General features: G+C 33.2%; 6 protein-coding genes, 1 long non-coding RNA gene, 1 other non-coding gene and 1 pseudogene across 14 annotated transcripts in view; 2 read left to right on the top strand and 7 right to left on the bottom strand.

Moving 5' to 3' along the window:
* Window positions 1-1,930, top strand: part of LOC125201087 (protein NLP7-like) — a 2,470-nt gene extending 540 nt beyond the window's left edge. Inside the window, exons 1-4 of one of the 2 annotated variants that reach the window (XR_007172839.1) lie at window positions 1-158; window positions 251-301; window positions 381-1,715; window positions 1,805-1,930. The exon at window positions 1-158 is cut by the window's left edge and continues 540 nt beyond it. Coding sequence is in view for 1 of the 2 variants with exons in the window: in XM_048099006.1 (XP_047954963.1) it covers window positions 1-158; window positions 251-301; window positions 381-473 (302 nt within the window). In the remaining variant the exon portion in view is untranslated. The other variant, XM_048099006.1, reaches the window with a different exon arrangement.
* LOC125201086 (protein NLP6-like) overlaps window positions 1-4,132 on the top strand; it is a 25,707-nt gene extending 21,575 nt beyond the window's left edge. For all 4 annotated transcript variants that reach the window (XM_048099002.1, XM_048099001.1, XM_048099004.1 and 1 more), the window contains 2 exons: window positions 2,768-3,169; window positions 3,894-4,132. In XM_048099002.1, coding sequence (XP_047954959.1) covers window positions 2,768-3,169; window positions 3,894-4,114 — 623 coding nt within the window. In that variant the 3' untranslated portion in view covers window positions 4,115-4,132. The remainder of the gene's footprint in view (window positions 1-2,767; window positions 3,170-3,893) is intronic.
* Window positions 4,133-6,672: 2,540 nt separating this feature from the next.
* LOC125201421 lies at window positions 6,673-8,884 on the bottom strand. The gene is made up of 2 exons (XM_048099516.1): window positions 8,118-8,884; window positions 6,673-7,839 (listed from the first exon to the last, which is right to left on the bottom strand). The coding sequence occupies exons 1-2, from the start codon at window positions 8,744-8,746 to the stop codon at window positions 7,095-7,097; spliced, it is 1,374 nt and encodes a 457-aa protein (XP_047955473.1). The 5' UTR covers window positions 8,747-8,884; the 3' UTR covers window positions 6,673-7,094.
* Window positions 8,885-13,678: 4,794 nt separating this feature from the next.
* LOC125200955 (auxin-responsive protein IAA9-like) lies at window positions 13,679-17,440 on the bottom strand. Of its 3 annotated transcripts, none has more exons than XM_048098805.1 (7): window positions 17,286-17,440; window positions 16,199-16,656; window positions 15,961-16,127; window positions 15,559-15,785; window positions 15,326-15,467; window positions 14,525-14,586; window positions 13,679-14,009 (listed from the first exon to the last, which is right to left on the bottom strand). In XM_048098805.1, exons 2-7 carry the CDS (start codon window positions 16,580-16,582, stop codon window positions 13,972-13,974), a joined length of 1,020 nt encoding a protein of 339 aa, XP_047954762.1. In that variant the 5' UTR covers window positions 16,583-16,656; window positions 17,286-17,440; the 3' UTR covers window positions 13,679-13,971. The 3 variants fall into 3 exon arrangements, with proteins under 3 accessions (XP_047954762.1, XP_047954763.1, XP_047954764.1); XM_048098806.1 differs by having other exon boundaries at window positions 16,199-16,649; XM_048098807.1 differs by having other exon boundaries at window positions 16,199-16,621; window positions 17,286-17,438.
* Window positions 17,441-24,489: 7,049 nt separating this feature from the next.
* TRNAM-CAU lies at window positions 24,490-24,577 on the bottom strand. The gene is given in 2 exon segments: window positions 24,490-24,525; window positions 24,540-24,577. It is a non-coding gene; the product is annotated as a tRNA-Met (tRNA).
* A 3,690-nt stretch (window positions 24,578-28,267) lies between these two features.
* Window positions 28,268-32,027, bottom strand: LOC125202348. Its single transcript, XR_007173082.1, has 3 exons — window positions 31,889-32,027; window positions 31,769-31,806; window positions 28,268-28,618 (listed from the first exon to the last, which is right to left on the bottom strand). It is a non-coding gene; the product is annotated as an uncharacterized LOC125202348 (long non-coding RNA).
* A 17,018-nt stretch (window positions 32,028-49,045) lies between these two features.
* Window positions 49,046-51,657, bottom strand: LOC125199502 (pectin acetylesterase 8-like). Its single transcript, XM_048097501.1, has 10 exons — window positions 51,560-51,657; window positions 51,333-51,472; window positions 50,900-51,034; window positions 50,497-50,576; window positions 50,244-50,333; window positions 50,036-50,160; window positions 49,901-49,955; window positions 49,715-49,768; window positions 49,543-49,620; window positions 49,046-49,051 (listed from the first exon to the last, which is right to left on the bottom strand). The coding sequence occupies exons 1-10, from the start codon at window positions 51,655-51,657 to the stop codon at window positions 49,046-49,048; spliced, it is 861 nt and encodes a 286-aa protein (XP_047953458.1).
* Window positions 51,658-57,070: 5,413 nt separating this feature from the next.
* LOC125199498 lies at window positions 57,071-67,583 on the bottom strand (annotated as a pseudogene).
* Window positions 67,584-71,173: 3,590 nt separating this feature from the next.
* The window catches only part of LOC125199492 (pectin acetylesterase 11-like), a 1,744-nt gene continuing 828 nt past the window's right edge, over window positions 71,174-72,089 (bottom strand). Inside the window, exon 6 of the mRNA XM_048097481.1 lies at window positions 71,174-71,263. Within this exon, the coding sequence (XP_047953438.1) occupies window positions 71,174-71,263 (90 nt within the window). The remainder of the gene's footprint in view (window positions 71,264-72,089) is intronic.

The following is a 72,089-nucleotide window of genomic DNA, read 5'->3' as shown; positions in this document are numbered from 1 at the left end:
GGGATGAAGCTGCTCGCTGCGGTTTCAGAGCTTACATGGCACTGCCTCTATTTGATTCCCACACATATCAATACTATGGTGTGTTGGAGATCTTTCAAGGATATAATTCTCTTCATATGATGAATCATTTACTATCTCTGCTGGATGGAGCACTGCAGGTACCTTTAATTATAAGATTTGCCAACTGAGTTGCGCTTTATCGTCATTTATAACATTAATTCATTACTCAAACTAAACGGGCATACATCAGTTCGCAGGGTTGAGATCCAATCACAAATCCATTGCTATTACAAAAGAAATGGTAAACATAATAGTGTTCGATTAAAAATGAACTATTTCAGCGATTGTAGTTTCTCATTTCGTAACCTTAATATATGCAGAGGCAGCCTGGAAGTGAAATATCAGAGGTACTTGAATTGGCTATGGCAGACAATCCCGCGAATATATCTGGCACAAGTTTGGATCCCTTGTAACAAGCAATGTGTTAACATCCACCAACTTATGCTGCATGGAGATGGTATCCTTCATAGATTCTGAAACTAAGATATTCAATTCGTGGTTTGATATTGATAATGATATGCATGACTATCTTCAAGCTTGTGAATTTCACAAGCTTCAAATAGATCTTCACAGTTGCCATTCAACTTTATGTGGTCTCACTATATCTGAAAATTCGATGGCTCACTATGTCCAACGGGCTAGGATGTCTCATTGTATTGCAGTTTCTCATCAGAGCAATGACAATAAACTACGTCATTCAAATTTTTCTTCGACCAAAGTATACACGAGATGATCATTCTCTACACTTGCTGTTAAGGATACTGGAGATCAATCTCAAGAGTGTGAGTGTAATGTTTGTATCTGGAAAATCACTTCTAGAGGAATATGTAAGGCCTGATGCAATTGAATGCGAGTCAATTGATAGTTTCAGTTTGATCAAGTCTTACAAGCAAAACCTTTTGGAGTTGGACATGACAACATACTTGAAGACGGTCGACTCATGTTGCCTAAAACCTTCCTCTGCGGGTACAGACAAAGGATGGGTTTTTTGCTTGCCAGTTGAACAAAGTGTATGCGAAGAACATGTTGAAAGTAACTCGTCGTTGGTCAAGGAGAAGATGGAAGGTTTAATGGAGAAAATAGCAACAAAATCTTGGAAACACAATAATTGGATAGTCCAATTTTGGGTCCCAAAATGGAGAATGATAGGTGTTGTCTGAAAACTTCAGATCAACCTTATGCTGTTGGCTGTCTTACAAAGGGTGTAGCTTCCTTTAGGAAACAATGTATGGAAAATTACTATTTTGTTGACGACAAAGCCAAACAAGATGAACTCGGACCCCCTGGACGTGTCTTCAGATTCAAACATCCTGAAATTAGCCCTGACCTCTTCTACTACACTAGAGAAGAATTTCCAATAAGAAACTTTGCTATGCTTTGTTGCAATCGTGGATACTTGGCTTTGCCTGTATTTGAGAATGAAGGTATAGGAAATCACAAGATTGTGGGTGTGCTAGAGTTCCTAGGATTTTATTATTCTGACCTTCCAATCATCAAAAACTAATGGAGGTATCATCTCTTGCCATTTTTGACTTGTTATTATATACTAAAATTGTTGTGAAAACAATGTACCTGTCAATGCAGGCAACAAAACTATGCTCGACTCACATAGACTACCACCCGGGATTCTTAGCAAATGAACTGTCAATGTCAATGTATGCTTTAATATAATAGCTTGTAATTCTGTCACTAACATGTTTGTATGCATGTCTTTATTCGAGTTAATTTGTTTTATTTGAATCAGATTTTCAATGGCGCGGAAAAAGCTTTGACCGAAATCGATCATGTCCTTAACATAATCAACCCATTCCCCAACTCCATATGGCAAATGTTTGGGTCCCTACGGGAGATTGTGGTAGTACTACTAATAGTAATAGGAGTTGCATGGAGCTGACATTGTCTACTAATTATTTGATGAAATCTATGGCTACAAATTCAGTTCACCATATTCATGTTCAAGCCAGAAAAGGGATGATTGGGATGGTATTGGCATCTGAAAACAAATCATGTTTTTGTCCAAATTCAAGTGAGTTTAGCATAGTTGACCAGCCCACGTCACACTATGACATGCTTGATCGACGTGATGTTTGTTTTGCAATTTGTTTGCAAAGTTCAGATACCGGTAACCTTGTTTATGTTATGGAGTTCTTTCTCTACCAAGGTCCTGCAACACATATGTATGTTGGGTCCTTCTTGAGCCTTCTATTGCCAATAATTGAGCATGAATTAATATCATTTAAGCTGGCATGTGGAAAGCAACTAGGAGAAGAACTGGTGGTTGAAGTTATTGAATTTTCTGATGCAAACAAACTTGATTCCTCTGAATTAGAGCCTGCATGTGTGTATCCAGTCATATTTAAAAGTGTGCAGTACAATCAAAAGGGGTGCCATCACACTAGAAGTACAACAACCGAATGAGTATCATCATACCGAAAAAGAACAACACGCAGGAGAATGCAATGAAGAAGAACAACATGCAGAAGAAAGGGTTGTTGGTTATTCACATTTCAGTACACGAGAAAGAGAGAAGAGAAAAAACTCCCTCAATCTTAGTGCTGAGGTTCTCGAATCACATTTTGGGAAGAAGCTAAAAGATGTTGCAAAAGAGCTTGGTGGTGAGTGTATAGTATAAACTATGGTTCAGTTTGTTATGAAACTAAATGTTTATTATCTAATTACATGAATGAGTATTAACTTGTTCTTGCAGTTGGAAGGTCAACAATAAAGCGCGCGTGCAGGGAACATGGCATTCAGAGGTGGCCAAATAGGATACAGCACAAGAAAAATCCATCCCTTTTTGAAGAAGAAAGTGCAGCAGATTTAGAGCAAGACATGTTGCCGTCAACCGACAACTTTCATCCATTGGATAATGTGACACAAATAAACACAGGAAGGGTGATTGTAAAGGTGAAGTATAAAGAAGATTTAATAAAATTTGAGTTGTCTCTATCATTATTAGGATTGGCAAAGCTTAGTGAAGAAGTGGCGAAGAGTCTAAATCTGGAGATGGGTAGTTTCAAGTTGAAATACATGGATGAAGATGGTGATGAGATTTTAATATCCAGAGATGTTGATTTGCAACTCTGTCCAAAGACTCGAACGACAAAAGGCGAGACACTCATCCAACTGTTGGTTCGATGACAATGCTAGCTCCACTTTTTTCTTTCAATATAAGTTTCTGGACTGATTTGGCTTACACATTCTGCTCTGTCAAAACTTTGTTTGTATCTTTCTCTTCATAGGAACAGATCTTGAATTAGTTCATTAACGATTATCTTTATACATATGTGTGTCAGTTTCTAATCTTCAAATAAATGTTCTTCCTCGTATGCTATACATGCTGCATTGTTCATAATTAAAGGGATCGTGTTATTTCTAGATCGCAATTTCATGATTTTTTGTAGCAATTTTGTTGTGATTAATCTGTGTAAAATACAATGATGGAGAATTGGGACTCTGTTTTATCAGTATTTTGTTTTCGAGTTTTAGCTGAGGATTGCACTTGGAATTATATGCTGTTGGCTATATCTGATTTAGAGTTTAGCATAGTGGATCTACACTTGACTATATGTATTGATATACAAAGGTTTTGTTCATTTTTGCTTTTAAAGTTTATTTAAAATTTGAGAAAGCAATATCTGGTTTTTGTGGTTTCCTATTTCTTTAGAGTTGATAGCAATTTATATACTGAAATTCAACAGAGGGAGACAGTTTAATTCAAGATCTGGTCGAGTAGTAGACTGTAGAATAGATCCTCTGAGGAGATTCATGAGCTACTAAATTGTTTCGTGTTGATTCGTGTTTCCATCACTATCTTTTCTATGGCATTGTAGTGGCTGAAGTTCATGGGCGCACGTTTGGAGTTTGGACATTGCTGATTTGCACTCTTTTCTATCTCTGTGCGTTCAACCTCGATGACAAGCCTCTGTATTTTGCCACATTTGTATCCTTCACCTATGCATTCGGCCATTTCCTGTCGGAGTATCTGATTTACCACACAATGGCTATTGAAAATCTGACAACTGTTGGCATCTTTGTCATCACTCTTGTTTAGAGGCCATGCCATTGCTTTCCTATTTGTTCATTTTACAATGCAAGTAGGATATTGGCATCTGTTTACACAATGACTTAACTCATTATGTACTCTTTTATTCAGGAACATCGAATGTTTTGATGTTGTTGCTGTTCTTTTTTTTATTTTGTACATGAATCTCTGCACAAATCAGCTCCTTACTGTATCTGATTTTCTGCTCATTAATCTAAGGAAACTTTATTTAATTACCCCTTAGAGAAACTCTATTAGTATTACCTTATTAAATAATACTACTAAATTATTTATCATAAAATTTGTCGAGGATATATTAATGCAGGAAACTTTACAAACAACATAGTCCTCTCTAATTATAATTTCTTCCAAATTTTTAATCGTGTACAAGATTTCCAGTTTAAACATTTGATTTCTATACGTATCACTATTCTTTCATACAAATAAATAATCATCGCAAGAAATTTACAAACAAAGCACGTTTGGTTCAATGTCTTTTCCACAACTCATTTTCCCAAGACAGAAACAAGATATTGCTCTCTCAAATCATGCATAAACTTTCAAATATAAAAATTTTTATATGCTTCGAAAGATTAAATAAAATGTTCTAAACATTTTTGTACTCCTAGTAGTATTAAATTTACTTATACCACTATGATTTTAAAAAGAAAAAAAAGAAATCTATTGGGCTTAATAAAGCCCAATGCTAAAAAGACACGGAGTTGTTGTACTCTGTCTGGCCCATAAAGGAACGAAATTTTATGGAAAAAATAGCCGGCAAAAGTTTACGATTATAAAAGCTTAGGTTTACAAAATATTTAGAGAAAATAAAAAAAAAATACACAAGGACAATTTCAGGAAAATTTTCCTACGATAAATTAGTGCAAAGAATATTTTCGGTTCGGTAGATTTATTAACATACAGTATAACATTGGAATAGGCTACACATTATACTTGTCAGTATCAGTTAGGGCTGGGTCAATACGATATATCGTATCAAAAATTTTGTTTCGTTATCATACCGAAAATATCGATATGAAAGAATTTCATATCGTTATTGTTTCGAAAGTTTCGGTATACCGTATTTCGGTATACCGAAATTTCGGTATGGAAAAAAACTATACCGTTACCGTTTCAAAATTTCGGTATATCGTACCGAACTTCGGTATACCGTTCTGAACGGTATATCGATATTTCGTACGATATACCGAAATTTTATACCATTTCGAATACCTGTATACCAAAAAATATAATTTCAAAACCGAAAAATAAAACCAAAATTAATATAATTTTAACATAATAAAATAAACATTGTCCACATCTTCATAATCAAAAAATATATAATTAAGTTATATGGATATATTTATGATTTAAACTTTTAATCTTAAAAAAATAAATTATATTATTATCATCATCATCATCATCATCATCATCATCATCGGTATAAACGGTATAAACGATATGTATCGATAATTTGATACGTATTGATTTTCGATATATTTCGGTATATCGATAATATCGATATATATCGTATATTCGATATAAAACGGTATACCGCGGTATAAGAAAATTCATATTGTTATCATACCGAAAACTTTCGATATGGTATTATATCATACCGAAAGTTTCGGTATACCGAAAATTCGATATTTTTTAATATTTTTCAATACGATACGATCGTTATACCGTTTTTTCGGTATATTTATCCAGCGCTCGTATCAGTGACACTATGGACTTATCAATATATACAAGAATTCTATTTGGGAACCATTTAATTTCCTCCGGTCCTACAAATGGTGTAATTAACAACAAGTTCAATATAAATGTCACTTTGCATCAGACAAAGAAAAACAATTTAATTAAATTTTGTAAATGATTCAATTAAACAAGGACAATATGATAGTTGACTGATAACTATGGATTTAAAAATTCAACTCCCACCCAATTCATTGTTTAAAGCATTACAGCTATCTTCCATTTGGAATTAACATTGTCTAAATGTCTGATTCATTATTTGAATAGTTAAACAAGCCTTAGTTTAAAAAATTATGCACGCCAATCCATCATTGGATACTAATACGATCCCTTATTTAATCCTATTGTAAGATTTCAGATTTGCTCTCATAAATTTTTGTTTGGAGTATTCAATTAAATTACTAACATACACTCGTTTGAGACCAATTTTTTATTCACATTTTCTCCATACATTTACAAATTTATTATGCATGACCCACCATTTTTCACTTTCCACACACTCTACCTAATAAAAAAATTCCAGATATTTGCAAATTTATTATTCATGACCCACCATTTTTCACTTTCAAAACACTATACCTTATAAAAAGGGCATTCCACTCCACTTGCAATATAATTTGCCTAATATTGTTACCATTCGGACATGTGTTCTTTTTGTCTCTTAGACTAGAATCAGCATCATATATTATGGAATTTAATATTAATCCGAGAAAATAAAAAGGAATCCAAAGCTCAAGACTACTACTGTCACAAAACGCATGTGTCTTCCCATGACATTTAAAATTATTCTAAACTATTGACATCTCTCCAACTAACAAGAATACACCAACTTTATAAAAACTTGCAAAAATACAAAGTTGCCTGATTTCCATGGAATTGAAATCTTGCAAATCCCAAGTTGAGTAAAAGTGTAAAACCAACTCAACTGTTTTTCACAATACAGACCCATAAACTCATCTACCAAAAACTCATAGCCAAATATACCCACACCAACTGAAAATCTACAATCAAGATTCATCAAAGATGAATACCATAAACCTAACTTAACTAAAACTAACAAAACACTGTATGATGAGTTATCATACAAATTTGAAGAAACAACACCAACAAGAATGGTTAAAAAAAGCCTCACACTAAACAAAAAACACAGCGGGCCTTCCTTTCCTTACCTCCCCTTTCTATACATTTCTCCTAATCTTCTTGGTTAGTCCTAAACAAATTCCACCATTACCAGTCAAAACAACATATCTTGCGGCGGCGGAGGGCACAGCTCCTTCCCCAGCTTCTGAGAGAAAAGCCTGCAAGCCTCCATGCTCAAGTCCAACGCCGCCGACAGCGCCACAAACGCCGCCGCATCCTCCGTGCAGCTCACTTGCTGCACCCCCACCTCCACCAGCGGAGGCGCCCCCGCCTTCTTTCCGCTTCCCCCCTCCCCTTCCACGGTGGCCGACATCACAAACCCTCGGTACATACAGTACGGCCACAGCCCGTAGCCGAAGTCGCCGCTGCTCCGAGGGCTGCAGCCGGGCGACGTCGCGGTGCTTTTCGGCGTCGAGGCGCTGGAACTGTTTCCATTTCCGTTCAAATCTATCACGAATTTCCCGCCCTTGCTGCAGCTGAGGTTGGACTCGGCTAGGACGATGCCGGAGGAGGCCGAGTCGGGAATCAGCTCGAACCGGTAGCCGAGCCCGTCGGCGGAGCCGCGCTCGCGCCACGCCTCGAGGCGGCCCCACGGCTTTAGCGTCCCGTCCCCGGGGCGTAGGATGAGCCAGCAGCCGGGGTTGGAGCGGCTCACGCGGTCTGAGCCGGGGGATGCGACGAAAGGGGTCACCATCGAGGCGACTGCAACCGGTGAGCCGGAGAGATCGTGGACGGTGATGGACCATCCTTTTCTTTCTTTACCAGGCCTTTCTCTTTCACTTCCGAACGAGCTCAACCAACCTCTTGCACCACTACAACTAGCCTCCAATGGCAATGACCTATCAATCAACGCCATAATCTACTGTTAATTTAACCATACATTCATTCTAAATCATCAATTACATATCGTATTAGGGATTTCTGGAGATGAATGCGTGAATTGGGGGATTTTCTACAGGCAAAGGCAGAAATACTTTCTAGACTATTTGAATAGAGAGATATCAGAAACAACTTTTTCATAACCCTAGATTTGAAATTATTCAATTCAATCATAAAATTTCGATAATTAGGTCAGAGAAACTTCAATTCGTATGAAATACGGGAGCAAATTATTCACCTGCAGCGTTGATTCCGGTCAGCTGCGCGTAAACTGAACTTGCAGGTGAAAACCGGCTGCCGAGTACTGCCGCGAATTTGGAAAACCTGCGGGCTGCATTCGGGAGATCCGTCGAACTGGAACACGAATCTCGGATCGGGCTCGGCCCGGACGTCGAGGTGAAACTGCGCAGCCTTCTTCGTCTCCTTCCCCATACTAATCCATCCGTTGTGGAAAACCGCCGCCCTGGATTCCGCCGCTACCAAATCCAGCGGCACGGAGATTGTCCCCAGCAACCTCCCGGAGCTGAGTCCGCACGTGGCGCCGCCGCGGCCAGAGTAGACCGAGATTTTGAGCTGCGGATTCTTCGAGGTGGAGAAGAGAGAGGATTTGCCGGTAAGCCTGTCGAGATCTGTTTTCGTGAGGTGGAATGTGGCCGCCGGAGCCTGAGAGGCGGCGTCGGGGAAGGTGCCGTTCTCCGGCGGAATGTAGGAGACGACTGCGGTCTGGACGGGGAGGTTTTTGAGCTTGATTTTGCAGAAACACGGCGAGGAGGAAGGGTGGACGGCGGCGCGAGCAGGCTTGGCAGCGACGGGGAACTTGAGCGCCAAATGCCCCACCGTCAGTCTGACGAAAGGGCAGGGATCCATGGATCCAGCTAATGCGAATGTGCGTGGAATTAGTTGATTCTCAAGGAGGAGGAGCAAGGGCAATGGCGGCAGAGGAGGAAGAGGAGTTTGTAGGTGTCTTCTTCATCGCCGTGGGATTGGAGGTATGGATGACAGCTGTTGACAGCCTTGATTTCATCAATTTTTGACAGTGGGAGAGAAGTTGACGGGCCCTGAAATTACGAATCTGCCCCTTATCCGCTTATTTGACGGTTTTGCCCTTGTCACGTTTTGTCATTTATTAGAGCTGAAATTCCATCTCTTAGCTAAGAGCACGGAAGTGGGTCCGGACCCACTTTTACTCTTGTCCTTAGCTAAGAGCACAATATGGGTGTTGTGCTCTTAGCTAAGGACAAGCTCAAAGGTTCCACCATTCCATTATTCAATTTAAATACTCCAATTATTAAAAACATTTCTACATTATAAAAATATATTCAAAAATAAAAATTACATAATTAAAATCCTAAAAAATAAAAATTACATAATTAAAATCTTTAAAAATAAAAATACATAATTAAAATCCTAGAAAATAAAAAAATACATAATTAAAATCCTACAAAGATGAGAATATGAGAAAAAAGATGAGAGAATGTAGATGATGATAAAAAAAATGAGAGAATGTGATTTTTTTTGTATTGAAGTGGAGGTATTTATAGATGAAAATGTGAATTTTGGAGAAAAAAATTGAAAAATAAATTAAAAGTGGGTAGAAAACGAATATAATTTTTTGGGAAGTGGAAATTTTTTTTTTTTTATTTAAAAACATTTTTTTAAATAAATTTCAAATTTTATAAAAATAAAAATAAAAAATCGAATTAGCCGTTGGCCAATCAGACGTTGCCACGTATGGGTGCTCAGCGGCACGGACGTGCTCTTAGCTAAGAGCATGTTCGTGCCGCTGGCACGGACGGACGAGCTGCAGCGGCGGACGGACGACGGGTGCTCAGCGGCACGGACGGACGGACGGTGCTAAGAGCACCGCTACGGATGCTCTTAAGTCTTATCACTTTTTGAAATTTTGGGAAAAACATAAATATGAAGTGATTGAATTAGGAGGTCTACGAGTTAAGAGGTAAATGGAGAGATAAACTAATATAATTATCATATTTATCTTTTCTTCATGAAAGAGGTATTTGAGAAGGTATTATATCTTTTCTCATTTTGAAGAGGTATCTTTACCTTTCCATTGATGGAGAGGTAAAATCATATAACCACCATATTTATCTTTTTTTTCATAAACAATCTCCAAGGAAGAAGGTATTACAATTTATGTTTTTATAATGCTTTTGTACTATTATTTTATTTTTTTTAAATAATATACCTTTCTATATACTTTTTATTTTTGGAGTTTATTGATTTTTGGAAAGGTATATTACATTTTTTTGAGAATGTATAAACATGATATACTATTTTCATTTACCTTCTTCCCTTGAAGTTGTTCTAATAAGAAATTGTTAATGGTGAAATGCTAGTGTTTTTTCTTCACTTATAGTAATACCACATCATTAATATGGTTTAAGGGATCTTCAATTAGATGGCTCTCAGATTTTAACAATACGATTTGCATTATGTTATTAAATGTATTGCATTACATGGCTGAATTTGTCTACTACCAAAAAAATCTGTCAAATTATATATATGGAAATACCTATAATTAAGGCGTCATATAATATTGTAATGAAATAGGTTGGTGTGTATAATGTATAACGAGGTTATTGTATAATGGAAATATGATAACATAATAAGAACTTAATGCCATATCTGTTGAAAATTATAAAAAATCAATAATTACCTTGTTAAGATATAATTATGTACTCTCTCCGTCCCATTGAAGATGACTCACTTTCCTTTTTAGTTTGTCCCAGCTAAGATGACCCATTACTTAAAAGGTAAACTGCCTCTAAAATCATGAACTTTCACAAAAGTCTGGAATTTCCCGTGAACTTTAAAAGTTACATAAAAAATCACGAACTTTGCCGGGTTGTGCAAATTTCCTGAATGACCCGACCCTGAAATTTTCCGGCATAAACTCATCTTATGTGGCAGCCGGAAGTGTGACTAGGCAGCCGGGAGACAAAACGACGTCGTTTTGTGTTTGTTGAGAAAAAAAATTGAAAATTTGGAGATGAGAAACAAAGGGAGAGAGAAGGGACAGTAGGTGGAGATTAATTGGGACGTGAATTGGATGGGGGAGATGAATTGGGGCGGTTGGCGGTGGATGGTGATGATGGGGGCGAAGCAGCGAGGGGAAGGGACGGAGGGCGACGGAGCGCCGCCGCAAGGGAGATGAATTGGGGCGATCGGCGGGGGATGGTGATGATGGGGGCGGAGCAGCGAGGGCAGAGGACGACGGAGCGTCGCCGCCGCCGCTAGGGAGATGAATTGGGGCGGTCGGCGGTGGATGGTGATGATGGGGGCGGAGCAGCGAGAGGAGCGACGGAGCGCCGCCACTCCCACAGCGGCGGCGCGAAGAGGCTGAGAGTGGGAGAGATAAGGAGGGGGAAAGAGAGAGAAAGGAGGGAAAGAAAGAGAAGAAGAGGAGGAGCAGGTGGTGCGCTGGAGCGGCTGCCGGCGGTGGCGCCGGAGGTGGTGGTGGTGGCGCTGGAGTGAGAAAGGAGATCTTTCTTTTTTTTAAAAAAAAAATTTAAGGTTTGGGTAAATGAGGTGGAAGAAGAGTAGAATGAAAATGAACACACTAAGCATCCAAATCATCGTCCATGTCAGCATAAATGCCAACATCATCACACTGCTTAGCCGGAATACCCGACTCGGGAAATCGGCACACGAGAGTAAAGTTCATGATTTTTTATGCAACATTTAAAGTTAACGGGAAAAACCAAACTTTTGTGAAAGTTCATGATTTTAGAGGCAGTTTACCCTTACTTAAAATGGAAACACCTTTATCTCTACTTTATTCACTCTCTCTTACTTTACTCTCTCCTCTCAAAACACAAAATAAATTTGCATAAAATCGCGTGCCGCCCAAGAAAGGAGTCATCTTCCTTGGGACGGAGGGAGTAAAAAAAAATAGGATTTAGAGAGAATTACTACATTCTTGGGCATGAGCTAGCAAGTTAGATTTAAGGACAAAAGTCAAGACTAATTAATGGTCAATTTCCCTTAATTAGTTTTGAGTGGTGAATTAAAATATTAGTACTAGTAAGGGGCAAAGTTGTTGGAAAATTGGAAATATGGCATGGCTTTGGATGCTGTTTGAAATTGAATACTCCCTCCGTCCCAGAGTATTAGACCAACTTTCCTTTTTGGGATGTCCCAACATATTAGACTCATTTCCTTTTTTAGCAAAAAACATCTATCTTATTTTATTCTCTACCTACTTTTTTCTCTCTTCTCTCCCCTACTTTTTCCCTCTCTCATACTTTACTCTCTCCACTTTAACTATTTAAATATCACCTCCTAAAATCCTGTGCCCAAAAGAAGCGAGTCTAATACTCTGGGACGGAGGGAGTATCAAAATTTTCAGTTGAACTACTGCCGTTCAAAAGATTTGGGTGGAATGGAATGGCTGACACGTGGAGCCTCTTCTGCTGGACCCTCAACGTGCTGTGCAGTCAGAACTTATCAATTTTGAACTTTCTTGTTCAATGTCTTACATTTCATAGTAGTAGTAATACAATTTTCAAATATAAGTTCACTATATTTTTCTGAAAAATTTCATATTCCATTTCCACTTGTTTTTATATCTTATTCGATTGTTGAAATTCTCTTTCATATATATGCTCATTATTGGGGCTGAGTCAGATACGATATGTTGTATCGTACTCCCTCCGTTCTATTAAATACGGAGTATGTAACATTTGATAATCGCCACGTAATTTTATGCAGTTGTGTTTTGCGAGTTAATAAAGAGAGAAAAATAAGAGTGGTGAAAAAGTAGAGATAAAGTTATTTTCATTTTAGAAAACGTTTCATTTTTCATATGCGGTGAGAGGGCGTTAGTCGTCCGTTCGTCCGCTATTGTGCTGACGCAACGGACGAGCGCAATTTTTATTTATTTATTTATTTATTAATTTCAACTCTATATATATGGCTCGTTGCACTTCATTTCATTTCATTTCGTTCGTCCGCTATGGTGCTAAGCTATTATTGTGCAATATTTGTCCAAAGTGCAATGATTAGTCCTAATGACGTGGCAGGAGGTGCTTTTGGTTAGTCATTGTGCTAGGCTAGTGGGATGTCCACGTTAATGTGGATGTTCTAAGATTTTTGGCGGACTGGAATTGGGTTTGAAAATTGACATGGAGTTTGGTAGAGATCGAAGTGTGTTTGCCGTGGATAAGAATGGTATGAAATGAAGAAGTCATGTCATGGCTAGTACAAGTGTACAACTGATGTGGAAACAATCGTGATTAATTGAACCTTAGCTCACATGTGTGATGGGTCCAAACTCTAAACTATATTAATGTCAAAAAATCATTTTTCTATTGTCTAATCACTAGTATTAGTAATAGATTGCTTTGTTTCTTAAGTGAGTTATATTGAAATTAAATGGCATTTAGTGGGCTTTCAAGTCCGTTTCCCTAATTAATTTTCTATTAATAAAACTTTAGCTCTTGTACAATTGGTTGAAACCTCACGTCAGCTCAAAAAATTCAATTCCATCAATAACTAACCATAATATACACAAGTTCAAAGTACAAAACTACACCATTCGGAATTTGAAATATTTATAGCCAATTTACTTAATAGAGAGAATACATATCAGTCAAATTTTAATCTTATTAGTATTTTCGATTGAATTGAAAAAGTGTGACGGTTAATCTCGGAACAAGGTCACGTCACGTAGGACTAGTCTTAGCTTTCGAATCTTAGGGATCAATTCAATATCGGGTATCTCGGGATAAGTTAGTCTTGAACTACACTAGCCGATCCAAACTCCCAAAAGCATTTGGCTAACAAACACCAACAGTCTTTGAATTGGACACATAATTAAGTTCGTAAAGAGATGCAGTTTACACAAGAAACATCTACATTCTACACCACACAATAATTAAAGTATCACATCACATTAAATTTTGTAGCAAAGCAATATAACAACGAAATAAAGCACCTGCTGGCAATCCGCTGTCCAAAAACTAACAATATATATGGCTCACCGTGCATTGACAAGAACCCTACAACGAGTTACAAACTTGTCGAATATCATCACATACTGCCGGACCAGACAGATCATTGCACGACAAGCATCATTTCTTGCCTTGATATTTTTGGACGGCCCTCGGAGCTGCACATAAGTTTGTCAATGTCATAGAAACATCATGTTTAAGTGAGGAGCTACTGTAAAATGCTTCTACTTGTTCAATTACATTACTTGGTTCTTACTGAGGTTATGTTTTCTTCGATAATCAACACTATTTATGATCAATCATACGCAAATGAGTAAACCAGCATATGAGTAAACCGAATGTGTCCTATAAAAACGAACTAACTACCAGATCAAACTATACAACATAAAGACACCCCCAAAGTGAATTTCTCAGAAAATTTCTGACAGACAATTTGGACATATATCAGATATTTAAAAATAATTCGTCTAAGACACTGACGGATATTTAAAATTTAATCACAAGGGACCATCCGCTACCGATTTGCATAATTATACACATTAATTGGCATGAATATCTAGAAGTACAATATGATTTCTGATTGATGACTAATTGATCTTGAAAACATCCATGAAAATGAGAAAAGTTGAACAGAGCAAGATTCTATCAAACTATGAACAAGAAGTGAACTCACCTAGCCCAATTGCATCTGAACTCTTCATGATCCTCAGCCTCTTACATGTGTCAATAAACATCCTGTAAGCAAAGCAGAGTGATGCCATATTACACAAATTACTAAAAGATGGTAGTATCTTTCGAAACATATTTCATGTCATTAATAGGGAAAGCGTGAAACTTAAGGCAAAAAATAACCAGAACAGTATCTTAGGACTAGACAATCTAACAACCAGATCATATTTTAGGCTTCTCCAATCAATGATCAAGAACAGTATCCATGGTATGACTCCCTAAGTTCATTAAGTTCACCACAGCAACGTTCATTCCCCTGATGGAAAAACTATCAACGATGTTCAGCTAATCTTACTTAGCTGAACTTACCTGACCGAGGTTGTAGGAAAACTCAGTACTTGAACTCTGTAGTGCTCCAATAAGAAATTAAACGGAAAGGAAAATGCATTACAAACCTACTTTCTGAGGTATGTTCTATGGCAATTGCACTAAACTGAAGTGCTAATGGTAGTTTAAGACCACAACTTTTATTTAGTCTTTAAATGACGTCAACATTGCAATTTTTATCAATTTTGTATCAATCTATGGCACGCAATGAGTAGAAGCACTAAAAACATTATAGTGCAAACTTCAGAAATTCATTCAAAATAGCTAACCTACTTCAAATATGCATCTTGTGCAATTGATGAAAGGTAATAAGATAATGTTCAGAACTATCAAATTAAAATCATCAGTATATAAGTATTAATAAAACTAGCAGATCAATGCCAATTAAACGAATAGAAACAAGGCCAATGGATCTTACTCCCATGGAACATCACCAACAAGCATCCAATCGCCATCTTTATCCTCGTAGGTTAGAACATATTCAGATCCGTTTAGCAAGTCCTTCATTTTGCTCTCACTCATTATCTCCGCCCCAGGAGCACCATGGGAACCATACTGGCCTGCATCATGCAATGGCAGTGACTTTTGCTTCTAGAAAGAACTTAAATCTTTAACTAGTAAAGAATCGACCCATGCAGCAACATAACTCACCTATCGTAAAGCAGCTGAACATCTTCTCCAGAGCAGATGAGAGTCCCTGGTAGGCAGAGTAAGTTCTGAGGTCGACCTTCCTTAGGTATGGAGCACCATCCATACTCACTTTCACAAAGGATGCGCCACTTGGTGTCTTACCATCTACCTCTTCATTGTTCTTTGAGGTAGTTGCCAGAGTATTCTTTCTGAATTGTCTGACAGGTGGCCACCCAACAACTTGTGCCCTGGCATGAGACGAGTGAGTATAAGATCGCGAAAATGAAATCACAAAATTCACCATCTTAAAGCCAAATTATCCAGTACTTTTCCTAACATCTGTTAGGCATCTAGTGAATAGCTGTGACTTGACACTGAATGCCATTAGAGACGAGCCAGACATTGCTTATAATTAAGACTTACTTGGTAGCAGGGGTACTAGCATCGTTATTTGTAGCAGCTTTGTAAACTGCTTCTTTCACCTTAGTTGGTTGGGCTGCAGAGACTTCATTCGAAGCTTTGATACTTGGGTTCGAGGAAGGTCTAGGAGAGAACATAGTATCAACTTCCGAAGCGAGGACATGTTTCCCCTACATGACATGTTTCAGATTTACAACACTAATCAGGAAAAAAAAAAGGGTAATCACGCTTCACCATTTACCTGCGAGGTTCCATTCATAGCATCAGAAAACACTCGTTTATTGCCTGTAACCAGTGCCTTCAAGGGATGAAGAGGAAACAGCAGCTTCTCATCTACTGCTGTGGAACTCTCAGGACAACCCTCTGAACCCCTCCCCAGAGACAGGGTTCCCGGGGGCCCAAGCCTTAGTTCTGTGGCCTTTAAGTTCAGACCACGGCAACTGTAGTCCGAGGTGCTGGATATTGCCGAGCTATCAACAGATGAACAGTCAGATATCCCCATGTAGTTACGCTCCTTGAGTTCTGATCCATTTTGACACACACTTTCTAAGGAGGTTGGAGAAGCCAGCAGGGTAATGTTGCTTTGGTACTCGTCCCCACCAACACCGAGAAGAGGTGCAGACATCAAGATTTAGGTTACAGTCCAGTTCTTAACTCAGTAAAGCTACGAAAACCAAACTTCTTAAGAAAATCTGAAAACTTGTAGAACAAAATTGTTTAGGTAGGTATCACACAGATCCAGCAACCAAACTAAATGCAAGCCTTTATCAGAATTAGATTCATTCAAGCTCAAATTGGACACTGCAATTAGGCAACACAAAACCTCAAAATCCCACCCTGGCATAACCTAAGCTCGGATTTACTTAAAATGAAAGTAATTTCACAGTCTAATCCTACAATTTCAGTTTATGAGACCGTAGCAGAAAAGTTTAGCTCCACAGTCATGCCAACACCCTCATGCATAACATAGATTAAGCAGGAAACAGAACACTTTCTAAAAATCGAAAAACGAAAGCTCGCAGAGGCTATCTTATCAACTGTTAACAATTACATTTACTACTAGTTTCACAATTAAACGATTCAAATATATTTAAGAGCTGATTCCACGGAAATGAACTAACCGCAAAAATAAATAAAAAAAATCACAACATAGACACGAAATTGGGGAAATTAGCATATTTAGCAACACGCTATAACACAAAATCCAGAAAATTTCTCCAGAAATAGTGGTGCAGTAGGTAGTAACATAGTTTCATAGCTAGCAGATGATAAAACCCCCAAAATTCAAGCAGCTCGTGTACTCAGTCGCTTCGAAAGAAGAAATTTACCAGAAAATTAGCGGAAGAGAGGCTGGAAGTTGAGATTTGCTGAAGAAATTGGGAGAAAAACTAAGGTTCTTCCATGGTTGATAGAGAGAGAAAAGTTGATTTTGGTGTGGGAGACAGAATTAGACTCTTTGCTTAATAAATTAACATGTGTATTTCGAAAAAAAAAGTGGAATTGAGGGAAATGTAAAATTATATGGAAAAGACAAACTTTAACATCATAATAATAATAACTACATTTCATAATTGCATAACTTAATTTAATCGTAATATTAGTTATATAAAGTCTCGTTTTGATTCCATGCATATTTAGATAATGTGGAGAAAAAATGTGTGACAAAAGTGAAATGCCTGTTTGGCTTTTATATATTCAATCTGTCTTGTCTCATTTTAATTTAAGACGTTTTTCTTTGTGCCATTGTAGTCTTTAAAATTTAAGAAAATGATAACTAAAGAAGATATGAATTAAAATTTAAGAAAATGATATTTAATAAACTAAAGAAGATATGAAAAAGCATGTTAGTGAAAGTAGATAACTGAAGAAAAGTTAAAATAATTGACAAATTAAAATAAACCATATTTAAATATATTGATATTTATTATAAGTGAAATGATTCAATTATATTCAAATGATAAAAAAAGAGTGAACTACGTTAATCGTTAATCGCATCTAAATTTTCATGTTTGTTATTCCATATAAATGGCCCTTGAACTTTAACGATATCATGAATATTTCCTAGACTTTTTAAATCTCTCTTATTTGTTTATCTAATTCCTTCTCTTTTCAATTAAATAACTATGCACTTTTCTTAAATCTGGCGCTAAAATAAAACGTCTCGAATAACTTGAAAAATTACACCACAACATTCATACTATAATTTAGGAGTTAGGACTACCCAATTTTTTAGTTCAAATAAAGATTTTATCATTCACGCAGCTTAATGACATATGTATCATATAAAGACTGATAAAAACAAATATAACTACCAAAATACAACTAATACGATATAACTACTCAACATTATTAAAATGTTAAAACAAATTTATTCAAAGCCCGTCATCATATTTGTACCATACAAACATAATTATCAAAATGATGACTCCCCCATTTTAAAAAGCATATGATAACTCTACATAAAATAGCATATGATATTCTTTCAAATGATTAGTATAATCTACTGTATAATATGATAATTAGCAAAATATGATTTGTAATGGAGCCCACAAAAATGCTGTCAAATGCTGTAACCCACTACAAAAAAATACCAAAACCCAATTATATTATTTTTATTTCTAGAAATTATTTTAATGTCCTTAATCTCTGGCTTTATTATTGGGAAATTGTTTTTTTTAAAAGAAATTATCGCGTATGGTTACTATGGTATTAGAATTGAACTACTTAGTTCGAACAAAATAATTTTTAATGACCAGGAATAATATGTTACATATTTATGTGAATATCGTCAATAAAGATCATTCTTACTATATCTATGACTCTATAAATTTGTTTTGTTCTATACTACATCAATTTAATTTTGGCACATTAAAATTGATATAGTTTGTACAAAATAATGATGTACCTTAGATATTATAATATACTACTACTATAAAATAAATATATAAAGGTTAACATAATAACATGTGACTAAAATGAGAGCGATGATTACGATTTCTTTTAACTTTTATTCATCGAATGAGTTGTTTTTATAAGAGCATATATAAAATGATATAAACTTGTTGAAGAAGACTGAAGAGTGAGATTTTTTTCTTCAGGTGAAATAATAATGGCTGCCACTTTTGCTAAAAACATTAAATGTTTTTATTGCATTTGCGACTTTTGATTATTAAAGGAACAATCATTTTAAAGCGTAACGTTACATGTACCAAATTAAATTAATTCTAACTTGAAATATACCCACTCCATAAAATTTCGATTCTAGATATATTTCTCTCATTGTTTAGAAATTATTGTCATAGCATTGGTCAGTTATGGAAAATATGTCCATGTTTGATGTTTACTTTTTTTCTTTTTGTATAAGTCCAATATATAATTTCTAACGCGTAGGTATTACTAGCTACAACATCCAATGGGACTTAAAAAAAAATTTATGCGTAAATCTGAAAAATGAAAACAATTTATGTTACTTCAAGGTAATTTGTAAGTCAGGTAAGTTTAACATAAGTTAGAGGGTAATAAAAGACGTCATGCAAACTAATACAGCCAAACTTCTTCAAAAAGATTAATGATAATAAATCCCTGATTTGCGAAAGTATAAGAGCCGTGATTTATATAATTTGGGGACTTTAATTATGACACCTACTTATTTCGTTTGGACTCCTCTGAATTCCACTTTTGTTTGAAGCCAAAGGACAACCCAGGTAATGTTCTTTGGTTCTGAGTGACCAACATTGTTGATGACGAGAAAGAGACCGAGAGAGACAGGCGAGACGAAGAAGAGAAATGAAATTTATGTGGAAAGAAAAGAAATACTAATAAAAAAAATATTTATACAGAAAACAATATCATTTTAAAAATTTCCAAACGTCGCCATTCTGAACAACAAATGTGTTGTCCATGTAGGATTTCATGGATGTAATACCATCATCGAATTCATCAAAATTAGTCATCATTGTTCGTTTTGAAATGTTGTAGGATTAATTAGAAGTTAACATAACTTGGTGATATAAATGAAATACATTAATATTTACTCCACTCCCGTCACTTTATACTAGTCCCTGTGTCTCAACAAAGATGATATTGGTCTCGACGTTCGAATAAAGATGATTTATTTTCTGAAAGATGCGTTATTTTACATGGTGTTATTTGATAGTATTTCTTATTTTAAAAAATGTATCCTTTTTGCTGGGAGATACTATTAAAAAAAAAAAAGTGAGTCATTCAATTGAGACAGGAAAAATATTTTTTAACTACTATTTTAAGTATTCATATCCAAGAAAAATACTCCATCTGTCCATTAAAAATAAAATATTTTTTTTTGGATCCCATTAAAAATGAAACGTTTTTTAGTAGAAAAACTTTATTTCTATTTTCCATCTCTCTTACTTTAATCACTTTTCATTAACTCACAAAATAATATTATGTAAAATTTCATGTCGAAAATCAAATATTTTATATTTACTAGTGCGAAGGGAGGGTGTACTATATCATAAATAATGAGACGATGGAAATATTAATTAAAAGCAATGTGTGTGGGAGAGTGGAAATATGCAAAGAGGAGACAAATTGAGAAGTCGTCGACTCAATTTGGAGACAATAAACCTACTTTTCCAACCTCTTTGCCGTATTCTGATTGCGACATCTAACCTATTGCACAATTTTCTCCACATGCCGCTTTAATATTTAAAATAAAAAATACTCCCTCCGTCCCATAAACATAGTCTCACTTTGATCTGACACGGGTTTTAAGAAATGTAATGAAAAGTTAGTTGAAAAAGTTGGTGGGATGTGGATCCTACTTTTAAAGTATTAGTTTTATAATAAAATGTGAATAAAAATGAGTTAGTGGAATATGGGTTCACTACCAAAAATGGTAAAAGTGAAATGGGACAAACTTTGTGGGACGGACGGAAATGGAAAAATGGGACAATCTTTGTGGGACGGAGGGAGTATACTACTATTATAGTTGTAATTAATATATTTTGTTGGAAACAAATTTGGAGGTACTTGGCCTGTGTCCCGATGGCGAGTCCGCGCGAGTGTGTGAGCCGAGGCTAGTGTCGTGCACATCGCACTGGGAAAGTGCACATATCGGACTCGAACTACCGGCACCCATGGGCGGGCCCACCAATAGGTGGAGTTACTTAAGCCCCACATAATTTTTTGATTCATTATTTCTATTGTTATTTTTGTTGAATTTGTCCCAAACCATTTTTGGCCCTTACAAAATTGATTTGAATGAAAGAGCAATTGCTAGCGATTGAAGGACTAGTACTAGGCAGTTGAGATTAGAGAAATAAAAAGTAAAACTCTTGCAAAAAGATTAATTTGAAAAAAATGAAAATGTCAGCATAGGAATAGAAAATAGAAGAATAAAAGTCAACAAATGGTCTTACATAAACCAAGTTCATTGATTTTGAACTTGGATACTTGTCTTTCCAAATTCCAACTATTCATTGATTTTCAATCGAATATAAAGATACTTATATATAATTTACATGGTCGAACGACTCGAACTGTTGATTCCAAATATACAATTGAATTCCATTAATTACAATTGGATACACTACAAAACATTATGGTTTTACAAAGCTTTTTCACAAATCATATATTTCCAATAATATATTTATATTTGTAGCTACCTTCCAAATTTCATGGCATGTATCGTTCTAATATATATTATCCATGTCCATTTCTGATAACGTCATTTATTCCATATCATGTTTCAATTACTAAAAGCATCTTTTACGTCTCAAGCTTCATTATTTAATCATTTTTATGTATTACAAGTGTTACTAATAGGTTTGGGTCAAGAAATCATGGTGCATGTCAGGTATATGTTGGAGTCGGGTTTGGGTCGGATCGGGTCTACCGTTTTTTCCATTATATCAGACAAAAGTTTTCATTTGTTATTTTAAATCTATTAAGGATACTTGCATATCAATATTAGGGGCCAAACTATCGTTGTTGCATCGCCTCTACCTTCTAATACTGATGACAACATTTCGTATTGTATTCAACTCATGAGTTTTCATTTGTTCTTTTAAATCTATTAAGGACACTTGGATATCAATATTATGGGCCAAACTATCGTTGTTGCATCGCCTCTACCTTCTAATACTGATGACAACATTTCGTATTGTATTCAACTCCTGAGTTTTGTTTGTTCGATCTGGGTGACATATTTTTTGGCAAACATAAAAATAAAAGGTATTTGCATTTAATATAATATTAGGAGGGATCCATGACATGTTCAAAATCTTTTACAATATGCCTAGTTAAAACTCATATAATCCCTTGACATAAAAAGTTGAGCAACAAAAACGATTATTACATTTATATCAATTGGCCATCATAGCTTGCATTCTCCCACCCTTGAACATTAAATTATGCTTAACAAAAATGATATGACATACATTAGCTTTTGCTGGGAAATTGTCATAATCACAATGCATCATCATCCACATTATGATGCTATAATCATGTTGCCTCTTTGCTCCTACGCAATCGTGTTGTCATCATCATTGTCATGGCCAAGGCATGCCCATCCACCCATCATGGGATGCCACTTCATCACATATACCACATTTTGGCATACATTCTTGTTTGAAAATGTCACATTATACCTTCTCACTCTTCACTAATGGAGAGACACATGCTAATATGTCCTAGTTGGTTTTATTTGTCGCCTAAGGAATGGATTCATTCTTTCAAAATTATTTATTTCTCACTCAAATTGTCTCATATTTTATTTTCCATCTATCTGAAATTAATTGTCTCATTAAGCTCTCAGTAATTTTGATAAATGAATACCACATTTCACTAACTCAATTCTCTTATATTTTTTTTAAATTAAAATATGATTCACTTCCTGAGTTCCACTATTTTATTGCACGCGTACACTTTTCTTTATATTTCTTAAGATATAAGTTGAGTCAAAGTAATATAATTATTCACTAGAGTACGTTCTTGAGTTTTAGGCATGATGTAATCAGAAATTTGTTTTGGGATATATGAGCTATATTTGATCAATTTCGAGTTTGAAATTTCGAAATGATAATTTTCCTATATCTCATTGTGATGATATTGTTTTTTACAAAATGATTCACACAAAATACTTAGTATTCAATTATGTTATATGAATAAAAAAGTTTATTCCATAGGTGCTTATAACAAATAAGCAAAAGTTTAAAAGCATTTACTATCTTTGAGCTACATATAACTCCATTAATCAACGTGAAAACTAATAAGTTAAACCGATTAACCATAAAAAAACGACGAAATATGAATTAAATGTTTTTGTAAATGACCTCGATAGCTAGAGATGGTCGACCATGTCTATTGGAGATCGAGGTCGTTCATGTCTTCACTACTGTCTACCAATGATTTGGAGACATTTGTCTCAATTTGATTAGCTACTTGAATTTTGTTTGGATATGGAGGTAAAATTTTATTCTCCCCTTTTTCCTGAAAATTTGTCACATATTTTTTTTTCGTTCATTCCTAACAATTTGTCACCTTTCACTTTGTGATAGGAGTGATAACTCATCTAGGGATGGAAATCCATGAAAAAAAATGACATTTTTGTTCATGGATTTCCTTTTATCACTCCTATCAAACATGGCCTTTACTATTTTTGGTAATGGACAACACATTCTACTAACTCATTCTCACCCATATTTTATTTTAAAACTACTAATATATAAAAGTAGGATCACATGCCACTAACTTTTTCAACTCACTTTCTATTACATTTCTTAAAACTCGTGCCGAGTCAAGTGACGAATTTTGAAGAACGGAGGGAATAATATTTTATATTTGTCCTATTTAAGATTAATACGGTTTTCTTTTGGTCATTCCAAAACAAAAATATTCATTTTCTTCTTTTGTAAAAAATTGAAATTTTAAGCAAATTAGACATTACTAATTGCACAGCTGGTTACATTTGTTTCTAATTGAAATCCTATATATTATAACAATGAAATATTCTCTATATCCTAATTATCTTTATTTTTAAAAGAGGATCAATATTTTATTCTCATAATTAATCGAACCATCGACCTATTAAATTTATGAGAAATATATTATCATATAAGTTGCGTTTTATCGTTAACAATCATTCTCTCTCAACCTTTCCTCATTGCCGACCTTTCTTGCCAATTTGCATCCGTAGATCGATATCGCTCCCCTCTCTGTGCTCTCAGACCTCATCCCACTTGTCCCTTTAATTTCATTTTCCCCAATTCACAGTTTCTATTAATTTTCCGTCTCACATCCTTCAACTAAGGAATCTAGGGTTTTCGAATATGGAGAATTCTTTCGCTTTGGAATGGTCCACTAGCATTAGGTGAACGAAAAAAGCATGAAGATAAAAATGATACGACTATAAAAACAAATACTATATTTATTGTATATGTGTGAATATTTCAAAATTCTGATAAGAGTAGTTTATTACTCCTTGTTTTAAATTAATGTAACTATTTTTGCAAAGGAAAAAAATTGGCTAGTAATGAAATGTTAAAAAAAAAATGGGGTGAGAGAGGCTCGAACTCTCGACCTCAGGATCACTCAAACACAGCTATGAGACCTACGCGCTAGCCAACTGCGCCACCACCCCTTATGTTCAACGCTGATATAACTATTCTAAATTAATATGGCTAAATTACAAAGTGAATGTTGTATTTTGTAAAGATATCTATCTTCACTTGAAATCAAATCCATCCAATGCCAATAATTTATTCATTTTCCAGAAATATTTACGTCAATCTTACAAATAAGAATCTTGTAGTATCACTTTTTTATTTGTATTTTATATTTTATTACAAAATTCTTAAATATTCTCTCATTGCTTCAATTTCGGCAAACAGTCAATTACCATGTTGCGCAATCATTCTATCTCACCAATGACATTTCCTTATTGGATGTGAGCAAATTTTGTTCACCATTTTAGATTTTTTGTTCAATAACAAACAAGTGTCTCATTTATCTTGTGAACATTAAAATCGTATTATAATGTAACTACCGAAAAATAATAAAAATGTATAATGCAAGTGCCCCATTAATTATATACTACTATACTATACTATACTATGCTGTACTATACTATACTATATTATACTAGTGACACGCCTATGCGATACATGGTTCATTTTATTTTTTCATAATATTTAATGCTGTAAAATGATTTTATAAAATGATAAGCAAAATAATATTATATTCTATATGTTAAGATTTATGGCCTGAAAATGGATCGAACCCGCGACCTCTTCGGGATAACTCCAACGGCTACATTGGAGTTAGTTGATCTAACTAACTTGATCGACGACGGTGGAGATAAAGAGATTTGTCAAGATCGATCTGGACCATAGATCTCGATGTTGAGCTGATGGAATTGATCCGGTTAAAGGCTAGAACATAGGAGGAAGAAGTAGATTTAATTAATTTGAACTTATTTATTACAATAATTTGGATTCAATTTTAAATAAATAAGTAATTAGTTAATCCATTAAATAAAATATTAATTAAAGTTTATTTAATTATTGGGAATTAAAAAACATTTTAACAGAATAACCACATTAATCTCATTAGTTAAGCAATCAAAACATATATAAAGAGGAAATTTTGAAAATAATACTATTAATGAAATTATTATAAATTTATAATTACATAATTTGTTGCAATTTAAAATGTTTTAAACAGAGAAATTAAAAGGTATTTTTGAGGAACAATATAAAATCAAATTGATTAAATCAAACCTTTCCCTACAAATTTAATGTTATCTAAGTATTAATGACATACGCTAATATCGGTAATTAAACTGGAACCGTCAACTTTCTATGGAGTCTTATTCGTACATTTTAAATAGAAGATTTTTAGATTACTTTTTTTTTTAATATAAATATATATTATTTTATTTTTCCAAATTTTCCCCAGTCATCTTAGTGTAGAAATATAGTTATAAGCTTTTTTTGACTTCCATTACAAAAAAAACTCCCATTTTCTTTTACTCCCTCGGTTTCATAAAAATATGCACACTTTTCATTTTCGTCCGTCCCATAAATATATGTGCATTCCATTTTTGGAAAGTTATACTATCAGTTTAATAATGTAGATCCCACTATACGCTAACATTACTTAATTTAACTAGCATTCTCCTTCTCCATGTCATTCTCATCATCTCTCTTACATTATCAATTTTATCTTAATTCTCGTGTCATATCCATTGTCCATATTTTTATAGAACGGGAGGAGTACTTTTTACTAAATAAAAAAGCCCGAATCTATTTCTCTTATTTCAAGCCCAACACACATTTCAAACATTTCAATTCAAGCTATTACAATGTCACCTCTTTGTGCATGATTATTACAACTATTATTACTGTTACATCCATAATAAAATTAATAATCGATTGGGATGGTATAATTATTAACCAAAGTAGCAATGTTCCCATAAAGTTTTAGCCCTATAAACTAGGTCTTTGAAGGGCAAGTCGCAAACGTGAAGATTTGCGTATTCCATAGTGATTACATTAATGAAGCATTCATTAAAATTTCTATCAAGAATGTAGATGCAACATGGATTAGATAAGACTACTGGGTCAAGTACATCTTTACATAAATTATTCTGAAATTCAATCTTACATTCTGGTGTAGGATCTAGACATTGTGCTGTTGCAAATTGGGTATCCATCACAACAAAAATTGCAATTACTACCAACAAAGTTGCAGCCCGAATTATCGTCAGATACATATTTGTTTTGAATATTTCTAGCTATATTTACATTCTTATAGAGTAGTAGTTTGATGGAAGTTAGGATAATTTATTGCAACATTATTTAATTCATGAAACCAACACTTTCTTGTAGCGTAAGTTTTTTTTTTTTTGTTTTTTTTTTATCGGTAATTAATATGGTGGGTTCAATCCTTGGGATTAATCACATTCGAAGCTGTTGGAAAATATAATGCGAAAAATAAAACACTAATGCAAAAAATAAAATACTGGAAGAACTAAAGACTAGTATAATTTATTATGATGGGTCATGATCCATCATGAGTCATGACCCCTTTAATATAGGGAAGGTATTATCATATTCCTAATCTTATTTATAATCCTAATCTTATTTGGTAGTTATACAAAATATGGATATCTATAAGTTAGTAATAATTAATCTAAATAAATCTATTCATGTCTTTTTTTTTTTAAATATATATCTTCGAACACTTCCCATCAACTTAAGTATCAGATTTCGATGCATAACTTACACTCTCTTTAATTTGATAAATAGCTTATACTCATACTCAAGAGTCCTTTAATTTATTTATTTTTGATAGATTTATTCGTATTATAGTGCGTTTTCAATTCATTATTCATAGTTTAATTAGATACATATAAATAAATTTAAATAAGAAATCAATACAAAAAGATGGAATCTTTTATATTTAAGAGAATAGATGGTGGCTGTGAGTGTTATTTCTAAAATAAATAATAAGGTAAACGATATTGTTGGATCAATAAATAAAGAAGGGATGGAATAATATTTAATGACATACTACTGTCAACCTTAAATAATAGTGTTGATGAAAATACATCATTTAGAAAACAATATTCCAAATATCATCACACTATTCTCTAGTTATTGCACATTAGACGCATTTACTAGCATCTAATAGGACAATGTTCACTGTCTATAATTTGAACACTATTTCTATCAAAACACCAGTCTCCAATGGCCTTCTGAATTGTCTGAACATCACCAACATAAAAATATGATTATCTATTAAACATAAGATGATTTTATATTTTATAGTAGTACAAAATTAGTTCAAACAATGTTGAGTATTTATGTTACGCCGGGAGATATGTCCAATTTATCTCCCAATTTATTTATAGAGAAAACTTATACTATTCACTATAAAATCAACCTGTCTATTCACTATAAGAAAACCATGTTTACCAAGCACCAAAGTGCTAAGAAATATAGCATTTCCCAAGCACTTTTCCGAGCACAAATGGTGCTAGGCATATGCTTCCGGGGGAATTGTTTCCGAGCACAACACTAGATTTTCCGAGCACATTCACGTGCTCAGAAAAAGTGGTCAACAAGTTCCGAGCACCACCAAGTGCTCGGAATTTTTCCGAGCACAAGTGGGTGCTCGAAAGGTTTCAAATCAGCCATGATATATGCCGAGCACATATATAGGTGCTCGAAATTCTGCCATTTTTTCACATTTCATTATTTTTTATATTTTTTTATTATTTCAATTTTATTTTAATTCTTTTCTGAATTGCTAGTATTAAATATAGGAATAAAGTAAACAAGTTAAAATGACATTAAATTAACTAAAATTGTTTTACAATTCATTTGAATACAAAAATGCTTGAAATATATATATATAGTTCACCTAATTTTTCACTCTTCATTTGTTCTATAAACAACTCCCTTTGCTTATTCGACTCTTCATATACTTTTTTCAGTTTCCCCTCTGCAGCTTTTTATTCATCTCCATCTCATCTCATTCCTTATCTCGATCTTCATCTCACTCTTTATTTGGTCGCGAGCTTCTTGAGGTCGTTGCTTGAAGAGCTCCTCGAGCCACTGTGCTCCATCTCATGTGAATCCAACATAATGAATCGTATTCATTTTTTCACATAAGGCGCCTGAAAAAAGAATCGCGTATGAATCCCAATTAGAAATTTCAGTTGCCTTAAAATGAAACCAATAAGCTGGTTTGATATGCTCAACAAGATTCACAAAAATGTCATTAACCAAGAACAACATATAAGGGTCTGTAAGAACACTTGAGCATCATCAGCCCTAAACTAAGAAGAGTTGCTCGATTAAAGTACTCTTCTCACACCTTTGGGAATGTTCAAGGACTTCATAACTTCAGCTGGAACAGAGAAAACCAACGAGAGGGAAAACAAGATTAAAGAATCAGAAAACAAGGACATCTACGAGCAACGCAGGACCTGTCCAAATGCATAATTCATGCCATTACAAACCATCAAATGCGGCATATCTACATAATGCAGAAGTTTCTTAAAGCAACCTAACTTAACTTCACAGAATTTGGCTCGTTAGCTTGTGAGCAAGTTTCGTAAGTAAGAAAACATTAAAAATGTGAACAAACAACTGGAATCCTAAATTGTTCATATAAGTATAAGGAATATCCAATGAAGCATAAATTAGTAAACCAATTCGAGAGAAACTAATCAACTAGAGATTCAAAGTGATAACCTAATCTGCCAGTTAAATTGCTAAATACAGAGATCATGATTATGAACAGTAGATTCAAAGTAATAACCTAATAAATACAGAGATCATGATTATGTATAGTAGATTCAAAGTGATAACCTATCTGCAGTGTATAATTCCAATTGGAGCAGGAAATCAACAATTACACATAATGAATTGATGAATTTTACCATTGAGTACTCTGAGGTCAAGGGTATCGACGTCAAAGAGGGCAGACATGGTGCCTGTACCTTCTCATGCTTTTTTAGGAGTATTACACTATTTTTTCGATCATGAACTAATTATAATATGTCTGTTTTCTTGGAATGCAGTGCTCTTTTTCATTGGAAGATCCATCACAGGTAATTTTATGGCTTTTGTGCTGCTTTACTTTATTTTTTATTTATATTTCCAAGGAATGTATAGGTGTGAACATTTTTTCTGAATTCTTCATTTTAGAGGTTTTTTGTTCCATTTTAGTCGAAAACTTTGCTCACTCACATTTTCTTCTTCTCAAAAGCGAGAATTTTGTTTTGATGATCATTTAAGGATTTAAATCATTTAATTGTCAAACTAGTTGTAAAATAATTGATTGACCGTTGATAAGATAGAATGCCTACTATCATTTTGAGAAAATTTGATCTTAGTTTAGGATTTTATGGTTTTGTTTTGCCTAATTATAGTGTCAATTTGAACTTCAATGAATCTAATCGGTTGGAAATTGAATACTACTCCATCACAACAATACTTTTTTAGATAATGTGTTAGGTTTGGATTCAAATTATATTTTTCAATCGGTTTGGATTAGTCAAAAACTAGTCCTAAAAAGAAACAAAGCAAGTTTTTATGTCCTCTTCTAAAATGTATAAATGTGGAAAATACATGCTGCAATTTCCCTATTTCCTTACCCTTTAACTTTTGGAGAAAATTAAATTTTAAAAATTTTAAACCTAATATGGTCTACAATGGTAAAATTGAAACTTTAAATTATTGGATAAAAATTGACATGGATATTGGGTGTGCTGGTTGATTCTGGGCCGTTGGATCTTGATGATCGGCGGTGTAGTGAAAAATTGGGATTGGAGTATAGCATAGAATCTTCAATCAATGATTGTAGCTATTTCTCATAAATTAAAGATGAACAAGAGAAATGAATGCAACTTTTGTTTTTTCTATTCTTTTTCTTCACGAAGGATGAATACTCACAATCAAATCAAGGCTATCATAAGGTTGGAGATACTGTTTTATATGTTCATGTTGATCAAATCTCAAGCCATTGATGACCCGCTATTCAATGTTACTTTCATCACTGATGCTGCAACAAAGGAAGCTCGTAATAATTATAATTTTCCATTAAAATAATAATTATTATTAATATTTTATACTTATAATATACTCAAACATATTTCTTTGACTAGTTTGCTTAGATGGAAGCCCAGGAGCATATTATTTTTCTCCGGGATTCGATGATGGAGTTGATAATTGGATTGATTTTCTTCCGGTCAGTACTTATACTTTATCCGTCCATAAATAATAGTCACATTTTTTTTAGCATTGTTTCTAAAAAATGTGACTATTTTTAGTCACATTTTCATATAGAAAATGCTAAAAGAAATGTGACTATTTTTTGTGAACGAACAAAGTATAAGTATTGATCGGAAGAAAAACAATCCAATTATCAACTACATCATCGAATCCCGGAGAAAAATATTATGCTCATAGGCTTCCGTCTAAGCAAACTATCAAAAAAATTTGTTTCAGTATATTATAACTATAAAATATTATTAATAATAATTAATTTAATGAAAAACTATAATTATTATGAGTCCGCTTTGCTGCAGCATCAGTGATGAAAGTAACATTGAGTAATGAGTCATCAATGACTTAGAAATTTGATCAACGTGAATAGATAGAACACTATTCCCAACCATGATATAGTCTTGATTTGACTGTGAGTATTCATCCCTCGAAGGGAAAAAAAAAAAAAAAACACAAAATCATCTTTAATTAATGACAAATACTTACAAAATCATTGATCGAAGATTCTCAGTCACCAAATCTATGCTACACTCCAATCCAATTTTGGCCCACACGGCAGATCATCAGGATCCAACGGTTCATGTCAATTTTATTGCTCTTATTATCCAATAATTCAAAGTTTCACTTTTAGGTTTTTAAAATTACAAATAAAATTTAATTTTATCCAAAAATTAAAGGGTGAGGAAACAGGGAAATTGCAGCCATTTACGCAATTAAAATTGTTTAAAATAATAAAAGAGGACAAGAAAACTTACTTTGCTTCTTTATAAAATTTTCCACTTTGAAATTTGGACTAGGACTAATTTTTACCTGTACAACTAGTTTGACAATTAAACGATTTAAATCCTTAAAAAATCATCAAAACAAAATTCTCTCTTTTGAGATGAAGAAGATGTGAATCAGCAAAGATTTTGACTAAATGAAACAAAAAACCTCTAAAATGAAAAATTCAGAGAAAATGCCAACACTTATATATCCCATGGAAATGAAAAAAGTTAAAATAAAATAACGCAACACATAAGCCATCAAATTACCTGTGAGGCTGTGATGGATCTTCCAACGTAAAAGAGCACTGCATTCCAATAAAACAGACGTATTATAATTAGTTTATTAATTGAAAAATAGTGTAATAATGAAGAAGAATGAGAATTTACAGGCAAGTGAAAGGCTGAAGGGAGAAAGGTAGAGTGTAGCAGTTTAGCTCTTGAGGTGGACTATGTGAATTGTGAAAGATAAGGTGAGAGATGTAGCTCGATGAAGTAAAGAGCACAGCTTGTGCATTGAAGCTTTAGAAGGAAAGAAGAAGATGACCATTGGTGATGACTTTTGATGCCAGCTGGATTAGTATACTTATTCCCTCGATCCATTGAAAATGACCACCTTTCCTTTATTTTTTTTTGTCTCAATCAAGATGATCATTTTCTTAGAAATAACCTCATCTCTCCTCTTTCCTGATTAAAATATTCAACTACCTTTTTCTTATTACTTTATTCCACCTATCAACGCTTCTTAAAATTCCGTGCCACTCAAGAATATGGCCATCTTAAGTGGGATGGAAGGAGTAGTTGATAGAGGAGTTATCGTGTGTGACGCACAACTAGCTTTATTCACAATTGTAGTGTAGCTAGTATAAATAGGTCATAGCTCATTGTTTGTACCAATTCGAGTACTTTCTCTGATAAATAAAACCTCCCCTTTTCTCTGTGTTGTCTTCTTTGTTGTCTTCTCTATAAATCAAACCTAAAAATCACATAATTTTTTAATGTGCATGAAAAATAACAATAGAGATAAAAATACAAACACATTGTCACTTCAACACCATTAAAATTTATTTCTACCGAATTCATTAATTTATTTCTATATCATATCTATATTTCTAGGTCACTGGATGGAATGACCATACTTACTTTTTCAGTCCTTAAAATCAACATACACCAATACTCCAATAGGCCACTCAGATGGAATGACTCATACTTACTTTTTCAGTCCTTAAAATCTACACACACCACTTACACCATGTGCCGTGAAATTGAAAATAATTGAGTTTGCATATTGGTATATGTCAAATCTTAACTTCCAAAATCGGCAAACACAAATTCCAATGAAAATTAACACTTTGTAAAAAAAAAGATGGGCAGTATAATTAGATCATTCTAACAAATTCACAAAATTTGTGTTTGGATTGTCGACCGCAACGACAGTTTTATATTGTCCCCCGCATGGATTTATTTGCGGATCATTTCTATAAGGCCTCAAACTAATTAGGGTCGGACAAGAATTATATACACCTTCCAACTTTTCTCAGACACCCGATGTGGGATGAGTTTGTACTCACAAACCTCATCCTCAAAGCAGATTATATCGGGAATAGACAGACGCACACTGGCGGACCCACATGTAAAGGAGGAAGGGCTTTAACCCCTAATGAACCTAATTTTTCAATATTTTTCTATTATAATATTTTAAAATTTATTCATATTTTGAGCATATTGATATATAAAAGCCCCTAATAATAATTTAAATTACATGAAAATTTAATTTTACATAAAATTTTGAAAATTTAGCCCCTACTCATATTTATTTCTACGTCCGCCTATGCAGACGCAGTCGACGCATCGAGACACTACGGGCCTGACTCGAACTTGAGTCTTCCTAGGCCCCACTCGATCTGGCTCTGATACCACTTGTTCGGATTATCAACTGCAACAACAGTTTGATATTGTCCGCTTTGGGTCAAGTCCCCACGGATTGTTTTTTGGGTCACTCCCAAAAGACCCCAAACTAATTGAAATTGGACAAGAACTACATACATATTCCAACTTCCCTCAGAAACCCGATGATGTGGAATGAGTTTGTACTCAACATTTTGGATCAACCCTACTTATATGGTTTGTTCGATCAATTATAATTGTAAAAGTATTCTATATTTCTCGCAGTTTGTTCGATCAATTATAATCGTCAAACAATTATAATAGTATACTATATTTCTCACTTTCAACAATTGTGATTGACCAAATACAAGATATATAATATAACTGAAACTTTGTTTTTTACTTTGAACTCTATGCGATAATAAACTAAGTAAAACATGAGTAAATTTAAAATTATAATCATGTTTGGAATACCTTGTGTTAGAGAAGTTATGCTTTAATTTGATTCTGATCTAAGTAGTTTGATAAATACTCATTTCGACGATGCAGGGCTGATGCGTACAACTTTCTGAATATGCCACTACTAGTACTCCCTCCGTTTTGCTATAGTTGAGGTGAAACTTTTGAGCGAATTTTAGAAATGAATGTTGGGTGTGTTAAATAAATAGATAAAAAAGTAAGAGAGGGGAAAATGTAGAGAGAATAAAGTATAAAGTGAATAAAGTAGAGAGAATAAAGTAAGAGAGACTAAAGTAAGAAAGAAAAAAAAAGTTACCAAATATGAAAATGACTCAACTATGAAGAAATTTTCCGAAATGGTAAAATGACTCAACTATGGCGAAACGGAGGGAGTATTTTTTTTATGAGATACATGCTCATGAAGCATGCGGTTGAGCCTCATTTTATGAATTTTATTTTATTCTTTTAAATTTTATTTTCAATATTTTTTTGCGTTTAAAATGATTTTGAAAACTAAAAATATACTATATGTCATCATTTGCAAAAATTAGGTGCTGGGGGGAAAATGAAAATATAAAATTGTATCTTTAATAACTTTAATTCACGTGAGTGAAAAAGAAAATCAAATAAGTTTTAATACTACTACTATATATTAGCAAGATTATAAAAATAATTAATTGTTAAGAAAATTAATATTTACTTGTCTCATCATGCCATGACAAGTAGTAAAACTTAAGAGATCCTAATTTTTTCAACCTGAAATTAGGTGTCGAGGGGAAAATGAAAATATAAAATTGTGTAATAATCCATGCTGAAAATATAAAATTGTAATAATCCAAGCTGCCTTTGGCTTGCTACTTGTAATTTCTGCAACAGCTCAATTCAATGCCCAAGCAACCAGGTAATGTCGCCAACTTTCTTTTCTTCCTTTTTTTTTGTTTTTTTGTTTTTTAAATATCTTTGTTTGATCTATAAATATTTATTAAGCTAGTTATAATATAGATCAAACCAACCGATTAATTTAAAATGGACCCAAACTTAGATAAAACAGGCCCCCAGTAACAAAACTAAATCCAAGAACCTCTTACTTAATCATTTAATCAATATCACTCGGCCGAAACAGAGAGTAAGTATTTAAGCCCAACTTCTTACAAAAGTTCATTACAATGTGGCTTAAATTAAAATGGAACCAATCTTATACATATATAAAGAGGAAAATTTGAAAATAATAGTACTATTGAAATTATTTTATTGCAATTTAAATATTTTAAACAGAGAAATTAAAAGGTATATTTGAGAAACAATAAAAAATCAATTTGTCAAATTAAACCTTTCCCTACAAAATTAATTTGAGCTAATATTAATGACATCGGTATCCTTGTATTGCTTGGAGGATGCATTTCTTAGTCCTCTCTTGGTTACTTTTTGTTTAGCTTGCTTGTTTTAGTTTGAGGTATTTTTTCTTGTTCTTTATTTTTTTTAATTAATTATGTATGTTCTGAATTTTGGTTCCTTTGCTCACGAATCTTAATATAGTTCGAGCCTTTTCTCTCTTATAAAAAATAAAAAATAAAAAAGGGTAAACTGGAACCGTCAACTTTCTATGGTGTCTTATTTGTACATTATAAGTAGGAGATTTTTAGATTACTTATTCTTTAAATAAATATTTATTTTACAAAAACTTTCCCCGGTCATCTTGATATAGAAATACAGTATATGCTTTTTGTGACTTCCGTTTAAAAAAAACACTGCCATTTTTACTGGAATCGAAAAGCCCAACATACATTTCAATCGAAGCTATTACAATGTCACCTCTTGGTGATTATTACAACTATTATTATTGTTACATCTATAATAATATTAAGGGACATTGACACCTAATATTATGGAACTTTAAAAATGTTAGATTTTTCCCACAAACTTTAAAATTGACAAATAATATCACGAACTTTATCCTAAGTTTGTTATTTCCCTCCAATGAAAAAATTTCGGCAAATAATATTATGATATGATTTTTTTTTTTTTTGTAATTTCTCGACATCAACTTCGAGAGCTTAAGTTTTTCAATCTTTGAGGATAGTTTTTCTTGAAGCACACCCTCCAAAATTGTTATTCAATCTATTAATTTAGTTGGAATTTTTTCATTGGTGGGAAATAGGAGTAACAAACTCGGGGTAAAGTTCGTGATAATGTGTCAATTTCAAAGTTCGTGGGAAAAACTCAACTCTTTTAAAATTTTGTGATATTAGATGTCAATTAGTTCAAGTACATCTTTACCTTAATTCTTCTGAAATTCAATCTTACATTCTGGCATAGGATATACATCACACTGTGATGTTGCAAATTGGGTATCCATCACAACAAAAATTGCACTTACTACCAACAAAGTTGCAGCCCGAATTATTGTCATAGACATATTTGTTTTGAATATTTCTAGCTATATTTACATTTTTATATGGTAGTTTGGTGGAAATTAGGATAATTTATTAGCGATATTATTTATTCATGAAACCAACACTTTTTTGTAGCGTAAGTTAATTTTTATATCGGTAATTAATATGGTGGGTTCATTCCTAGGGATTAATCGCATTCGAAACCGTTGGAAAATATAAGGCGAAAAATAAAATTCTAATGCAAAAATAAAATTCTAATGGGGAGTGTTAGAATATATAACTAGAGCAGTTTTTGTCAGATTTGGAGTGGTATGGCCCACTAATGCTGAAATGAAGTGAGTGTTATTTCTAAAATAAAGAATAAGTACTTAAATGGTATAGTCGGATCAACAAATAAAGAAGGAAATAATGGAATAATTTCAATGACATATTGCTGACAATATAAAACAACATTACAAGTACCATTACACTACTCTATAGTTAATACGCATCTAATAGCAACGGATAGGACTTGAATTACACTACTCTATAGTTAATACGCATCTAATAGCAAAGGATAGGACTTGAATGTTCAATGTCTATAATTTGACCACTACTTCTTTCAAAATACCAATTTCCACTGGCCCGCTGAATTGTCTATACATCACCAACATAAAAAGTAAATTTGAATATATTTTAATCATAAGATTTAAAATTTTATAAAAAAATAAAAATAAATACAAAGGTAGTTCAAACAATATTGAATATTTATGTTACACCGGTAGATATGTCCAATTTATATTTAGAGAATGTTGGAATCAAATTAATGATTCACGTAAATAATCACATAAATCATTCTATGTCGAATACGATTGACAAACATAAAGCGGAAGCCTACATGAATTCAAATTCATTGTGTTTGATGTTCTTGAAGATTCTGAAGTATGAAAATTAGCCTTTCAAGGATCAATGAATTAACAGATTCTCTGTAATATAGTATGAAGTAGTATTATACGTCTGATCAATAGGAATGGGATTCCATTGACTTATTTATAGGTTACACTTGGAGACCATAACCATGTCTTTAGAAAACAAGTTCATAACTTTATTATAACTTTAACTTCACCCATAACAAAATTAAAGTTATCCAAAGTAGCATCTGTACAATAGTCCTCGTACTTTTATAGATAATCGTTTTGACCATATAAGTTATATAACCTTAGTAGATCACATAATTGGGTCACCAATAAATAGTCATAAATATTATACAATATTTAGACGATTATGTTGGACCAAACAATCTCACACTTAGGCCAACATAAAAGTCATCAAATAATTGTACATTACTGAAATTGCGCGCTTCCTATATATATCAATCATCTTTTGACTAAACGTATTAGACATATATTTTTTGGTTTATGCTAGCATTCAAAAAGTTATACTCCAAAAACACCATTTTGAGATCATACATACTTTACCTAATTTTGAAAGGTGGTTGTTCCTTGCCATAACTTTGGATGATAAAAAAGATCACGAAGATAGCATAAATTAATGAATAATCCTTGTGACGGATTATCATCGAGACCCTCCAATGTTTTGAGAATGTGGTCCGAAGATCTAAAAATAAACACAAAAAATAATTAAATAAAAAAAATTATAGTAATAAAAAGTTGAACTACTAGTAGTAATTAATTTGGATTACCTATTATGAGTTGTAATTGGTTGGTTGTGCAGTTCTGAAGTGTGGTAAACTGTGATCAAGTACAATATTCCAATCCATCCTCATCTGAGTGATTTGGATATGTGAAATTGGCTTATCTAAAAGCGTTTAAACCATAAAAAATATCAACATTTATTTAAATAGGACCACAAAAAAAATTAATATCTGTTACTTAATCTTAAAACAGAATCACAAAAATATCATAAATTCAATATTTTGGTTTAAAAGTTCCAATGGGGTATCAAACTGAGAATAAGAACACCAAGATTAAGCGGAAACTTTCTAATAAGCGGAAACCAAACCAAATTTCTTTTAAAAATGTGGAGTATATTATATTTTTATTATTTTTATTTTCCCGTAACACAACAATGTTATAAATAATAACTTAGTACTTGATATGTGTCAAAGTCGGAATTTACTACGAACGATGATGTCTGGATATCATCGACCACATTTTCTAGAAAAAAGCACGAAGATGTTTTTTGACACGAAGATGTTTTTTGGAAAAAAGCACGAAGATGTTTCTGGAAAAAAGCACGAAGATGTTTTGTGGAGTATTAGTCATGTTTAATTATATTCGTATCATAGAGCATTTTCAATTCATTATTGATAGTTTAATAAGATACATATAAATAAATTTAAATAAGAAATTAATACAAAAAGATGGAATCTTTTATAATCCTTCCGTCTCATTCAAGATGATTACCTTTCCTTTTTTGTTTGTCCCAATCAAGATGATCACTTTCCAATTTTGGAAATAACCTCCCTTCTCCTCTCTCATTAAAATATTCAACTACCTTTTTCATCTCTACTTTATTCCACCTAACAACATTTCCTAAAATTCTGTGCCACTCAAGAATATGGCCATCTTGAGTGGGACAAAAGGAGTATTTAAGAGAACAAATGGTGGCTGTAAAATGTTATTTCTAAAATAAAGAATAAGGTAAACGATATTGTCGGATCAATAAATAAAGAAGGGATGGAATAATATTTAATGACATACTACTACTGTCAACCTTAAATAATAGTGTTGATGAAAATACATCATTTAGAAAACAACATTCCGAATATTATCACACTATTCTCTAGTTATTGCACGTTATATGCATTTACTAGCAACTAATAGGACTTGAATGTTTAGTGTCTATAATTTGAACACTACTTCTATCAAAATACCAGTCTCCAATGGCATGATGATATTATCTGTATATCACAAACATAAAAAGTATGAATATATATTAGCATAAGATGATTTTAAATTTTATAGTAGTACAAAATTAGTTCAAACAATGTTGAGTATTTATGCTACGCCGGGAGATATGTCCAATTTATAGAGAAAACTTATACTATATGTACTAGACATAATATTTTTTGGATTATGCAAGCATTCAACTTGTCTATTCACTATATATTATACTCCTACAATACTATTTTGAGATCATACTTTACCTTATTTTGAGACGTGGGTGTTCCTTGCCATAACCGTGGATTATAAATAATATCATGAATATAGCATGAATTAATGAATAATCCTCGTGACGGATTATCATCGAGATCCTCCAATGTTTTGAGAAATCTGGTTCGAAGATCTAAAGATAAACACAAATGATTATTATGCAAGATAAAATTAATAAAAAAAACTATAAATATATTAAATAATTAAAACAATACGTTATAGTAATAAAAAGGTGAAATACTAGTAGTAATTAATTTGGATTACCGTAATTGGTTGGTTGTGCAGTTCTGAAGTGTAGTAATTAATTTGGATTACCGTAATTGGTTGGTTGTGCAGTTCTGAAGTCTGGTAAACTGTGATCAAGTACAATACTTCCATCCATTCTCGTCTGAGTGATTTGGATATGTGAAATTGGCTTATCTAAAAGCGTTTAAACCATCAAAAATATTACTTCATCCGTCCATGATTAAGAGTCTCATTTCTAAATGGTGCGGGTTTTAAGAAATGTTAAGAAAAGTGGGTAGAAGAAAATTAGTGGAATAGGGGTCCCACTTATATATATTAGTTTTAAATGATATGTGAGTGGAATGAGTTAGTGGAATGTGAGGTCTCTTTACCATTTATGGTAATTATGAACCAGGACTCTTTTTCGTGGACGGACCAAAATGAAAAAACGAGACTCTTATTCGTGGACGGAGGGAGTAACATTTATTTAAATAGTACCACAATAAAAATTAATGTTTGTTACTTAATCTTAAAACAGAATCACAAAAATATCATAAATTCCATATTTTGGTTTAAAAAATCCAATGGGGTATCAAATTGAGAAAAAGAACACCAAGATTAAGTGCAAACTTTCTAATAAGCGAAAACCGAACTAATTTTTTTTTTAAATGTTGAGTATATTATATTTTATTATTTTTATTTTCCCATAACACATTTCTATAATGTTATAAATAATAACTTAGTACTTGATATGTATCAAAGTCAGAATTTACTACGAACAATGATGTCTGGATATCGTCGACCACATTTTTTTGAAAAAGGCACGAAGATATTTTTTGACACGAAGATGTTTTCTGGAAAAAAGCACGAAGATGTTTTTGGAAAAAAAGCACGAAGATGTTTTGTGGAGTATTAGTCATGTTTCAAATGTTAGGATGACAAAAAATAAGCTCTCTACATATAGTAATGTAATTAGGTATTATATACAACATTTACCAATCCTGCACCTAGTCTCTGTGTGCAAGACTTTGATAAATATTCTGCTAATTCTTTAGAAAAAAATGATGTTCATAAAATTAGTTAATATAGATGGTACTCTAAAGTTGTTTCATACTGATAATTAGCATTTGTATATTAGATGCATACAAGTATTATATAATTATGACATAAAATATAATTTTTACATGGAAGGTTACAATGCTAGCAAAATCGTATATGGCCAAGGCTCCCTAGATGTTTTTCCTATAATGACAACACATAAAATGTTAAAAACAATTGTATTCAAGTTTATTTGTATATGAATAAGTATATTGAATCTTATGCTTGTATGAAAAAGGAGTCTGTGTAACCTTTGACTCAGCAAGCATTGGGGAGAAAAGATCGGAAACGGTCATAGTTTAACATTGTTGCCAACCTACCAACCGATTCTCCGGCAAGTAAATCCTTCGTGAACAATATCTTTATATGGTGATAAAACCACAATAAATTTGAGTAATAGTAACTAATTTTAGTATAAATCATACATTAGCAGCATTTGCCATCCCTTTGGTAGCCATGAGTTCTTCAACTGCAGAGGTGAAGATTCTCCAACCTCTTAAGTAGAGTTTATTTTCCTAAACATAAAAAAAGTTTGATTACAAATCTAACTATCTAATGAAACTAAAAGGTTTTAAAAAAATTAAAGATTAGACAAAACACACACTAGTATTTATTATGTTTTCAAATTATGAAAATTGTACTAAAATCTAATTGATTTGTAGTAGACATACCGGATAGACGACATCGATGTCTACCATAAACAATACATCGTCACAGTATAGGATAAAAACCAGTCGTAAAAATTTGAAACAAAATCAATTAATTATGTATAATCAGTTATATGCATTTATGATATATCTTCTCTAATAAAAAATTTCTATAGGAAACTATCATATAAACACATAGAAGTTGTTTTCCTAATGTTTAAAAAGGTTTAAAGCAAACAATACAAGTACGAAGGTTCATAGTACAAAACATGCCAACATGGATAAAGAAGAGAAAAAAAACAACACGATAACTCACCAACAGAACCTCCCAATAAACATATTAGAAGATTTATGATACTTGAACCTCATATGGCAGTTAAAGATAAAACTCAATCAATTGATTAGTATTTAAGTGTAATTAATTAATTAATACTACCTGGATTAATAGGCAATGTCAATTTTTCAGGTACTGCATTTATGTTGGACCCTTTTGGTTCCTTGGTTCCTTTGAGGCAATCACCCACTAAGTTACGCCATGCTCCACCCAAATTAAAATTCCAAACTCTGATTAACATAATTGATAAAACAACGCTAAATATCATATGGAAACAATGGTAAAATAAAAAAAAATGTGTCTATTTCTATGGAAGAACAAAGTATAAGTAATGACCAAAAGAAAAACAATCAAGTTATCAGCTCCATGGTGGAATCATGGGTCAAAATAATAGGCCATGGGGCTTCCATCTGAGCAAATTAATCAAAGAAATCTGTTTATGAGGAGAATATAGAATAAAACGTTTATACTAAATTAATTTGAAAATCAGAAACATTACGAGCCTCTTTTGCAGCAGCATCCATAGTAAATGTAACATTTATTAGTGGGCCAGTGGCTTGAGATATGATGACTATGAATAGATAAAAGTATAAATCACTATCCTCAACAATGAGATACCCTTGATTTGATTGTGAGGGAAAAGATAATGAGTTTCGTTCATCTTGTGCATTATTCAATTATTAGAGTTTAATCTTATACTTATGGTACCATGCAAATTTCAAGTCAAACGTGCGAATTTCAAGCAACTGTTTCATAGATGTAGTGCGGATTAAATCCACAGAAATGATTTAATTTAAGAGTTTAGACTTATATCGATGGTATGTAACTTCTCAACTCGATTTGCAAATACCGTGCAAATTTCAAATCATTCTAACACGGAATGTGTTCGGCCCGCCCATCTCATGTGTTATCCAATTGTTCAGTTTCTAGAGTTTAACCTTATTCCTATGGTACCGTGTGAATTTAAAGTCATTCTTTTACAAACGCAATGCATATTAAATATACATAAATCTTTACTTTTTGAAATTTTATTTCTTTAAATTCTAAAAATTTTAAATTTTCGATACGGTTTAGTTCGGATCGAAAAACTTTAAAAACTGAAAAAAATAAATCCAAAAATCAATGCTTGAAATGTGTGAAATGATGTATTGTGTGAAGTATAGGTAGTGTGTGACTGTGAAATGTGTGTAGTGTGTGAAGTGTGTGAAATGCGTATAGTGTATGAAATTTGTGTAGTGTGTGTGAAATGTGTGCAGAGTGTGTTACATGTGTGATATGCGTGCAGTGTGTGTGAAATGTATGTAGTGTGTTGTGTGTGTGAGATGCGTGTAGTGTGTGTTGTGTGTGTGAAATGTGTGTAGTGTGCGTAGTGTGTTGTGTGCGTGAAATGCGTGTAGTGTGTGTAGTGTGTGAAGTGTGTGAAGTATGTTTTGTGGATATATAGTAAAAATATGTAATTTTATAACTATTTGGAATTCCAATTTTCTACTTTTGACATGTAATTCAAATTGTGAAATTGAAAATTTTGGAATTACAATTCAATTTCAAATCCAAATATTTTTGTGAAACTAAACATAAGAGCCTTCAATTCTAGTTCCACACCTCCAATTCCATATTTCCAAACATAGCCTAACTAATTCTACATCATATCTCAATTCTAGGCCATCGATGGAAGTTGACCCATACTTTTGCAATCCTTAAAATTTACATACCAATCGCACCATGTGCTGGGAAATTGAAAATAGTTGAGTTTGTATATTTGGTATATGTCAAATCTTTAACTTCTGCAAAATGGGCAAACACAAATTTCAATAAAAATTAACACTTATGGAAAAATAAAGTTAGGCAATATAATTAGATCGTTCTAACAAATTCACAAGTTTTGTTTTCGGATGGTCGACAACAACAACAGTTTGATATTGTCTGCCCCTTCATAGATTTGTTTTTAGTTCACTCCCAAAAGGCCTCAAACTAATTGAGATTGGAAAGAAATTATATACACCTTTCATCTTCCTTCAGACACCTAATGTGGGATGAGTTTGTATTCAACAAACCTCACTCTCAAACCAGATCACATCGGGAACAGACAGATGGAGTCAACGCATCGAGACATTACGGGCTCGACCAAACTTGAGTCATCTTGGACCCAGTCGATCTAGCTCTGATACCACTTGTTCGAATTGTCGATTGCAACAACAGTTTGATATTGTCCGCATTTGGTCAAACCAACACAAATTTGTTTTTGGGTCACTCCCAAAAGGCCTTAAACTAATTGTGATTGAATAAGAACTACATACACCTTCCAATTTCCTGAGACACCCGATGATGTGAGATGAGTTTGTACTCAACATTTTGGGTTAACACAACTTATTATGGATCAATACTTATGTGGTTTGTTCGGTGAATTATAATTGTAAAAGTATATTTCTCAATTTCAACAATTGTTATTGACTAAATACACTGATAATATAAACCGAATCACTGTTTTTTTTTTTACTCAGAACTCTATGCGATAATAAACGAAGTAAAAAGATGAGTAAATTTAAAATTATAATCATGTTTGGAATATCTTGTGTAAGAGAAGGTATGCTTTAATTTGATTCTAATTAGTTGATATTCATTTCGATAATGTAGGGCTGATGCGTACAACTTTCTAAATACACCACTACTAGTATTTTTTTTAATGAGATACATGCTCAAGCTTGAGCCTCATTTTATTAATTTTATTTTTTTCTTTTTAAATTTTATATTCAATAAATTTTTTTAATTTAAAATGATTTTGAAATCTAAAAAATTTATGTCATCATTTGCAAAAATTAGGTGTCAAGGGAAAAATGAAAATATAAAATTGTATACTTAATAACTTTCACGTGGGAGAAGAAGAAAATCAAATAAGTTTTGATAGATCATTTAAGTATTAAGAACATTGATACTCTCTCCGTTCCATAGTACATAGATGAAAATTAAACATCACATAAAATGATAAACAAATCACAATCCAAAGATATGCCTAATTCCCACAATTTGAAACTCAAGTTTTGACAGAACCAACCAAAGTTTGTAAATTTTAAAACAGCAAGCAAACCCGTGTTAATAATAGTTCGAAAACGGATGAACTTTGTACCTTACACAACACGAACTTGAAGGCGATCATCTCCCAAACTATGCCGATCCTTTTGAATCATATTGGCCGAGCTGCAACAGAGCGTTGTTCTGCCCATCCAATTCAATCATTTGATCGACGGCCTAGATAAAAGGGATTTCTCAACATAAATATTTATTATTTTATTTTCTGAAAATTTTCCCGGTCATCTTGATGTAGAAATATAGTTATATGCTTTTAGTGACTTCCGTTTACAAAAAAAACTCCCTTATCTTTTACTCCCTCAGTCCCATAAAAATATGCGCACTTTCTATTTTGCCTGTGCCCTAAATATATGTGAATTCCAATTTTGGAAAATTATATCAATTTAATATTGTAGGTCCCACTATATACTAACACTACTTTAACTATCATTCTCCTCTATTCTATTACTTTACCATAACATTCTCCTTCTCTCTCTTACTTTACCAATTTTATTTTAATTTCCGTGACATCCATTTTCCATATTTTTATGGGATGGAGGGAGTACTTTTTACTGGAATAAAAAAACCCAAACATACACACGGCTTTTAGCTCCACACGACTCATTTTATTTTCTTCATAGGATTTAGTACTGTAAAATAATTTTATGAAATGACAAACAAAATAATACATACGTAATATTCTACGTACATGTTGAGATTTATGGCCTGAAAATGGATCGAACCAGCGACCTCTTCGGGATAAGTCGCGCTTTTTAGCTCCAACGGCTATAAAGGAGTTAGTTAATCTAACTAACTTGATCGACGGCCGAGATAAAAGGGATTTGTCAAGATTGATTTGAGCCATTGATCTCGAGATTGAACTGATCCGATTAAAGGCCAGAATATAAAAACAAATTGATGAAATCAAACCTTTCCGTACTAGATTAATTTGATCTAATATTAATGGCATACGTTAATAACGGTAAACTGGAACCGTCAACTTTCTATGGAGTCTTATTCATACAGTTTAAAATAGAAGATTTTAAGATTACTTTTTCTTTAAATAAATATTATTATTTTATTTTCTGAAATTTTTCCGGTCATCTTGACGTAGAAATATAGTTATATGCATTTAATGACTTCCGTTTAAAAAAAAAATTCCCTTTTCTTTTACTCCCTCGATCCCATAAAAATGTGTGCACTTTCTATTTTCATTTGTCTCATAAATATATATACTTCCAATTTTGAAAAGTTATATCAATTTAATAATGTAAGTCCCACTATACACTAACACTAATTTAACTATCATTCTCCTCCCCTCTCTTACTTTACCATACCATTCTCATCCTCTCTCTTATTTTACCAATTTTATTTTAATTTCCGTGCCATATCAATTTTTCATATTTTTATAAGATGGAGGGAGTACTTTTTACGGGGATAAAAAAGCCCAAACACACGTTTCAAACATTTTAATCCAAGCTATTACAAAGTCACCTCTTGGTGATTATTACAAACATTTCAATCAAGCTATTACAATGTCACCTCTTGGTGATTATTAGTACAACTATTATTACTGTTACATCCATAATAAAATTAATAATCGATTGGGATGGTATAATTATTAACCAAAGTAGCAATGTTCCCATAAAGTTTTAGCCCTATAAACTAGGTCTTTGAAGGGCAAGTCGCAAACGTGAAGATTTGCGTATTCCATAGTGATTACATTAATGAAGCATTCATTAAAATTTCTATCAAGAATGTAGATGCAACATGGATTAGATAAGACTACTGGGTCAAGTACATCTTTACATAAATTATTCTGAAATTCAATCTTACATTCTGGCGTAGGGGGATCTAGACATTGTGCTGTTGCAAATTGGGTATCCATCACAACAAAAATTCCAATTACTACCAACAAAGTTGCAGCCCGAATTATTGTCATAGATTTGGTTGACATATTTGTTTTGAATATTTCTAGCTGTATTTACATTCTTATATAGTAGTTTGATGGAACTTAGGATAATTTATTGCAACATTATTTAATTCATGAAACCAACACTTTATTGTAGCGTAAGTTATTTATTTTGTATCGGTAATTAATACGGTGGGTTCAATCGTAGGGATTAATCGCATTCAAAACTATTGAAAAATATAATGCAAAAATTAAAATACTAATAAAAAAATAATAGTAGACCGGAAGAACTAAAGACTATAAGAGCATTCCCAACAGTTTCCCTATAACTTTCCTTATTTCTCTCTGACTCCTGCCACATCAGCACCATAATTTATCCCCAGTTTTTAGCCAACTGCTCCATTGGTTTCTCCCTTATTTCTCCCTAACTCAACATTTCATTTTTACATCATCACTAATTTAATTGTTTTATTTTTGTATATAATAAAGCTAGCTAATTTAATTTATAAGACAAAACAAATAATAGTAATAAACAAAATATAGATGGAGAGAGAGAAAATAAATGAAGAGAGAAAAGGGATGAGGATGAGGAGAGAATGAAGAGAGAAAAGGGATGAGGATGAGGAGAGAATGAAGAGAAGGTGTGTATTTATAGGGGGGAAATTAAAAAAAAAAAACAAAAAATATATTTATCGCCGAATTATCGCCCACAGTGGTCGGCGATAATTCGGCGATAATCCGGCGATTTTTCGCCGGTTGGCGATAAAACGGGAGGAAAAATCGCCGAATTATCGCCGACCTCTCCCATTGGTCGGCGATAACTCGGCGATAGAGGGCGAAAAAACGCCGACTTTTAGCCGACACCATTGGGAGTGCTCTAATTTATTATTCTGGGTTATGACTTATGATTCATCATGACCCCTTTAATATAGGGAAGATATAACCATATTCCTAATCTTACATATATATACCTAATCTTATTAGGTATTTATACAAGATAAGTTAGTACTATAATTAATCTAAATACATCTATTCATGTCTTTCTTCTTATTTGAACATATCTTCTAACACTCTCCATCAACTTAAGTATCGGATTTCAATTCATAACTTGCATGATCAATCATCCGATAAATAGCTTATACTCGTAGTCAAGAGTTCTTTAATTTTCTTGATAGATTATGTTCATATCATAGTCTATGATATGATGATATGATTCATAGAGCATTTTCTTGAAAGATTATGCTCTATGATTCATAGAGCATTTTCAGTTCGATCATTGATAATTTATTAGAATACATATAAATAAATTTAAATAAGAATTCAACAAAAATAAAAAAGAAGATGACTCTTTATAGTATTTATGAGAATAGACGGTGGCTGTGAGTGTTATTTCTAAAATAAAGAATAAGGTAAACGATGTTGTCGGATCAATAAATAAAGAAGGGATGGAATAACTTTAGTGACATACTACTGTCAACCTTAAATAATAGTAGTTTTTTGATGAAATAAATACATCATTTATAAAACAACAATCCAAATATTATCACACTATTCTCTAGTTATTGCACGTGATTTGCATCTACTAGCATCTAATAGGACTTGAATGTTCAGTGTCTATAATTTGAACACTACTTCTTTCAAAATACCAATCTCCAATGGCCTGCTGAATTATCTGTACATCACCAACGTAAAAAGTATGAATATACATTAAGCATAAGATAATTTTAAATAATTTTATACAAATAAATACAAAAGTAGTTCAAACAATTTTGAGTATTTATTTTACGCCGGAAGATATGTCCAATTTAATTTTAGAGAAAACTTATACTATATGTATTAGACATATATTTTCTGGATAATGCAAGTAATTCAACTTCTCTATTCACTATTATATCCTATAACACTATTTTGAGATCATACTTTACCTTATTTTGAAACGTGGGTGTTCCTTGCCATGACCCTGGAGTATAAATAATATCATGAACGTAGCATGAACTAATAAACAATCCTCGTGACGGATTATCATCGAGACCCTCCAATGTATTTAGAAATGTGGTCCGAAAATCTAAAATTAAAAAGAAACGATTACTATGAAAGATAAAATTAAATAAAAAAAACTATATATATCAAATAATTGAAACAATACAGTATAGTAAAAGTTGAAATAATAGTAGTAATTAATTTGGATTACCCCTTATGATTTGTAATTGGTTGGTTGTGCAGTTCTGAAGTTTTTTCAAAATTTGAAGTGCAATTTTTCCATCCTTCCTCATCTGGCTGATTTGGATGTATGAAATTGGCTAGCTGAAAACGTTTAAATCATGCATAAAAAATATCAATATATTTTTAGACAGTACTTAATATCTGTTACTCAATCCTAAAACAGAATCACATAAACATCATAGTTTAATTGCATACTTTGGTTTAAAAATTCCAATGGGGTATCAAATTGAGAAAAAGAAGAACACCAATAAAGTGCAGACTACCTAATATACAAGCGGAAACCGAACAAATAAAATATTTAAAATTTGGAGTAGTATATAATACTCCCTCCGTCCACAAACAATAGATCATTTTTGCTATTTTGGGACATCCACAAAAAATAGATCACTTTCTTAAAATGGAAAGTTTATCGCTTATATTTTTTCCACTTTTTCTTCCCTCTCTCATACTTTACTCACTTTTTCTCCCTATCTCTCTTACTTAACTAATTTTTCTTCTCATCTCTCTTACTTTACCAATTCTACATTAAAACTCGTGTCATACACAAAGTGATCTATTTTTTATGGACGGAGGGAATATTCTTTTTATTTTTATTTTCCCATAACACATTTCTATATTGTTATAAATCATTGTAAAATAACTTACTTGATATGTATCAAAGTCAAAATTCACTACGAACAATGGTGTCTGGATATCGTCCACCACATTTTCTGGAAAAAAACACTAAGATGTTTTTTGACACCCAAGTATTAGTCATGTTTCAAATGTTATGATGACAGAGAAATAAATTCTCTGTATATATATATACAACGCTTACCAATCCTGCACCTAGTCTCTGTGTGCAAGACTTTGGTAAATAGTCAGCTAATTCCTGAAAAAAATGTTCATAAAATCCGTTAATATAGATGAAACTCTAAAACAGTATTCATGCTGATAATTAAAATTTATATGTAGATGCATACAAGTATTTGTATATAATTGTGACATAAAATATAATTTTTACATGAAGGGTTACAATGCGGACAGAATAGTCTGTGGCCCGAGCTCCGAGATTTATCCTATAATCCCAACACAAAATGTTAAAAAAACACTTGTATTCAAGTTTAATTACATTAATTAAGTATTCATTGAATCTTACGCTCGTATGAAGAAGCCGGAGTCTGTGTAGCATTTGACTCGGCAAGCATTGGGGAGATAAGATCGGAAACGGTCACAATTTAACATTGTTGCCAACCTACCAGCCGAGTCTCCAGCGAGTAAAGCCTGTAGGAACAATCTCTTTAAGTGATGAAGATAAAACCACAATAAGTATGAGTAATAGTAACTAATTTTAGTAAAAATCATACATTAGCAGCATTTGCCATGCCTTTGGTAGCCATGAGTTCTTCAATTGCAGAGGTGAAGATTCTCCTACCTCTGATGTAGAGTTTCGTTTCCTATGCATAGAAAAAAATTTGATTACAAATCTTACTATGTAATGAAAATAAAAGGCTTTTTAAAAAAAAAATAAAGATTAGACAAAACACACACTAGTACTATTTATTATGTTTTCAAGTTATGAAAATTGTACTAATTCTATTTAATTTGTAGAAGACATACCGGATTGATGAAATCGATATCTGCCATAAACGATGCACCATCACGGTATAGGATTAAAACATTATTCCAGTTGTAAAAGTCTGAAACAAATCAGTTAATCATATGATATATCTCTTTTAAGATAAAAAATTTCTTGACGCAAATATGAAAACATATAAGAAATTGTTTTCCTGTATAAAAAGGTTTAAAGTAAACCAAGCATGAAGGTTTGTACAAAACAGCAAACATAAAAGATGAGAGCAAATAACAACATGATAACTCAAAGATAAACATATAAGATGTTTTATGATAATTAAACCTCATATAACACTTAACAAGATAAAAGTCAATCAATTGATTAATAGTTTAAGATAAACATATAAGATGATCTATGATAATTTTCAGTGTAGTAAAATAATACTACCTGGATTAATAGTTTTATTTGCCCTTAGGATAGGCAATGAAAATCCTTTAGGCCCTGCATTTATGTTGGATCCTAATGGGTCCTTGGATCGTTGGAGGCAATTATCCACTGTGTCACACCATGCTCCACTCCACCCTAATTAAAATTCCAAATTCTAATTAACAGGAATGATCAAACAACACTAAATATCATATAAACAATGCTAAAAATAAAAATAATGCTAAAAATAAAAATAAATGTGATTATTTTTTATGGATGGACAAGTATAAGTACTAACCAGAAGAAAAACAATCCAATTATCAACTCCATCATCGAATCCCGGAGAAAAATAATATGTTCTCGGGCTTCCATCTAAGCAAACTAGTGAAATTAAAAATTGTCTGAGAAAATTATGAGTTTAAAATGTTGATAATTAATGAAAAATTATACTTACGAGCCCCCTTTGCTGCAGCATCAGTGATGAAAGCAACACTGAGTAATGGGTTATTAATAGCTTGAGATTTGATCAACGTGAATAGAAAGAACACTATCCCCAACCATGGTATAGCCTTGATTTTGTTGTGAGTATTCATCCTTCATGAAAAGAAATAAAAGAAAAAACAAAGGTTGCATTAATTTCTCTTGTTAATCTTAATTAATGAGAAATAGCTACAAAAATACAAAATCATGTCAGTCACCAAATCTATGCTACACTGCAATCCATATTTTGGACCACACTGCAGATCATCAAGATCCAATGGCCCAGAATCAATCAGCATACCCAATATCCATGTCAATTTTATTTCTCTTATTATCCAATAATTTAATGTTTCACTTTTACCATTGCACACCATATTAAGTTTTTAAAATTACAATTAAGATTTAATTTTATCCAAAAATTAAAGGGTGAGGAGAGAGGGAAATTGCAGCCATTTTACACAATTAAAATTGTTTAAATAATAAAAGAGGACACAAAAAACTTACTTAGCTTCTTTTTAAAATTGTCCATTTTGAAATTTGGATTAGGACTAATTTTTTTCTAATCCAAACCGATTTAAAAATACCCCATAAATTTTGAATAAAATTTAATCCAAGCATAACAATTCATCCAAAAAAGTATTGTTGTGATATACTCGTATTCAGTTTCAAACCGATTAGGTTCATGAGGCTCACATGGACACTACGATTAGGCAACACAAAACCATAAAATCCTAACCTAATATCATATTTACTCAAAATGAAAGTAGTATTCTATGTTATCAACGTTCAATCAATTATTTTACTACTAGTTTGACAATTAAACGATTTAAATCCTTTAAAAATCATCAAAACAAAATTCCCTCTTTTGAGAAGAAGAAGATGTGAGTGAGCAAAGATTTTGACTAGTTTGAAAAAAAAACCTCTAAGATGAAGAATTCAGATAAAATGCCAACACCTATACATGCCATGGAAATTAATGAAAAAGTTAAAATAAAATAAAAATAAAATAACACAACACAAATGTTGGAATAATTGAGTAAACAATTACATAAAGCTCTCTATGATGATTAACCGAGAACGACGGAGAAGGAGCATAAACTGTAGAGCGGAAGCGTACCTTGATCCATCTAGAATTGAATGGTGGAATTGCTTTGCAGCGGCTATGGATCTTCCAAACAATCAGAGACGTCCTTCACAATAGTCTGCCGAGAGAACACAGAGATATTCTTGAACGTGTCTGGGGACCATAACCCTAGCTTATATTTATATTAAATATAAACCCTTTTATTTTCTATTCGGTCTCTCATCAAATAGAAAATCACTTTATGGTATCTACACTTATTTCCATAACAATTAAATACACTTTAACCCAAACTTTAATCTTTATTGGATCACTTTAATTGGGCAACTGGAAGATAGTCATACACATTAAATTAGTCATGTGGAAGCCCAAAGTTCTAACAATCTCCCACTTGGGCAACACATGACACCAAATAAATGTGTACAAACCGAATGAGCGCTCAAAAGTGCTATCACATAGTGTATTTCCGAACAATCTTATCATCAACCATATCGACATAGGACTAAAGGGGCAGTCACCATATTTTTTCATGATTAAACCCATCAGTAATCACATATGCAAATATAATCAACAACAGATCAATTATGGAGTGTAGCATGGAAATTTCATGCAAGGTGATCATACATGCCTATTTCCAACTGGTCCTCCCAAAGTGAGATCAAACCAAAAATAATGGACAAAACATAATACTTTATTTCTGCATAGAATAACATGAGTTTTATAACTAAATGTTCAAAACACAATATAGAGCAATGAGCAAAACTACTCCCACTGAACAGAAGTATCCTTAAACAACATAACACCCATTTGAGCTACATGCCCATGAAAGACCTTGGGTGATAGTCCCTTAATGATTGGATTTGTAATAATCAAATCCATTCCCTTATGCTCTATATGTATTTGTCCATTCCAAACCCTTTATTTAACAACCAGGAAGCTCCTGTTGTTTTAGAACATAATACTGCAGAGTTATTGTCACAACATAACTTAAGTGGTCTTTCAATACCTTATAATATGTAGCCTAGTGACAAAATTTCACAGTCATATTCATTAACTAGATGCCCCAAAACAAGTTACGAATTTTGTTGTCATGGCAAAAGTAGCTACAAGTGTTTGTGTAGGGATCATATCACTCGGAATTCGCTAATTACCGGGACCTCTTTATTGATTGATCTCTGAGATGGCTAATCTCAGAAGTTACAAGCCAAGTACAAACGGTGATACAAGATTACAAGTAATCTAACCCACAGAGATATCTAACTATTACAGGTATCGAACCCTAATTGGAACCCTAACTATTCCAAGATTTCGACCAATCTAGAATCCAAGTCCTTGCCCAATTAGTACCTGCACACTCAAGTAGATAGATCAGCAAATCAACACAAGATCCTTTCGGATCTAAGTAACAAGAAACAAAAGCAACCAAGACAGAACAGTAAGGATATGGCTCAGGTCACAACAGTGACTACACCAGGCCAAGGACCTCCCCACACGCTTCTACCACAAGTCACACGATGAGAAACCTTTGAATACTAGGTCAGAAAACCCTAGCCACACCGAATATCACCCTGACTATCAGAGCACCTCACAATCACCAAGAACTCACAAGATCCTCCCAAGCTCTTACTTCTGTAATCGCCAAACTTCACCAGATTCTAAACCTAAGTAAGAATCCTTCCACCACTCTAATGGAAACCGAGAAAGTCTCCAAACTCAAGATCTAAACCGATAGAACCCACTAAAACAAGGATCAATCGGTGTATGCCAAAGATCAGAGGAGTTCACCGGCGAAGTCGCCTGAAAACCAGAGAGAGAAAAGAAGAGAGAAGGCAGAGAGTTCTGGAGTGAGAGAGAGAAGTCGAAATTATGGCAAGTGAGAGGTCAGCCTCTCACTTAACAAACACAACACAGATCAAACGGCCACAAAGCTGGATCCGGGTGAAAGCTCCACGTGGCAAGCATCGGTGTAGCCTAGGTAAGTAATGGATCAAGCCGGGTTGGGCCATCTCCACTCAAACATTGGGCCACAACATTTAATCAATTGGGTCAAGCCCAATACTTGACTAAATACATAAGGTCCAATTAAAGTAGACCACCAATATTTCAACAGTTTGCTCAGCACTTCTCCACGAAATGGCTCTACAGCCAACAGACACACGTAACCTAAAATGGATCTTTTACTGTATTAGCATCTAACAAAATCAGAATCAAAATGCCTAAAGATCTCTCCAAATGATCTGATTTTCTGTATGCGAGCATGTAATGCTTAGTTCTCTATAAATATCTCATAACCCGTTTTGTTGCTTCCTAATGATCCATATCGGGTTATTGAAATATCTGCCCAACATATAAACAATTAAAATCAAATTGGGTCTAATACACACTTGAGCACACATTAGGCTCCCAATCACCGAAGCATAGGAACCTTCTGCATTTTCTAAATCTCAAGATTTATCTTAGGGCATTGAATGAGACTAGGTTTGTCTGCTTTAGTCATAAGGGTATTTCTTTACTTGCAATTATGCATCTCAAATACTTTAGGCACCTTTTCACTATATCCCTTCTGTGACAATCGTAAATTATTTCTTTCGATTCCAAATACAAAAGAAGATGCATTTGCTCCCACTGAACTTGTGATACACACAACCATCAATAGCATTCTTTCTGAATCCAAATGAAAGAACTACTTCATAAAATTTGTGGTACCATTGACGAGAGTCTTAATTGAGGTTGTTGAGATTGACTTTAAATGATATCATCCGCATGAGATTGAATGTTTACAACAATATTATCTTGAGGTTCTTAATATGCTTCTTCTTCAATGATAGTAATTGATACCTGATCATTGTCAGAAGCAGTAGTAGGTGTCTATACAGACTCCTCCTCAAAAGTAATGTTCCTTAACACATTCTTCCCCCCAAACTCAACATCCTCAAGGAATACTATATTTCTCGTCCCAAAAAATTAGTTCCTTTTGTGGGATCATAAAATTTAAAAACCCCTAAATTTTTCTTGAAGACCAAAGTGAAAATATATGCTACAGCCTTTAATGCCGCTCCCTAAAGCAAATGCGACAAGGAAGAATGATAAATCATACTCCTTCACATATCTTTAAGATTTTTATTTCGTCTTTTAGGTACACCACTCATGCTAGGCGATCCTGGCATGGCGTACAAAAAGACGATCCCACACTCTTCAAAGTAGAAGGCAAAAGGTCTTTGACATTGTTCACCTGAGCAGTCATTTATGTCATAGTATTCGCCACCACGGTTAGATTTGACTTTCTTAATGCCTTTGTTGAGTTGGAGCTCAACATCAGCCCTGAATATTTTGAACTTGTCTAAACCCTCAGACTTTTAATAAATTAAATGTAGGTGCCCAAAACAAGAACATTCGTTTGTGAATGATATAAAATATTGTTGATCATTCCAAGAAACCGAAGTGAATGAACCACAAATGTCCATATATATCAATTCTAAAATGTATAGCTCTATTTCTTAAGTTTGGTCTGCTTTCCTTCGATACATTAAACACACAAATCAAGTTCTGAAAAGATAAGTGTATTCAATACAACATATGATACAAGTCTCACAATCCTTTATTTTGAGATACAACCAAAACACTTGTGTCATAAATTAACCAAATTCTAATTATTTAATTTGCTTAGTCCCTTTTAATTCAACATGTAAAGCTTTTGAATATGAAGTAACATAATTGAGCATACAAAGATTGTTATATGCACTTAAGGAAACAGTGCCCACAATACTAGAATTATTTGAAGGAAGAACTTTACTATTTCTGAATGAACAAGAGAAACCAAATTTGTCCAAAGCAGAAATAGAAACCAAATTTTGTCTAAAAGACAGTACAATAAAGTATCCTTCAAAGACAGAATAATTCCAGTCTTTAAAAACAATCTACAATGCTCAATAGTCTCTACTTCCACCGATTTGTCATGTCCCACATACATGTATCTTTCACCATCAATTGACTTTCGGTAGTTCAGACAACCTTGCACTGATAACCTTATGTGAGTAGTAGCACCAGAATCTACCCACTAAATATCATTAGGGACTAAATCCAAATTAACTTTAGAACAAACCAAAACAAGAATTGTAACTTCCTTTGCTCGCCATGCGTGATATTTACAATTCTTCTTCTTCTTCTTTTTATATCCATGTTTACCACAAAAGAAACCACTATCATTATCTTTATGTTATTTCTTTTGTGATGAACCATTATTCATAGTAGCATTCTCAATACACTCTCTTAATGCCCTTTCACTTTATTTCTTGAGATACTGACCAGATATGCAATGCCAAATTCACAAGCAAGTCTTTAAAATTCAAGCTTTAGTGAAGCAACGTGAGACATTTGCATAATGTGCTCCCTTATGTTGCCCTTGCCCTTATACTTTATTGAGATCAAGCATGCTTGTCTCAGCCATAATGTTTTTCACAAAACATTCCTTAATTATTTATTTATTTTTTATTTTTTATTTTTGGCAAGACATTCACTGGTCATAGTGATATACTTAGATGCAGTGCCTAGAAAGGCTTCTGGAATGCTACACCCTAGAAAAGCTTCTGGGATGCTACACCTAATGATCAATAGACTTACTTCGAGTATTCCTACTTCTCATAGTTTCTCCTTTGATAAGAAGCACTATAGTCCGTAGGAGAACTAGGTTGCTCAATCCTTAGCGCGTAATCTAGATCCATGCAACCCAGAGCAATCAAAATATAATCTTTGCAATCCTTAAAATTTGACCCATTCAACACTGACATATTGTTCATGTTGGAAGAAACTGCAAAAGCAGACATCACAATTGAATAGAGAACAAAACCAAATTAATTGTCATGCTCACGTCCTAAAATTCAAATAAAATGGTAGCATCTCGAGGTACCGGCACAACATTCAAATTATGTCTGTGGACAGTAATATGAACTTGCAAATGGTAACCTTTTGCAGTAATCAAACACTGACAATAAGATCATGTCAAGTAATGTCCACCTGTGGGCATCACATTTACTCACTCGAAAACTGGATAATCATCACGTATTTATCACCACATATATGTGTGTATCTTGTGCCAAATATTAATCTTCCTGTGGGCCGACTAATATCCGCATTAAAATACACACACACTTACCGTCCTAACATTCGCAGTAAAAAAGTCTAGACAAGAGAGGTTACTGTTGCAACGTCTTATTTCGACTAATCTATTTTGAACATTAGTAAAACATATTGAGGTACCGAGTACAACATTCACAATAAGTCATTTGACAGTAATGTGAATTTGTAAGTGGTAGACTCTTTGCAGTGATCAAACACTAACAATAAGATCATGTCAAGCAGTGTCCACCTGTGGGCATCGCACATTACTTACACGAAAACTGAATAATTGCCACGTATTTATCACCATAGGTATGTGTGTATCTCGTGCCAAATATTAATCTTCCTGTGGGCCGACTAATATCCGCATTAAAATACACACATCAACAAAAGGAACATGAGATGCACCAAAATTATTGAATTAAAAATTTTAAAACTAAATATAAATGCCTGCAAGCAAGTCGTTGTTAACTGTCTGGAATATAGTGGCTAGCCAACGAGTCACTGGGTTCGCATACCTTGCGAACTCAGCAAGTCGCTAAATTCTGACGGCCCACCCTATAACTCCCCAGCAAATCGCAAATTGTTGACTCCTAATGGGATTCCATATATTTTTTCCGAATCCGATTTTCACTAATGTCGACAAAATATCCGAATTTTGATGTTCCCCAAGATCATAACCAATGAACATAAACAGCTAACAGCCAAAATCAACATCAAAATAACCAAATAAATCCACAAAATACTAAACTTAAAATTTATGGATTCACATTACAAGCAAGAATATAAACCTTACTCACCCACCATAAATTTACATTTACAAAATTTTACAGAGGCTGAATCTACCAAACACGTAACCATGAATTCTCAATTTAAAATTTATGGATTCACATTACAAGCAAGAATATAAACCTTACTCACCCACCATAAATTTACATTTACAAAATTTTACAGAGGCTGAATCTACCAAACACGTAACCATGAATTCTCAATTCACAATTAAGATACTCAATTCATCAACCGAAAACAATTGTAGGTAAACCACAATCCAAAACTTAATTTACGAGATGTGGTACAGAACACAAACTTGAATTGATATCTCAATAAAAGTAACTTTGCTTACAAAAAAGAAACGAAATGCCATAACAAAACATTCATCACACCATCTCGATAATCACGCATAAAACATGAATTCAAAAATCAATTCATCTATTCTATATAAGAATTATGAATTCTGAAAAACAACTATTTAATCATTGCTAAGAAAGCATACCATATATCGATAAAGAAATTTCCTTATTTAACCAACATGAATTCATTAATCGAAGGAAATTCAAGGCATACGCGTAATCAACCAAATAATACTCACCGAAGAAACTTGAATTCAATTCTAAATAATCAAGCAATATCCAGATATGCGTACGAAAGCGTTAATCCACAACATTGCACACTAAGATCGAACCAAATTATGAAACAAAAGGGCGATTCATCGCCTTCCACAAAAATTAATAAGAAACCCTAATATCAAGAAATTTAATTTCTTGAAATCCAAATATAATTGAGAACAGAAAACCCTAATTCTCCTTTTCCAATTCTCAGAGAATCATCAATAACCTGACTCTGATACCACTTGTTGGAATAATTGAGTGAACAATTACATAAAGCTCTCTATGATGATTAACCGAGAACGACGGAGAAGGAGCATAAACTGTAGAGCGGAAGCGTACCTTGATCCATCTAGAATTGAATGGTGGAATTGCTTTGCAGCGGCTATGGATCTTCCAAACGATCAGAGACGTCCTTCACAATAGTCTGCCGAGAGAACACAGAGATATTGAACGTGTCTGGGGACCATAACCCTAGCTTATATTTATATTAAATATAAACCCTTTTATTTTCTATTCAGTCTCTCATCAAATAGAAAATCACTTTATGGTATCTACACTTATTTCCATAACAATAAATACACTTTAACCCAAACTTTAATCTTTATTGGATCACTTTAATTGGGCAACTGAAAAATAGCCATACACATTAAATTAGTCACGTGGAAGCCCAAATTTCTAACAACAAAAGCAAGGAAATTACCTGTGATTGATCTTCCACCGAAAAAGAGCACTGCATTCCATGAAAACAGACATTATAATTAGTTTATGAATCCAAAAATAGTGTAATAATGGAAAAAGCATGAGAATTTACAGGCAAGTGAAGGCAGAAGGGAGAAAGGCGGAGTGTGGCAGTTTAGCTCTTGAGGTGGACTATATATTTATACACTACCTATATCATATGTATTATATAATGCAATAAAAATCACATAATTTTTTAATATGCATGAAAAATAGCAATAAAGGAAAAAATACAAACACGTACTGTAACTCCAACACGTACCGACTTTATTAAATTCTTTCTATTTCTAGTTCTTATTTGACCAATACTTACTTTTTCAATCCTCAAAATATGCGTACACCAATCACACCATGTGTTATGAAATTGAAAATATTTGGTAAATATTACTCCCTTCATTCCTGAAAATTTGTCATTTATTTCTATTTTCATTTGTCTCTAAAAATTTGTCACCTTTCACTTTTTTCATTATTGGTAGTAGACCCATATTCCACCAACTCATTCTCACTCACATTTTAATATAGAACTAATATATATATATAAGTAAGACCTACATGCCACTAACTTTTTCAAACCACTTTCTACTACATTTCTTAAAACCCGTGTCGGATCAAATGTTGACAAATTATGGGGAATCGGAGGGAGTATATCTTAACTTCTGCAAAATGGAAAAACACATCATACATGGCATGGCACCTTCGAAGTCAGGTCAAGACTCAAGACTATGGAAAAATAAATAAAGTTTGGCAACATATAAGGTGTCGAGGCTTATTAGGTATATTCATGAAACAATGTAACAAAAATGAAGGGCATGCAAATGAATAAAAACAGACATAACAGTAGTAATTAGTGTACATAAACTGAAGAATGCAATGCAAATTATGCTATATTGCCAGTTGAATGAAAATATAATTACAAAAATAATTGACACTTTCTTAAAAACTACTTTATTTCAAATACATTAGTCCAAGAACAAAACACATATAATTCCATTGACACGAAATTTTGAATACAGAGGCTAGACTGCATAAGGAATTTCAAATTGATCATCAACAAGATGTCTTAAATAACAAGAGAATTAATAGCTAGAGAATTCAATGTTTATATGCCATGAACCTAAGAAAATTTCATCATGTGCATTTTATTAGACACTATACGTGTTTGCTATCAATAGTGTGTCGAGCTCATTTATGTTATTTAATACTTCTAATATCAATTTAGGTCCAAATTAATTAACATCATTGATTAAGTTAAGTAGACACTCCGGGTCTATGCCATATATAATTGCAATAAACACCTCTCTTTCTAATGTATCGGGTATGTCGTATGTGCATGTCAGTATCACCGAAAAAATAATTAAAAAAATTTTATCTAAAAAGCATAGGAATTACTTATTTGATTAATATGACTCTTACCTAATTGTAGGATTTTAATTACTGCTATCAAAATAGGACACACACAAATAAAGTGAATGAAAAAAACAGTCTTCTTATTTTAGGCCTTTACCCTACGGAATATGATTATATGTACGGAATATGATTATATGAAGTAATTTGAATTTAGAGTATATCTATGAATCATTTTGAAATATTTACATATGTTAATTCGTGGGAATATTTTTCCAATCTATTATCTATGCATACATACAAAAGAAAAAAATATATAAAAGGTGCATTTAAGTCTTTACTATAATTTCAATTCTAAGTGTAATTTCACTTTCTAGAAGGTACATAAGTGGGTATCACTTTCTAGTGTAATTTCAATTCTATTGGAGTATGTATAGTATCTTGTAATTTTTCTGACAATATTTATTCTGATTTAGAATTTTAAATTTAATTTTTTTTACCATTGGTCTCTTCTACTAGTAGTGTAATTTCAATTATATTGAGTAGTACTATTTGGTAGATCGTTGTATAGTTTGTTGTGATTTTTCTGACAATATTTATCCTGGTTTAGAATTTTAAAATTAATTTTTTTTTACCAATGGTCTCTTCTACTAATAGTGTAATTTCAATTCTATTGAGTAGTACTATTTGGTAGATCGTTGTTTAGTTTCTTGTGATTTTTCTGACAATATTTATTATGATTAAGAAATTTAATATTATTTTTTTTTATCAATGATCTTTTCTACTCTGTGTGTGCCATGCGAAGATGTTAGACTATTTACCATGTCACTAAAGTCCGTTGTTGTAAAATCGGACCCGGTTTGACTAGTGGTTCGTCTACGAATCAGAAGTTGTCGATTATAACGTGAGAAATGAATACGAAGAACACAAAATAAGAGAGAAGAGCAAATTGTAGATGATTTATAACAGGAGAAGATGAGAAATGGGAATAAAAAATGGAGTGAAAAAATAAAAGAGAAGACTACATCTATGGATATGAAGTAGAACATTTGTATGCAAAACTAAAAGGTCTAGGTGTAGTACTGTTGATTTTCTTGTACTTTACAGTTTCATTGTAAAATCACATGAATTAAGTTTGTAGTGTTCTGCAATAATGTTACGATAATAAGCAAATAAAGTAAAAAAGAAAAACCCCTATAGGAAATAAGCAATAAAGTTTGGTATAAATTGTTTGAAGTTTGCATAAACAACACAAAAGGTTGCATCCTGTGTTTTGTTTAATACATTCCGTCATATGTGTTTGAACTCTGATAGTCTCAACTTACATGACATACAAAAGTGAAACAATAATGAAAAAACTTTTATACCAACACGAAACAATGATGAATTATTTTCCACATACTCTCTGAGTTAACGACATTCAAACAAAGATAGCGGAATATACTAAAATGAAAAACGGATAAATCAATTTGAAATTCAGTATAACAAACTTCCTCCCACTTTAACTTTTTTTCCCATGTTTCTATACGTTAATTTAAACACATCACACATGGCATGGCACCTTTGAAGTCAGGTCAAGACTATGGAAAAATGAAATTATAAAATTGTATCCTTAATAACTTTCACCTGGGTGAAGAAGAAAATCAAATAAGTTTAGATAGATCGTTTAAGTATTAAGAAAAATGATATTTACTTGTCTCATCATGCCATAGCAAGTAGTAAAACTTAAAGATCCTAATTCTTTCAACATGAAATTAGGTGTCGAGGGGAAAATGAAAATATAAAATTGTAATAATCCATGCTGCCTTCGTCTTGCTACATGTAATTTCTGCAACAGCTCAATTCAATGCCCACGTAAACAGGTAATGTCGCCAAATTTCTTTTCTTCCTTTTTTTTGTTTTTTGTTTTTAAATATGTTTGTTTGATCTATAAATATTTATTAAGCTTGTTATAATATACTCCCTCCGTCCCAGATAATTTGGGACACTTTGATCCGACACGGATTTTAAGAAATCTAATGGAACGTAAGTTGAAAAAGTTGGTGGGATGTGGATCCTACTTTTAAAGTATTAGTTTTATAATTATAATAAAATGTGAGTAAGAATGAGTTAGTGGAATACGGGGTCCACTACCAAAAATGATAAAAGTGAAATGGGACAAATTATGTGGGATAACCCGAAATGGAGTACTGAATCAAATTATCTGGGACGGAGGGAGCAGATCAAACCAATCGATTAAAGTACAATGGACCCAATCTTAGATAAAACAGGCCCAGTAACAAAACTAAATCCAAGACCATATTACTTTAATCAATTATTCAATATCACTTGGCCCAAACAGAGAGTAAGTATTTAACCCAACTTCTTTACAAAAGTTCTAACATTACAATGTGGCGTATTGAAAATCACTTAGAGTTTCAACAATATCACAATATTACAAAGATATGCCTAATTCCCACAACACGTGTGAAAATTGAGCATCATATAAAAATGATAAAAAAATCACAATCCAAAGACATGCCTAATTCCCACAATTTGAAACTCAAGTTTTGATGGAGCCAACCAAAGTTTGTGATTTTTAAAATAGCAAGTAAACCCGTATTAATAATAGTTTGAAAACGGATGAATTTGTACCACACAACACGAACTTGAAGATGATCATCTCCCAAACTATCAAAAACGGATGAATTTGTACCACACGACACGTACTTGAAGACGATCATCTCCCAAACTATGCCGATCCTTTCGAATCATACTGGCCGAGCTCAATAGAGCATTGTTCTGCCCATCCAATTTAATCAAATCGCGTGATGCAACTTGTCCAAATATTATTGTGTGAAATAGGTCAAGTCCATCAAACATTTTAAATATTTCAATTCAAGCTACTATTACAAAATGGATGCTGTGTTTTGTAAAGATATCAATATTCACTTGAAATCAAATCATCCAATGCTTCAATTCATTCGATATGTACTCCATATTTTGTTACAAAATTCCTAAAATATTCTCTTATTGCTTCAATTTCGGCAACCACTCAACCATGTTGCGCAATCATTCTATCTCACCAATGATATTCTCTTATCTGATGTGAGGAAATTTCGTTCACCAGTTTAAATATTAAATCAATAACAAATATCTCATATATCTTATGACCATTCAACCATGTTGTAATGTAACTCACCTTAAATAATACTCTCTCCGTTCCGCTTTAGCAGTTCCATTGGCTTTTCTGTCATGTTTTTGTAAAAATGATGAAAAATAGTTAAAGATGAGAAATGGTAAATTAAGAAAAAAAATAATATAGAGAATAGTCTTATCTACATTCTTGTCTCTCTTGCTTTACCATTTCTCCACTTTAATTATTTTTTACTCCCTCCGCCCCGCTTTTGGAGTCCGGTCGATCAATTTTGGGCGTCCCGCTTTAGGAGTCCCGGTTGAGATAAATTAATAAAAAATGTCTACAAAGTGTTAAAAGTATTAAAAGTGGGTCCCAACATCCACTACAACTAGTAAAAAATTGTTAAAAGTGGGTTCCAACATCCACTACAACATTTATTTATTGGACACTCAATTAAAAGTGGGTCCCAACATCCACTACAATATTTATTTATACACATTCAAACACTTTTTTCTTAAAACATGTGCCCGATTCAACCAGGACTCCTAAAGCGGGATGGAGGGAGTATCATTTTTACAAAAAGAGAGCAGAAAAGTCAATGGGGCTGCTAAAGCGGGACAGAGGGAGTAGTAGTAATTTATATTGTAAGTGCCCCTTTAGTCAGTGACGGAACCAGAAAATCAAATAAGCCGGGGCTGAATTTTTTTTTTAAATAATAATATTATTAAATTTTACATGTATTGTCTTTACAACTTTTACAACATACTACTACTGTTTTCGACAAGTCGCCATATATTGAAACAGCAGAAGAATAGTCTCATTTCTAATTTTTCATGAAAATATTTCTCTCAATGTGTACAACTATGAGAACAACTAAAATATCATTCATCTATTCGTATTTCATTCTATCACATATATGTCTTAATAAGTAGAATTGCTACTATTATTTGAAGCACTTGCAGCTAATCATTCCTAAGTTTTTTTGGAAAAATACGGATGCATAGCTATAATGTACTACTAAATTTACTAACTACAGCTTGCACAATAAAAATAATTTTATACTAATTCTAGTTTCACCAAACTACCAAGTGGGCCAAATCCAATTACCAAATAAATTAAGACGAATTGAGGAAAACAAAATTAAGGAACATGAGATGAACTACTGCCATTAATAAGATAATTTTATGTGATAAAATTAATTTTATAATTTTACAAAATAGTCAACATTTACATACCTTAATCGGCAACGGAGCACAGCTTTAAAACTCCGGCAGCAGGCAAGCGTGCTCTCCTGACCAGGCATGAACTTGTGAGGAGCAATTTTGTAACTCCAGCCGTGATTAATGATTTGGCAATTGGGCTAATTATATAAGAGCATCATTAGTTAATTATGTCAAAAAGCCCAAATTAAAAAGTAGCCCAATAAATAGCCCAAAATTAAGAAGCCCTAGTCTTTGTCTTCTTCTTAATTCAAATTTCAATTCCAGAACATGTGGAGTTGGAGACTTGGAGTGCAGGGCTCGCTCTGGGGCGGAGTCTGGTGCCAGCGTCAGTGCCATTAGTTATATACTAGTGGCATGCTCGTGCGATACACACGGCTCATTTTATTTTCTTCATAGGATTTAGTACTGTAAAATAATTTTATGAAATGACAAATAAAATAATACTTACATAATATTCTACGTACATGTTGAGATTTATGGCCTGAAAATGGATCGAACTAGCGATCTCTTTGGGATAAGTCGCGCTTTTTAGCTCCAACGGCTATAATGGAGTTAGTTGATCTAACTGACTTGATCGACGGCCGAGATAAAAGGGATTTGTCAAGATCGATCTGAGCCATAGATCTCGAGATTGAACTAATCCGATTAAAGGCCAAAATATAAAAACAAATTGATGAAATCAAACATGTCCTTACAAGATTAAATTGATCTAGAGTAAAGGCCAAAATTGGTCCTGAACATATGGTCATTTTACCTTTTTGGTCCTAAACAATATCTTTTGGATTTTTTGGTCCTGCACATATGGAAATTTGATCATTTTGGTCCTCCGTCAACATTTCCGTTAAAAACTAACGGTCAATGGGTTTAACCCCGAGTTTGACCAGTTAAAGCTGTAATTTTGATTACTTACTCCATAATTATATTGTTGATTATTTTAATAAATTACTATCATTTAAATATGGTAATTTAATAATTTAATAAACCCACGCGCCTCCTTCGCTGTTGTGCCGACGATTGAGTTCCAGCCGCACCACCGCCACCACTCGCCCCTCTCCGCAGCGGCTCCAACCCTAACAATTCCCCGTCTCCGCCGCCGATCTCCTCCTACTACCCCTCCGCACCCTCAGCCACGACCTCTCCGCGCCGCCCTCCGACGTCAGCCACCACACCCCAATCTCCTCCTCCTCCTTCTACAGCGCCCCCACCCACTGGCGGAGCCAGGTGAGAGCAAGGGGGTACGACTGTAGCCCCAAATTTTTCTGCTATTAGGTTATTATTGAGAAGTAAATTTAACAAATCACATTGTTTGTCTAGCGGTAGATGAGCGGCTTCTAAAAGTGTGGACCCGAGATCGATTCCTCTCCACGTAGCTTTTAAATGTTACTTTCTTTTTTGAGTAAAGTCCAAAATTGGTCCTAAACATATGGTCATTTTATCTTTTTGGTCTTAAACATTATCTTTTGGATTTTTTGGTCCTGCACATATGGAAATTTGATTATTTTGGTCCTCTGTCAATAGTTCCGTTAAAAACTAACGGTCAACGGTGATTTTGACCAAATTAAACTCTTAATTCTGATTTTTAAGTAACTAATTATTCTCCTAATTAATCTCCAAATTATATGGAGTTGGATACAATAATGACAACAGAAAATCCAATATGAATTAGTTCATCATAAATCCAATAATTCATGAATCGCAATTAGCTTCACAAATTAAGAAGAATTAGTTCGTCATAGCCATAATCTAGAATGCCACATCAGCTTCCCCCAATTTAAAAAAATTAAGATGAGTAAACCCTGGGGGGAGGAAGACGATTCAGGCTCGGCGAGAAATTCGACTGCAGATTTGGCCATAATGGTGGCGAATTCGTGCAAGCTGAGGATGTCGTCTGTCCGACGAGCTCAGCGGCGGTGATGTAACCGCTGCCGTCGTGGTCGAAGGAGCGGAAGAGCTCGATGAGCTGGTCCTGGTTGAGAAGCACCTCCTCGTTGATGTCGGGGAGGATTGCGCCGACGAGCTCGTCGAATTCGATGGAGTCGTTGTGGTTGGCGTCCATGTTGGCGAGGAGAGAGTGGATCTGGTCGCCGGAGGGCTTGAGGCCGAGCGAGCGGAGGAGGGCGGCCATCTCCAGCTGCGTGAGGCTGCCGTCGTGGTCTATGTCGAACCGGGCGAAGATGTCCCTCAGCTGGTTTAGCTGATTGGATTCCATCTTAGCCATTGTCAGGCTGCGGATTTCTGCCATATACCATTGTCGAATTGGAAGAAGACCTAACTTCTGCGTGCAGCCTGCTTTGGTTTAGGAGATTAATTAGTGACTTAAAAATCAGAATTAAGAGTTTAATTTGGTCAAAATAGCCATTGACCGTTAGTTTTTAACGGAATTATTGACGGAGGACCAAAATGATCAAATTTTCATATGTGCAGGACCAAAAAATCCAAAAGATAAAGTTTAGGACCAAAAAGGTAAAATTGTCATATGTTTAGGACCAATTTTGGCCTTCAGTCTTCTTTTTTATTATTCTATTTTATATTTACGTTTGATTACTCCTCTCCGCATCCTTTCTTTGGGGTAGCTTTTAAATGTTACTACTTTATTTTTTATTATTCCCTCCATCCCGGATAATTCGGGTCACTTTGACCGGGCACGGGTTTTAAGAATTGTAATGAAAAGTGAGTTGAAAAAGTTAGTAGAATGTGGGTCCTACCTTTATATATTAGTTTTATAATAAAATGTGAGTAGGAATGAGTTAGTGGAATATGGGGTCCACTACCAAAAATGGTAAAAGTGAAGTGGGACAAATTATGTGGGACGGACCGAAATGGAAAACTGGGATGAATTATCTGGGACAGAGGGAGTATTTGTTTACCGATCTTATGTAGGTGTAGTTTCTTAATTTCATTATTTTATTTTATGCTTGATTTTAGGTAGCTTTTAAATGTTACTATTTCTTTTTATCATTCTATTTTATATTTTAGATATTAGGGTAGTTTTTTAATGTTATTATTCTATTTTATGTAAATTTTAGGTGGCTTTTAAATGTTACTATTTCTTTTTTATTATTCTATTTTAGATATTAGGTGGTTGCAATTTACTTTAATAAACGTTTTAATACTTGAAATGAATTCAAAATATTCAATTTTCTGTTCCATTTTTATACCAAATAGTTTAAATTTTTTATGATTATGTGACTTTAAACTTGAACATTAATTTTTTAGATATATTATTTTTAATATTATTTAATTCTTAATACAGTATGTATATATTTTGTTATAAAATTCGCACCCCGTATTTTAAAAGTCTGGATCCGCCACTGCCCCCACCAGCCCCACTGCTGCCATCCCCTTCCTTTGGGAATCCACCCCCGGCACCCCCAAATCCAACTACGGCGACGCCGATCAAGACCTCGACAACGCCAACTTCGCCTTCGACTTCAGTGGCCACCTCTCCTCTGCCCCCTCCCCGCCGATGAGCTCTTCCACGCCGGCAAAATCAAGCCCCTCAAACCCCCTCCCCGCCACCTCAACTCCCCCACCAAATCCTACCCCAAATCCCCACGCTCGCCGCGGAAGAACATATTCACCCCCCGCCACAAATCCAGAGACGACGTGGACCCCTTAGCCACTGCAATCGATCACACCACCAAACAAACCACCGCCGCCGACAGAAGAGGGAGTAAGTAATTTATTAAAAGTTTAATTTAGTCAAAATCGGGATTAAACTGTTGACCGTTAGTTTTAACGGAAATATTGACGGGAGGATCAATTGTGATCCGATTTGAAATATGTAGGACCAAACTGATCAAATTCCATATGTGCAGGACTAAAAAATTCAAAAGATAATGTTTAAAACCAAAAAGGTAAAATGATCATATGTTCAGGACCAATTTTGGTCTTTACTCTTTGATCTAATATTAATGGCATACGTTAATAACGGTAAACTGGAACCGTCAACTTTCTATGGAGTCTTATTCATTCATTTTAAAATAGAAGATTTTTAGATTACTTTTTCTTTAAATAAATATTATTATTTTATTTTCTGAAATTTTTCCCGGTCATCTTGATATAGAAATATAGTTATATGCTTTTAATGACTTCCGTTTACAAAAAAAAATTCTCTTTTCTTTTACTCCCTCAATCCCATAAAATTGTGCGCACTTTCTATATTCGTTTGTCTCATAAATATATATGCATTATGGAAAGTTATATCAATTTAATAATGTAAGTCCCACTATACACTAACACTACTTTAACTATCATTATCCTCCCCTCTCTTACTTTACCATACCATTCTCATCCTCTTTCTTATTTTACCAATTTTATTTTAATTTTCGTGCTATATCAATTTTTCATATTTTTATAAGATGGAGGGAGTACTGGGATAAAAAGCCCAAACACACGTTTCAAACATTTCAATCCAAGCTATTACAATGTCACCTCTTGTTGATTATTACAAACATTTCAATCAAGCTATTACAATGTCACCTCTTGGTGATTATTACAACTATTATTACTGTTACATCCATTATAAAATTAATAATCGATTGGGATGATATAATTATTAACCAAAGTAGCAATGTTCCCATAAAGTTTTAGCCCTATAAACTAGGTCTTTGAAGGGCAAGTCGCAAACGTGAAGATTTGCGTATTCCTTAGTGATTACATTAATGAAGCATTCATCAAATTGAATTCTATCACGAATGTAGATGCAACAAGGATTAGATAAGATTACTGGTTCAGTTACATCTTTACATAAATTATTCTGATATTCAATCTTACATTCTGGCGGCGTAGGATCTAGACATTGTGCTGTTGCAAATTGGGTATCCATCACAACAAAAATTCCAATTACTATCAACAAAGTTGCAGCCCGAATTATTGTCATAGATTTGGTTGACATATTTGTTTTGAATATTTCTAGCTGTATTTACATTCTTATATAGTAGTTTAATGGAAGTTAGGATAATTTATTGCAACATTATTTAATTCATGAAACCAACACTTTATTGTAGCGTAAGTTATTTATTTTGTATCGGTAATTAATACGGTGGGTTCAATCGTAGGGATTAATCGCAATTGAAACTGTTGAAAAATATAATGCGAAAATTAAAATACTAATAAAAAAATAATAGTAGACTGGAAGAACTAAAGACTATAATTAATTATACTGGGTTATGACTTATGATTCATCATGACCCCTTTCATATAGGGAAGACAAAATCATATTCCTAATCTTACATATATATATACATACCTAATCTTATTAGGTATTTATACAAGATAAGTTAGTACTATAATTAATCTAAATAAATATATTCATGTCTTTCTTCTTAATTGAACATATCTTCTAACATTCTCCATCAACTTAAGTATCGAATTTCAATACATAACTTGCATGATCTTTAATCTGATAAATAGCTTATACTCTTACTCGAGAGTTCTTTAATTTTCTTGATAGATTATGCTCATATCATAGTCTATGATATGATATGATTCATAGAGCATTTTTAGTTCGATCATTGATAGTTTATTAGAATACATATAAATAAATTTAAATAAGAAATCAATAAAAAAAAAGAAGATGAATCTTTATATTTATGAGAATAGATGGTGGCTGTGAGTGTTATTTCTAAAATTCTAAAGAAAGGTAAACGATGTTGTCGGATCAATAAATAAAGAAGGGATGGAATAATTTTATTAACATACTGCTGACAACCTTGATAGTGTTGATGAAATGAATACATCATTTATAAAACAACATTCCAAATATCATCACACTATTCTCTAGTCATTGCACGTGATATGCATCTACTAGCAACTAATAGGACTTGAATGTTCACTGTCTATAATTTGAACACTACTTCTTTCAAAATACCAGTCTCCAATGGCCTGCTGAATTGTCTGTACATCACCAACATAAAAAGCATGAATATATCTTAAGCATAAGATAATTTTAAATTTTATACAAATTAATACAAAAGTAGACGTTTAAACAATTTTGAGTATTTATTTTACGCCAGGCCGGAGATATGTCTAATTTAATTTTAGAGAAAACTTATACTATATGTAGTAGACATATATTTTCTGGATAATGCAAGCATTCAACTTCTCTACTCACTATTATACTCCTACAACACTCTTTTGAGATCATACTTTACCTTATTTTGAAACGTGGGTGGTCCTTGCCATGACCCTGGAGTATAAATAACATCATGAACATAGCATGAAGTAATGAACAATCCTCGTGATGGATTATCATCGAGACCCTCCAATGTATTTAGAAATGTGGTCCGGAAATCTAAAAAAAAGAATCGATTACTATGAAAGATAAAATTAAATAAAAAAAACTATATATATTAAATAATTGAAACAATACAGTATAGTAAAAGTTGAAATAATAGTATAGTAATTAATTTGGATTACCCCTTATGATTTGTAATTGGTTGGTTGTGCAGTTCTGTTCAAAATTTAGAGTGCAATTTTTCCATCCTTCCTCGTCTGGCTGATTTGGATGTATGAAATTGACTAGCTGAAAACGTTTAAACCATGCATAAAAAATATCAATATATTTATAAACAGTACTTAATATCTGTTACTCAATCTTAAAACAGAATCACATAAACATCATAGTTTAATTGCATATTTTGGTTTAAAAATTCCAATGGGGTATCAAATTGAGAAAAAGAAGAACACCAATAAAGTGCAGATAAGCGGAAACCGAACAAAT

Source organism: Salvia hispanica, chromosome 1 (genome assembly GCF_023119035.1).
Source record: "Salvia hispanica cultivar TCC Black 2014 chromosome 1, UniMelb_Shisp_WGS_1.0, whole genome shotgun sequence".
NCBI lineage: Eukaryota > Viridiplantae > Streptophyta > Magnoliopsida > Lamiales > Lamiaceae > Salvia > Salvia hispanica.
Note: the sequence above shows the minus strand (reverse complement) of the source record. Positions and strands in the feature narration are given on the sequence as shown.

Excerpts from the sequence above, each read along its gene's own strand:
- LOC125201421 (XM_048099516.1), bottom strand. The coding sequence starts at position 8,746 with ATGGATCCCTGCCCTTTCGTCAGACTGACGGTGGGGCATTTGGCGCTC. Across the intron at positions 7,840-8,117 it reads GACCGGAATCAACGCTGCAG|GTCATTGCCATTGGAGGCTA; the intron begins GTGAATAATTTG and ends GTTGATTGATAG.
- LOC125200955 (XM_048098805.1), bottom strand. The coding sequence starts at position 16,582 with ATGTCTGCACCTCTTCTCGGTGTTGGTGGGGACGAGTACCAAAGCAAC. Across the intron at positions 16,128-16,198 it reads CTATGAATGGAACCTCGCAG|GGGAAACATGTCCTCGCTTC; the intron begins GTAAATGGTGAA and ends CATGTCATGTAG. Across the intron at positions 14,010-14,524 it reads TTCAGATGCAATTGGGCTAG|CTCCGAGGGCCGTCCAAAAA; the intron begins GTGAGTTCACTT and ends ACTTATGTGCAG.
- LOC125199502 (XM_048097501.1), bottom strand. The coding sequence starts at position 51,657 with ATGCTGATTGATTCTGGGCCATTGGATCTTGATGATCTGCAGTGTGGT. Across the intron at positions 49,956-50,035 it reads TCCGGCTTCTTCATACGAGC|GATAAATCTCGGAGCTCGGG; the intron begins GTAAGATTCAAT and ends TTGGGATTATAG. Across the intron at positions 49,621-49,714 it reads AGAGACTAGGTGCAGGATTG|TGTTTTTTTCCAGAAAATGT; the intron begins GTAAGCGTTGTA and ends AAAACATCTTAG.